The sequence below is a fragment of the Copadichromis virginalis genome, linkage group LG3 (genome assembly GCF_057382275.1).
Source record: "Copadichromis virginalis isolate Kocher_CV1m ecotype Utaka linkage group LG3, C_Virginalis_male_GT1.1, whole genome shotgun sequence".
NCBI classification, from domain to species: domain Eukaryota; kingdom Metazoa; phylum Chordata; class Actinopteri; order Cichliformes; family Cichlidae; genus Copadichromis; species Copadichromis virginalis.
This window is the reverse complement of record NC_140620.1, coordinates 17,581,943-17,654,031: the sequence shown is the minus strand read 5'-3', so window position 1 is coordinate 17,654,031 and position 72,089 is coordinate 17,581,943. Positions and strand designations below refer to the sequence as shown.

The following is a 72,089-nucleotide window of genomic DNA, read 5'->3' as shown; positions in this document are numbered from 1 at the left end:
GTTTAGAACATTTCTCTTTTTTCCTCATGAGTTTTTTGTTTTGAACGAACTAAAATCAACGTCCCCTTTTTGACTCACCTGTAGATGCCGAACTCAGAGACAAAATGAGAAGGACAGTGAGAGGATTCATCTATGACGGGTCGTGCAGACAGTGGAGTTGCTGCAACCTGACCTGAAGGAAGAAATGTATAAATTGAACAACAGCTCACTGCTGAGAGCCTAGCTCATTCAGTTCATTCTGCTCTGTTTTATGAAACTCCCAGCGTTACTGAGGAACAACAAGATGATCTAAATGTTTGGTGTGAGGACTGAGTTAAGATTATTAGGACAGAGCCAAACGTTTGGCAATAAAACAAGAAATTGAATTATTCTTCTTGTGAAATGAAACTCTTAAAAACATATACGACACAAGTTCAGCTGTAAAAATACTCCTGTTCACAACTGTCAGTCATAAAGTGACAATGAGCCTCTTCAGTCAATCAAGAGGCAGAGTTAGCATTTAATAAATCTGGCCCCTAAAATTCCACCGTTCATAATGAAGGATATTTTTCACAGGCTGTTCTCGTTGCATGACCTTACAAGACCTCCGGTTTAGAAACCTTTGGTCTTGCAGTTCATCTTCTGCACATTGCATTTTCAAAACATACGGCAGCACATTTTTAGGGATAGACTAGAGTAAGGTAGTTCCAAACCTCAACGCACAACTCTTCTCTTTTCCTAAGTCCTTAGCAATTCTCGTATGCACTTTTCCTTGACCTCTATGGTGCTTGTATTGAGATCAATAAAAAGAGGTTAGGAACAGTGTTGGACAAGTTACTTTGAAAAGGTAATTAATTATAGGTACTAGTTACTTCTACAAAAAAGTAACTGAGTTAGTGAGTTACAAGATACTAAAAGTAATTAATTACTTGAAAAGTAACTATTGCGTTACTTTAAAAAAATCTTTAACCCTCTGGGGCCTAGGGTATAATTGGCCATTTTTAACTACTTTTGATTTGACCTCTACATTTCACCTTTAAAAACTATTTACTTGCCTTGTTTGGTCTCATTCTTTTCAGCACAACCTCACGTGTCTGAATTTACGGTTATGTTTTTATTTTGACATACTGTACTAACACATTTGATCTAAAATCAGACAAAAAACACAAAATCCGAGTAGAAAACGTTATATTTTTACTGTTTATCATGACTCTGGTTTTACGTGGCCCATCAACACAATTTAAAACTTGGTATATATCACCTTGTTGCTTTGTCATTTTAAAGTGGTCGTAGGATTGGCTTACCACGACTCATTTATTCTTCCTCAGTCAGTAACAGCAGCAATCATGCTGTTAATAACAACGCTACTTGTAACGCCATTATTCCCATCACTGGTTAGGAATAGGAGATAGGGGCATTTTTGGAATGCACGCTGAGAAATAAAAGATAAAAGTAATGTATGATAGCAACAACATGTTTCTGTACTATATTTAAACTGCTATAAATGACATAAAATCTATAATATTAAGTGAGGAAGAACATTCTTGTCACACCACAGAAAAACGTCTAACTACAAAAAATGTATTTAATTGAAGTAAAGCGTCTCAGTGATATTAATTTATTATTATTATTATTATTATTATTATTATTATTATTATTATTATTATTATCATTACTAATATTATTTCTTTTTCAGTGAGATGTGGCTAAGATGGCAGCAGAAATTTTAAATATACCATAACTGTTCTGGATGATTTGGATTACAGGCTAATAAAGAACGCAGATCAAGTACAATAAAGCAGTCATAAGAACACTTAACGTCCTTTTAAAAATATATATGCAATATATATATAAATATATATATATAAACCCTTTCTACAGCTCATATACCAATATAAACATTTAAATTAAGCGCCTCCTAAAATCACCTCATTTCAGAATGAATGGATGTAGTGAGCATCTATGTTATCAGCCACGATCTAAAAAAGTGACCCGAGCATCGACACGGGGTGTCATAGTCGTCACTCTGCACGCAGCAGATGAGGAGGACAGGACATTTAGCCTACCTTGTGCAGTTCTTTTAGTTTAAATCGCCTTCATTGTGATGAAATTCGCTGACATCTAAGTCTGTCTGACTTCTTCTTCGGTCAGAACACAAGTCAGTGAGTAATCACAGAAAAACCTGCCTGTTATACCGGCTGTAGCCCCGCCCCTATCACTACAATCATGGAACGATCCGGAAACTGACATCACAATTTTGAGATAATACTGTGTGTTTTGTTTCATTTGGCAGCAAACTATAAAATAGGGCAAAACACTGTGCTTGCTGTCCTCATATCAAATTCTGACCTTCTTATTGTGGTTGTCCAAATTCATAAGCTGCATCCTCCTGAGGACCCGGCCCACATAGGCCGCAAAGGCCGAGTCCTCAGGTGGATGCAGCTTATGAATTTGGACACTCCCTTAATTCAGTTTTTATGTTAATTTTTTACTTCCAGAGCATTAAAACCCAAAGATAAAGCTGAAAACTAAAGCTGCCCTTCAAACTTCATTTGATTAAATCCAACAAAATTTCTCTAATGAGAAATTGAAATGAGCCGTGAATCACAAGTCTGTGAACTAGCAGTGCTGGCAGTTTTTACTGTCTTTACTGGCTTTAAATAGCCTCATCATTTAAAATATATCAGCTGTTGTCCTGTCTTACTGAATAGTGTCCTGTTTTTTTTTTTTGTTCTATATATATATATATATATATATATATATATATATATATATATATATATATATATATATATATATATATATATATATATATATAAATGAAGATAGCACATACGGTGCTATCTTCACTTTTAAAACTAGTTTGTGATTAGTCATTTGGAGCATGTGGAACTTACTTCATAGTGCAGCCCTGTGGTCAGTGCTTTGCATTCTCTACAACACTGGCAGTAAAGAATAGGGTTTGCAGTTTTAATGTTCTTTTACATTCACTGCTGCTGTCTTGGGTTGTTAAGTCAGGGTGAGTGAGAAGGTTCCTTGAAAATTCATAAAACTACAGAAAGGGACCCAAATATCAAGGTGTGTGGGTGTTGTTGTGGTTTTATAGTCGCTTTATGTAAAACTGAAGAAGAACAGTGCACGTGGTTTTGTTTCTGATGGTGCTTTGTTGGAGTGGAGGACGCATTTTTTGTTTGCTTGCTTTATAAAGCATGAGGGTTCAGGATTGTTGCACTGAGGTACTGAGGGTTATACAGTACAGTTGTGTTTTGTTATGAATCACTACATATAAGTTAGACGTTATTTTGGATTTGGAGAGATCAAAAAGTGTCAGAATCTGAATCGACGTGTACACAGAAGGTCACAGAAATCTTGAAAAAATAAATAAATAGGAAGCTTATACTTCATATATAAACAGTCATTGTATATATAAGAGGTATACTCTCTACTTTTTTTGTAGACACAGAAACAGGAAGGAAGCAGTATGGGGACATATTTGGACAAAACTATTCAGCCACAACAAAATAGGCCACATGCCTTCACTTCAAGCAAGTTTGAGAGGCTGACTCATCCAAAACCTACCGAGCTGCATTCCCCTCATTTATTCATGTTTATTTGATGTTTGTGAGAGCTGCACAATACACACTCTGTATTATATTCTTTCACTCAGATAACTTTCAGCGTGGATCAGACACAAAGAGCAGTTCAAAATATGTCTGTTTGTAAGAGCAGCCCCACAGTGTTGCCCCCTGTTGTCCCAGTTGTTTCATTTGTTGTAACTGTTTCAGCTTTTTGCAGATTTAAACAAAGAACAAAAATAATACCTGCAGCAAAAGTATTGTTTAAGTTGTTTAAGACATCTGTTTAATTCTTGTATCTGTTCTTCATCATGTACTGGTAATTATGTACTGTACTGTGTGTGCTGTACAGTACGATTATGTATATACTGTATTATGTGGTCATTAAACATTGCTTTAATTACATATTGGAGATAAGAGCGAAGGCTCAGAAAAAGTCCAATTTAAATGATTTACAATAGGTAATACTCTTCAGGTGTGTTAGCCTCCTGGAGAGAATGTGCTCGAGGTAGCAGCTAAAACAAAAGGCTGCTCAGTTAAGAAGCATAAACCACTGTGAATTCGTTTATCTTGCTTTGATGTTAACCAAACAATAACAAGATAACACTCAAAAAGGGAACGATTGCCAGTGGTGGCCAAGGATCTCTTCTTGTATCTCTGAATTTCTGACTAGTTTAGATTTTTATTAGAGGCCTTGTCACTGCTGCTATCACAGGGTAGTACTTAGAGCCTATTCAGGCCACACAGGAAATCCAGCTCTTCTAGGATGGCATAAACATGTGCAACGTTACACGAGTTCCTGTGTCTCCCAGCACATTCTCAAGAGTGGACCAATGTCTGACCCTCTGTGTGAGGAGGAAGATGAGGAGTACTGCCAGAGTGCTCCAAAATGACCCCCAGCAGGTAACTTGTTTCTGAAATACACTCCATGTAGGTGGAATGACCAGCACCATGCAGCTTGATTAGCATGAGGTGTCCTGTTGTCTTCACAGATTAGAGCTGGTTCACTCTGAGCACAGGCGACGGATATTTGAAGAAGCAGAGGTGAACATTATGCTCCCTTTAACATCATCCAGCATGTTTAGTATAGCAGTGGGTTATTGATGATCTGGAGAGGCAATTTTTACTAGAGCAAAATAAAATGTGGGTCACTTCATCAGTGAATGTTTCTCCATTTTCTGACCACAAGTCAGTGGTTAAACCAGAGACAAGAAGAGTATCATCACAACCTTGCTTCCTCTCAGCTAACAAACAGCTTGACCTCTGTTTGTTTCATTGTTTTTAATGTTTATTTCTAGTTGATCCATGCTCCTTAGTATTCCAGTGATTTAAAAATTCATTTATATGCTCTGTATTTATTCTTGAAACTTTGTATCCTGAATTCTGTCACTTTTAATGAATTCATATTAGATTCATCCATCTAGTCTAGCATCCCTAGTGTTCCCTTGTATCTTGTCAAGTCTTTGTCTATGTGTATCTGTGATGCGACTTCCTCTTTTGTTTTGATAGGATGTTGTGCCTTGCTTTTAATTTTACTTAGTGTTGTCTTATAATAGGGCAGCTGTGTTTAGTTGTCTTGTCCTGCAGTATTTTCTGTTTTCATGGACTGCTTTTGCATTGCTGCACATCTCATTCACTAACAAAGGTACTGTTGTTTATCTTCACAGTTACTGTACCAACTGTACTAGCTGATAACATTTCTGTGTCAGTGATAACCACAACGCTGGCATCCTGTCATAGGACGAAGGGTGGAGGGGGGGGGGGGGGTTACTAGATGTAACTGAAGTACTCAAAGCATTGATATGTTTTTACCTAGAGGCAGGATGGAAAAGACATCTCTGCTGTGGCAGCTCTGTAAGTACATTGTAATTATTATCTGTCTATAAACAGTTCGAAAGACTGTTTCTACTTCATAAACATCTAATTGGATTTCGAACCAAGTTGTTTTCCCATGTTTTTTTTTTTCAGCTTAAGATTAACTCGGAGGGTCAATTAATGTTAAATAACTGTTAACAAAGAAGTGAAAGAAACATTAAGACTCTTTAAAAGATTTAAAATAGTATTTAAAAAGTAAATGTCCTTCTTAAATAGAATGAAATCCACAGTGTTGTTAATGATTGATTCATTAACGTGTGTATCACTTTAATGTTGCAGCTGGACAGGACATAATCACTTATAACTGCTCAATAATACATGAAAAACACAACTTTCATAGCTCTCTGTGCAGTCTGTGAAAGACTAACGACACTGCCACGATTCAGTACCTTGAACAACCTTAAGCAGCAGTAACTTTCCTTCATGACATTATCAGTCTCTCGCATCTCTATGGCCCATTTTCCTTTACAATGAAGCTTCACTTCATTGAGGTTAGCAGGGCATCTGTTTATGCAAAGCTCTCTTAAGCACTCACCACAGCATTTCAGTCAGGTTCAGGTCCGAACTTTGACTGGGGCTGTGCATCACCTTGGTTCTTTTATTTTTCAGCTATTATGTTGATTTGTTGTGCTTGGGACCATTGTCCTGTTGAGTGACCCATTTTAAGCCAAGCTTTAACTGTCAGAGAGATGGCCTCACATTTTACTCTGGAATATGTTGGTCCTGGATCAGCAGACTAACCTAAATCATGATCCCTCCATTTAATCTACAGTTGGCTATGGCACTTTGGTCTGATCTGTATAAAGGACATTCTTCCAGAAATCTTGTGGTTTGTTTCGATGCAACATTGCAAAGATAAACCATGCTAACATCTTTATTTTATTTAGAGAGAGGACACTTTCTGTTCTTGTACTTAGTTTTTCCACAAAACATGTTAGAAAGTCAGCTGGAATGTTAGTCGAACCTTGGATTCAGGTGTTTTGGTCCTGATCGTGTAATCTTGAACCTGTCTACATGAAGTTTGTGGACTTAGAGAATTTATTCAACCCAACTCCCTCAGTGGATTTTGAAGGAGGTGATTCTACAAGCCATTTAGTCCCTGTATACTGCACTGAGAGCTTTGTCCACATTTCCAGCTGTAAGTCTGACTTGTTGGGTCAGAATCTCATCTATGCTTTATGCAGATGAAGCGTTATCAGCTCACACTAGAGGTTTTCAAAGCTGAGCATGAAGTAGTGGGAATGAGAATTAACACCTTCAAGTCTGATGCCATGGTTCATACTCAGCAAGCATATTGGGGTCTTATTCCCATCTGAGGGGAAACAAGAGCAGGAGAATGATGGCCAATTTGGGGCCGTATCAAGAGTGATGTAGATGTTGCACCAGAGAGTGCTGAGTGCAAAAACAAAGCTGTGAATTTACCTGTCAGTCTTTGTACCTACCTTCACCTAAGGCCATGAGGTTTAGGTAGACAGCAAAAGAATAAATTACAAGTGATCTTTATTCGAAGGCTAGCCGGCCTCCCTTCTCCCTACACACACTGACTACTATGAAGGGGTTTTTTTTTGCTGTCTTATGTTCAGTTCTAACTAACCTGAGTGTCATTTTTCCTTAGGTTTGTGCTTACTGTTGAGCTGCACACTGCAAGGTTAGTGACCCATTTCCATCACAGTTTAAATGTAAAACAAACTACACAATATAGACACAATCATTGTAATGCTACAGAACTCTTTGCCTTGTGAAGGGGCCTTGCAGGATGTTTCAGAAATGCCTCATATTAGATGTTGTGTGACACCTGTTATCATCTTTGCAGTGATTACAGTTATTTCCTGCAACGTGGTGAAGGTTTAGTGACTCTAATGAATATGATCTGTGTATGCTGAATGCTTAAAAGACTTTCATGTAAGAACATTTTACTTAAATAAAACTGATTATCTTACCAGACCAGTGATTTCATTACTGTGTTTTTTGTTTTTGTTAACTAGACTGCTAACAAAAAAAGTATTTAGCAAGTGGTCATCAGTCCTGCTGTTGATTCCCTTCACTGTCTTCCAGCCAAATAATTAATTTCCCAAATTTAGTCAAAAAGTAAAATAGTGCTGTACAAATACAATTATGAGAATTACTAAATGTTCCACTTAATTTGATAAGTGAAAGAATGTGGATGTTTGAATGGATGGGTTATAATTCTTTCTCCTCACAGCTCGTCTGACTGTGAGTCCCAGCAGCTCTCAGCTGTTTGAAGGAGACTTTGTGTCTCTGAGCTGTGAGGAGGACGACAGCTCTGCTGGATGGACTCTGAGGAGAAACACAAGCAAAGGACAGAGGACTCAGTGTGGAAGTACATGGGGAACATCAGCTGGTTTGACTAATTCTTCCTGTAACATGACTTTGATGGTGCCTCATGACAGTGGAGTTTACTGGTGTGAGTCCAGAGAGGGTCCCATCAGTAACATGGTTAACCTGACAGTCACTGGTAAGCTGAGTGGGTGGAGTTAGTGTTGATGAAGCTGTGTGTAAATGGATGAAATGCTGTAGTTTGTCTCTGTGTTGAGGTGGATCAGTGATCCTGCAGAGTCCTGTCCTCCCTGTGATGGAGGGAGATGACGTCACTCTGCTCTGTAAAACAAAGACCACTCCCTCCAACCTCCCAGCTGCTTTCTATAAAGATGGCTCCCTCATCAGGAAGCAGCCTACAGGTCACATGACCATCCAGCATGTTTCCAGGTCTGATGAAGGCCTCTACAAGTGTGACATCAGCGGTCATGGAGAGTCTCCATCCAGCTGGATCACTGTCACAGGTGAGGAGCTTCACTCTTGCATTTCATCTCTTATTTTATCCATATAATTATTTGATTATTTGGATTCTCTTTACAGGTAAACAGACAGCTACAATCCTCCCCCCATCTTTAACACTGCCCCCTCATACCCACTCCCCCCACCTTGTGTTCAGAGTGCTCTTCCGCCTGCTTGTCTTTTGTCCGTATTTCATCTCTACTCTCCTCATGGCATCTTTATATCGACGTAGAGCTGCAGGTAACCTTCTGATTTTATTACCTCTCAATTTAAAATGCTTTTACCTCATTTAAAAAAAGTCTGATTACTTGATGTGACAGGAAATGACCCAATTTCTATGGCAACGCCAACCCAAGCTGGGCAAAGATTGACTGAGGACTGTAGTGACATTCTAGTGGTGACTGAGCATCAGTTCTGAGCCGCACAACGTTCATCATCATGATAATAATCACACCTGCAGCCAGAAACACCGGCTACTGTAACATTCACATCTTTAGACTGAGAGGAAACCCACACAGGCACCTCTCTGCTGCCCTACATTTGTCTACAGACTCGACTGCATCAAAGCCTGCAGACTTTGAGTGGCACATTTCTCTGCAATGGGAATTTTACTGTGGCTTTACTTCGGCCATCTGTGGTGCGTTTGCTCTGAGCTCTGCCTGCAGCACTCCTCGTAACAAACATCCTATGAAGCATCTGCAGCACCACCCATCGCTGTGGACCCTTCTTAACATTATATATATATACCAATCATAGTTATTTCATGGAATATTTTTACATATTAACAAGAATTTTGGTCCATGTTTTCATATTAAAACACAGCCTGTCCATTGGTATTCCTTAATTCTCTCTAACATAAACTACATAAGTAAATTAAGAACTCTTCATTTGTCTCTTTTTGGGCTTTTTAGTTACTGTATTTTTCGGACCATAAGGCGCACATAAAATCCTGTAATTTTCTCAAAAATGGACAGTGCGCCTTATGTATGAATTCTGGCCATGCCTATGAAGCGGCACCGCTTAAGGGCCCCTAAAGGGAATCTGTTAAGAGACATGCAAACTGTTTTGTTTCTCTTAATGTGCCTTATTAATGAAAATAGACCAGTTTATTGATATTGTGCTTTATAATCCGGTGTGTCTTGCAATCTGTAAAATACGGCATTTTAGGTTTCTATTTATTCATTATGAGTTACAGATTTGCTGTGTGTATTTCTGCAGTCTGAAAGGCAAATCTAACAAATAACAATTTGGATAAATAAGGTTTTGTGTATTTTGAGGTCTCACTTTCTTTGAAATGATGTTAATTATTTTTGTTAAGCATGTAAAAGACACTAAACTATGTCTTTTATGAACCCTGTGAAAGAGTATTAAATAAAAAGTTTTTGTATCTGTAATAATCAGAAAACTGTTGTGTTTATATGGTTGTTTATATCGAAATTACATTTTTTCCTGTAAAATAATAAACACAGTGAGTGGCTGAATCTACGAAGCTGAAATGAGTTGAATGTGGACCTTTGAGCTCAGCTGGGTTTTTGTTTGTTTGTTTGTTTCTTGTTTTTTTTTGAGGCTGAAGCCTCATTTATTCTGAAATATTTTTGTGATAAATGTCTAATAGATGTCACTTCTCTGGTTTCAATGTTTCTTTCTTGGTCTTAATGTCCATTTCACTGACTCATGTTGGTGATGTTGGACTCTGTGTATAAAAAAAGCAGCCTCTCTGATGTTGATAAATAATCTGATATTAATAAATGGATGATTAATCCTAGTTTCTACGAGAGCAGGGAGATTGGGGTTCTCTCGTTATTGGAGAAAAACATGTCATTCAATAGATATGAAAACATAACAGCCATGATTGTTTAAATATATTTCATTCAAACTGAAAATGGTCTCAACCTGTGGAACTGCTGAGATTTCGTATGTAACCACTGGTCACAATCATTAAACTGTCCTCATGGCTGTATCTTAAAACAATCAATCTTCATAACTGCCCTTTATAATTATAATTTATAATTAAAAGTGGCAGGAAACCTTGCATATGAGGGATTTGTTTCCCACACTCACTGAAATGGCACCTTAGATGATTTTGTAATCTTATAGCTTATAAATTTAGATTTCATAAAGCCAAGACTTTCCTGGGTTTGGCTCACACTGGCGGATCTAAAATCCACCCGAACACTTAGGGTCGAACCCTGAACGGCCACAGTGAACAAATGTGTATAACTTGTATGACAAATTATTATTATTATTCTTTCTGCCCATCTCCCATTTGGTTCTTTAGCCGTCAGAATTTTTGTCTGAAGACCAACAAGGATACCCAATGGATTTATTTTGCCAAATGGATCATCACGGCCTTGCCGCATTTCATCGACCTTTGTTGTTATTATTTATTTTATTTTATTTTCAGTTCTTACAGACGGGACAGACATGACTGAGGGATAGGAAAGGGAGAAAGAAAGATGGAGGAAAAGAAATACAGAAGGGGAGAGGGACAGTGAGAAAGGGCACTTAAAAAGAGAAAGAAGAAAAAAAAATCTCCTGGATCACCTGTTGAGAGAAAAAGAAGAGAAAACAAGCAAAAAAAACAAAAAAACAACAACAAAGCAACATACTAAACACAACACCATCACATTAATCTAGCTAAGTGTAAACAGCAGTAAATACTAAATATTGAATGTTGTTGTGTAGCAAGCAGGACCGACAGCGCACAATGTGCTTGGAAATAGCAGCCAATAGAGGTGTAGTTTATGTCTATGAACAGTGAACACGCGTGTGCACACCTGTGTGGATCAGCGCGCTTGTATTCAAAAGGTTTCCCCATGTAACGGTCTGCTAGAGGATGTAGAGAGCCATAGCCCTGTCCCCCAGGGCATGAAGCAGGCATGGAGGAGATCCAGGCCCCAGACATCCAGAGGCCTCAGAGTGCGAGAGCCCAAGGAGGACCACCGGAGGGGCAAAAAAAAAAAAATGTCAAATTTCAAATGTCATAACACAACTTAGTTGTCACTATGTAATTGTAATGTAACGTAATGTTAATGTAATGTTAATTTTATTCTGTTTTTTTGTATTGTGAACAGCAGTCTGGTGACACTGAAAAGGTGATTTGCTGCCACCTGCTGGTTGTTTCACAAATCTCTAAAACGCCTCCATTTTATGGAGGATTCAATTAGACATTATTGCCACTTGTTTTCAAGAAGCTATAAAAGCATCTACATTTTGGCTTTTTCAAGATCAAGAGATTCCATCTGTGCTTTTTGACAGATCTATGAAGTTTCATTTTCAGCAGTAAGGTCAGGTGTCAGCTTCCTTTGAGACTCTTAAGTCTTTAATCCTTAGTGTCCTGCAGGAATCTCACTCTGGTCATTCTGATTCAAAGGGACAAGCTGCACCCCTGCCTTCATAGCTTGTGAGTTTTGTAATTTTCTCCAATTTAACAGCTCCATTTGTGTCAAACTACACTCATTGTTGACTTTATTATGTACATGGAACAGGTGTGAATAACACAACCTGTGCCAGAAACACGACGCTGATGAGCCTCAACTGTCGCTCCAACAACAGTATGCGACACAGGAGCATGCAAAGCAGTTTTGAGGCAGCCACCTAAGAACTTCTGGTGGCAGTTTGTTTGTTAATTAGTTAGTTTGTTTGCTTGCTTGTTTTAATCAATTTTAAATCATGCCTTTTATCTGTTTTTGTTTCTAATGTCTCTGTAAAGCACTTTGAATCACCTTCTTGTTGAAATGTGCTATACAAATAAATTTGCCTTGCCTTGCCTTACATCTGTTCATCATCTTGTAGATGGAAATTAGCCCAAGGCTATAATCTGGCATATTTACATTTGTTATTAATACGCATTGCCCCTCTTTCTAAATAAAACACACACGGCTACTGTTTTCTGTGTTAGTGCTATCTGGCTCTGGTGGGGTGTCATTTAGCATGCACTCAGCAGTCATGCCATTCTTTTCTGGTATTACACCTATCTTAAGTTTTGTCAGAGCATCTCTACCTAACAAATTTACTGGACACGACGGGTCATATATGCATTTAATAAAGCACCTGCGGCCACTTGCTGTATGTACTAGTTCTAAAGGGGCAGTTAATTGTTGTACAGTTGTGTGGCCTGAAGCTGACTTTACAACTAATTTGTCCTTTGAAAACTGTAAGTTCTTAAGTGGCTGCCTCAAAACTGTTGTGCATTTTTTCTCTGTGGCCTACTCCTACAATCTCGTGTGAAGTGACCTTCCTCTCCACGGTTCTAGCAGGCGTTGTCTCTATTTTATCTGCTCTCTCTGCGTGGTTGTCTACAGCCTTGGTGTCTGTGACCTTGCTTGCCTATCTGTTCCTGATAGCCACCTGCAAATGAGTCTCTTAGTCTATTGTCAACACGTCAGCCTTATTTTTAAGTTACAGAATGCTTCTTCTTTTTTTTCTCTCCTCTATAGATGCAACACTACATTTCCACTTAGGGCATTTTTAGATCATTTCTAGTTTTTCAAACAATTCATGCATCTCACACATTTCAAACTTTGAAGTTAGGGTTGTTTCCTATTTATACATATATAGATATATTTAAACTTTGCATTGCTCACAGCTCTAAACCTGGGCATTTTTCAATCATATGCCTAATCACTATGTGTCACTGTTTTCAACCCTTTTAAACTACTTCAAACTACTTTGATCTCTAGTTTTCACTTAATAAGGGATTATTATGTTCTTCCTGATATGGGTGGTGCTGCAGATGCGGCTGCAGGAATGGGTGATGGTTTACTAAAAGGATTGTGGGGACTGCACAGTGTCTCGTCTTCTGGTTTTACTAAACTGGCAGTTGGATTCTGTTCTTCTGACTGTTTATATTTTGTTTTCTTAAATTTCTCAATTTACAGACATTGTTTTGTCCGGCGCCTGGACTTTGCTTTTCTCACCACTGCTCGTCAGCAGGAGTGAGTTTTAATTTCACTTGCTTGATTACCCATCTTATTTATGTATTTACTTATTTTTTGTTTAAGTAATATATACACGATACAGCTGCTATCACCTTCGCTGGTATTAGAGACGAGAGTGGTTGCTCACACGCCCTTCGACTTTCGGACTATTTCCAAAAGCGGTGTGAACTTTACGAGACGGAACTCGACCGTTCTCTCAACTCACCAGCACGTCAGTGAACAGCAGTAAAAGAAAAACACAGTAGGAGCAGCTCAGTCTCTTATTGGACCGTGAAAATTCAGCTTGCTCCGTTAATTAAAACGATACACACACACATTCACATTCACACCTATTCGCGCGATTGGAACCCTTATCATAAGGGAAGCTGCCAGTCTTTCTGTAGACGAGCTACTTACTCCCTAGACCCTGTCTAGACCCAGCTGGGGGAGCTACCCAGAGCTCCAAACCAAAACCCACAGAAGTGGGGAGCTACCAGTCGACGAGCTCCAAGCTACCAGTCGACGAGCTACTTCCGCTATTTCAAATTCCCTGAATTTAAAATACGCTTTTACGCAAGATTGTGTCAGTGTGTCTGTATCTACCTGGTCAGTGTCGCCGGATCTGGTCCACCTCGATCGGGCCCCACCACCGTGGGTCGCTTTCTAAGACGTTGGCCAAAACCCGAATTTAACGCTCTTGGACTTTTATCACACACCTGGTGTGCGAGCTGTCGACAGTCATACAACGTGGACTGGTCACGGAGATGGGACACGATGGAGGTGCTTCGGCATCGAAGGACCAAGAAATGTTGGGAGAAAACTCTGTAAAAAACCCAGGAGAAATAAAGACACAATGAGACAAAGTTACTTTCTTTATCAAACGTGTTCACGGGTGAACTGCTAAGAGCAACTCACCACCATGAACAGCGGCTTGGCATTTTTTATAGGCACAGATCACTGAGTCAGTGAGAACAGGATAAGAAAATAATAAACAGATAAAATAAACAAATCCATATATGGTGCTAGTCTCGTCAGCAGAGAGCTGGGAGATAAAACAATCTAAAACAATATGTCCCAGAAACAAGATGTCTTTGCTGGGAAAGTCTAAAAAGACACTTCTAAACTAATCAAACTACAGACAAAGGGCAGCTTCCGGCGCCCCCCTTGTGCGGCAGCCTGTTACAGCAGCTCTGCTCATTCTGAGTTTCTTTCTTTCTTATCTTTTTTCTCGTAATTTTTTTATAACTAACGTATTACCGTAGTAATTAGACTCTGCAACCATGTTCTACCGTTTTGTGCTAGTCCTGGTCGTTTTTCTCAGTTTATTTCTACTTTTTTCACCCGTGTCTGGGGACCCAGAGCAGAGATCCTTTGTTTACAGTAAGGATCAGCTGTTAGCGCTGCGTCCTGCAGCGGTACTGCCGGCGGACAGACCCGATATTCCCAGCGAGCTGAGGAGGAAAAGACGGGGGTGTCGTGCTGGGAAGGAGCGCCGTCGCCCGAGAAGGAGACGTTATCGACCATCTCTTCCTTCTGTAATTATTGGAAACGTAAGATCTTTGCCCAATAAGATGGATGAGCTCACGTCGCTAACCTGGTCACAGAGGGAGTACCGGCAATGTAGCATCATGATGCTAACGGAGTCGTGGCTAACATCGCTAACTCCGGACACAAGCGTGACACTACCGGGATTCCAGTTGCTGCTAGCGGACAGGACCAGAGACAGCGGTAAGAGGAAAGGAGGGGGACTGGCAGTTTTTGTGAACGACAGATGGTGTAACCCTGGGCACATCACTGTAAAAGAGCAACTCTGCAGCAGAGACATTGAGCTGTTAGCCGTTAGCATGCGTCCGTACTACCTGCCCCGGGAGTTCTCGCATGTTATCGCGATAACAGCGTATGTCCCCCCCTCGGCCAACGCGGATGCAGCCTGTGACTCTCTCCACTCTGTGGTCAGCAGACTGCAAACACAATCTCCGAGAGCCCTTCTCATAATATCAGGGGACTTCAATCATGCCTCACTGGACTCCACACTGCCCACCTTCACCCAGTATGTGACCTGCCCAACCAGAGTCAATAAAACACTGTACTTACTGTATGCCAATGCAGAAGAGGCATACAGTTCATCACCTCTCCCTCCCCTGGGCAGATCTGATCACAACCTGGTGCACCTTGTCCCTGTGTATGAGCCCTTAGTGCGCAGGGAGCCACCAGCCACCCGCACAGTACAGAGATGGTCAGAGGAGAGCGAGGAGGCTCTTAAGGATTGTTTTGAGTCGACTGTGTGGGAGGTGATCTGTGACGACCACGGAGAGGACATCGACAGCCTTACTACATGCATTACTGACTATATAAACTTCTGTGTGGATAACACCGTACCTACCAGGACTGTACGGTGTTTCTCCAACAACAAACCTTGGATTACCCCAGAAATTAAAACCGTCCTCAGGCAGAAGAGGAGGGCCTTCAAATCCAGAGACAAAGAGGAGTTGAAAAGGGTGCAGAGAGAGCTGAGGGGACTGATAAGGAATGGGAAGGAAAGCTACAGGCAGAAGATGGAGAACCAGCTTCAACAAAACAACGCTGGTGAAGTCTGGAGAGGCCTCAGAACCATCTCGGGCCACAAACAGCAGAACTCTCTGCCTGGGAGGGATGTGAGATGGGCAAATGAACTGAATAATTTCTTCAACAGATTTGATTCAGCCATGAGGCAGTCTGCAACATCGGCTGCAGACTCACCCACCCCCACTGTTGCTGTTCCACCTCAGACACTTCACACCTCCTCTATTCACCCTGCTCACTCCCCCCCACCCCCAACTGCAGCATCCAATACACACTCAACACAAGGCTCCAGCCTGTCTCTCTCAACCACCCAGGTTAGGAGGGAACTGAGGAGGATTAATGGCAAGAAGGCAGCGGGTCCAGATGGCATCAGCTCGAGGGTCGTCAGGTCCTGCGCGGACCAACTGTGTGGGGTGATGGAGCACCTCTTCAACCTGAGCCTGAGGTTGGGAAGAGTCCCACAGCTCTGGAAAACCTCCTGTGTTGTACCAGTGCCAAAGACTTCACGCCCCAAGGACCTCAACAGCTACAGGCCGGTGGCTCTGACATCCCACCTGATGAAGACCCTGGAGCGGTTGGTCCTGGCTCAGCTTCGGCGCCTAATAAGCTCATCACTGGACCCACTTCAGTTTGCCTACCAGCCTGGCATTGGATGATGCCGTCATTCACCTACTACATCGTTCCCTCGCTCACCTGGAGACCGCTGGAAGCACTGTGAGAATCATGTTCTTTGATTTCTCCAGTGCCTTCAACACCATTCTTCCCTCGGTTCTAAAGGACAAGCTGGTGAACTCTGGAGTGGACCATCACCTCACTACCTGGATCCTGGACTACCTCACCGACCGACCACAGTATGTGAGGACTCAGGGCTGTGTGTCGGACAGGGTCGTCTGCAGTACGGGGGCCCCACAGGGAACGGTTCTGGCTCCGTTCCTCTTCACCATCTACACTGCAGACTTCTCCCACAACTCCACCCAGTGCTTCCTGCAGAAGTTCTCTGATGACTCTGCAATAGTCGGCCTCATCACTGATGGGGACGACAAGGAGTACAGAGGTCTGACCCAAGACTTTGTGGACTGGTGCCAGCTGAACTACCTCCAGATCAACGCCAGTAAAACCAAGGAACTGGTGGTAGACTTCCGCAGGCACAAGCATTCTCCACTGCAACCACTGAACATCCAAGGTATGGACATTGAGGCTGTGGACAGCTACAGGTACCTTGGTGTTCATCTGAACAATAGACTGGACTGGACTCATAACTCAGACGCCCTCTACAGGAAAGGGCAGAGCAGGCTGTACCTGCTGCGGAGACTCAGGTCGTTTGGAGTGGAGGGCCCACTCCTGAAGACCTTCTATGACTCTGTTGTGGCTTCTGCTATCTTTTATGGTGTGGTCTGCTGGGGCGGCAGCATCTCTGCTGGGGACAGGAAGAGACTGAACAGGGTGATCCGAAGGGCCAGCTCTGTTCTAGGATGCCCTCTGGACCCAGTGGAGGTGGTGAGTGACAGGAGAACGGCGGCTAAGCTGTCATCCCTGTTGGACAACATCTCCCACCCCATGCAGCAGACTGTGACAGCACTGAACAGCTCCTTCAGTGGGAGACTGCGGCACCCACGGTGTGGGACGGAGAGATTTCGCAGGTCTTTCCTCCCCACTGCTGTCAGACTCCATAATAAAGACTTTAACTGATCAAGCACACACATCCATACATATGAAATAATACTAAGTGCAATAATCCTTTCTGTCATCGTTGTATTTTTACTCAGTTGTATATAGCATTTGTATTTGTATTCTATTTTTATCTTATTGTATATTTATTTTATTTTATTCTACTGTATATAGTATTTTATTTTATTCTATTCTGTACAGTTGTGTACTGTATTTATTCTTATTGTATTCTAATTTTTGCCTCATAACTTTTGCACTGTCCACTTCCTGCTGTGACAAAACAAATTTCCCACGTGTGGGACTAATAAAGGTTATCTTATCTTATCTTATCTTATCTTTGTACATTTAAAAGAAGGTAAAGAAACATAGAATCATTTTTCCTCTAACAATGGTGGTTGTTCAATAATAACATTATTCCTCAAAAATACAACTTGCCTAATAATTCTGCACTCCCTGTATGTGGAAGGAAACCGTGACCTAGGACAAGCTAATGGCATAAGATGTAAGTACAACTCCTCCGGTTTCACATGCCAAATAATAATTTTTGGTTCCAGTTCTACAGGGATTTAAAAATAGTTAGGTAAAACGGAGTGCCTTCTCCGACCGGTTGTAAAGGGTTAAATATATATTTTATGTAATAATTTATAAAATTTGGGTTAAAAACGATAGAAGACCATTGGCACGATAGACACTTTTCTATTGACCACACGATAGATATCGTCATATCGCCCAGCACTAACGACTTGTACGCGCTGACTCCACTGACAAGGTACGAAAAAATGTCACACTACGTCAATAGCGGTTGGTCTTCAGGGATTCTACGTCATGGCTGTATTTCATGCGGGTCCACATTTCCAATGCACGCTATTTTCTGCAAGTGCTGCTGCTTCGCCTCACAACGCAATCAGTCTCTATACAGTCTCTTCTATTTTGAGCTACTTATAAGCATCTTTCTTGTAGTCGTCGTTACAACACAGTGTGTTTGTTTTGATTCATTTCCCCGGAAGATGGCGCAGCGTTCCCAGCGTTCCGTGATGTCAACTCCAAAGCCCTATAGAGAGAGTAGTGGAAGCCTACTGCGAAGCGTGCGAAAGGGCTACATTTTCTTTCTTGTTCAATTATTTCCATCATGCTTTGACTGCGGCTGTAACCAGACCTATTCCAGCAGGATTTGTAAAAAGCGTTTTGCCAGACACACAAAGCCGGACAACTTTTGTTCTGAGTCTAAGAAGTCTAAGAGAGAAAACGATCGGACTTCTCGTGTGGCTAGGTGCTGTTGAGGTTCACTTTCTCTTGACTTCACCGATTCTTTTGATATCCCAGCTGGAGAAGAAGGGTTAGATGAGGCTGAAGTATGTTTCTTCAAAGCTTTATTACCACTGATCCCACTACATGCAGTCACAGCAAACACCAAGTGGTTCTGAGAAGTACTTCTCATACACACACCTTTATAGGCTGTATTCCAATTCAGGGTCTGCAGCCTTGGAGGATGCGGGCCACGCGGGAATCGTCCTCGAAGACCGAAAGTGAGATGCTTGTGTAATGGGACGGTCTGGCCTCCATGGCGCTGCTCAGGTTGCCTAGCAACCATGATGCTAACCGCTGAAACGTTTCATACAGCATTGTTTGAAATGGAAGAGAAACAGTTTTTGTTCATCTGTTTATTTTTTTATGAGCTTTGTTTGATTTGTTGAGTATCTGAGGCTGAGACCGCGGGACTGTAAAAACATGATTGTTGGGCTTCATTTCTGTACTGAACAGTCATTTTAAGATTAGCTAGTAAATTACAATTAGCTAATGTTGTTCACGAGACTAAAGTCATCTCATGTTGGTGATGTAAATATTATACTGCCAATATTACAGTTATTATTATATTAATCATTATTAGTTATTACAGCATTGAACTTGAACTCTGTGTCAAATACTGAGCTTCAGTAAAGATTCAAGTTGCATTTATTTATGTCCTATCACCTTAAATCTTCACTCAAAGACAAGTATCTTTGACAGTGTATATATAGATGTATCTGAATCGTGTTTATTGGCCAAGTATATGTGCAGACACAAACAGGGAATTTGGTTCCGGTAGATGGTGGCTCTCAAGCACAGCAATGACACACACACACACACACACACACACACACACACACACACACGTGTCTATATATACACATTACACATACATACACAAAGCTGTGTAAACCAACTATAAATAACGAACCTAAACTTATATACATAAAATACAGAAATGAATGAGGTGGAATGAATACCACAAAATGTACATAAGGTGCAGCTGCAGTCTGGCAGGGGGAGCAGTGTGACAGGTCAACTGTTAAGAAGGGAGATGGCGAGGGGAAAGAAACTGTTCCTGTGTCGGGTGGTCCTGGTCTGCAGGCTTCTGTACCGTCTGCCAGAGGGCAGCAGATCAAAAAGTCTGTGTGCAGGGTGTGAGGGGTCTGTGATGATTTTCCCTGCCCGTTTCCTGGTTCTTGAGAGGTACAGATCCTGGATGGAGGGCAGGGGGGTACCGATGATCCTTTCTGCTGCCCGTACAGTCCGCTGCAGTCTGCTCCTGTCCTGTTTAGTGGCTGCTCCATACCAGACTGTGATGGAGGAGCACAGGACAGACTCAATGACCGCAGTGTAGAACTGGATCAGCAGCTCCTGTGGAAGAATGTATCATATATAAGATACAAATATTGTTATTTCATTTTGTTGGCATTACTAAATTTGGCTCTGTTCTTACAGTGGGGCAAAAAAGTATTTAGTCAGCCACCGATTGTGCAAGTTCCCCCACTTAAAATGATGACAGAGGTCAGTAATTTGCACCAGAGGTACACTTCAACTGTGAGAGACAGAATGTGAAAAAAAAATCCATGAATTCACATGGTAGGATTTGTAAAGAATTTATTCGTAAATAAATGACTTTACTCAGTGGCTTTTTCCCCTTTCAGGTTCTTGTGACAACTGATGACTTTCTTGTTGTAGCTGCTTCTCAGTTTCCACATTGAAGTTTCATAGGTATTGTTGTCACTGAGGAGTTTAGTCATGTTTATTTGCTCTGCTTTTTTTTTTTTTTATCAGGGATAAAATACATATACTTTTTGTGTCCCAGCTGAGTAACAGGAGAAGAGTCTGGTTGAGCAACAGAGGAACAATTTCAGCCATTTGGACTCAGCTCAGCCACTGCAGAGGAAAGAATGACTTCAACACAGAAGGTGAGAAAAATATCACAGTTACAGTGTTATTGAAACTGCACAGCTTGTTGGTTTTTAAAAACATGTTAACAGCAGCTTTATCTTTTCCATCCCGGGCTCCTCCATATATACACAGAATCTACATTCACAAACAAAAAACTCAGATGTTACAAGAAGATACAAACATAATTTTTATCGGCACACATTGAAACAACAATATCAAAAATTGAACTCAATTTTTTATGAGTAAAATATTTTCTCCACTTATCAATATTTCTTCAATATGTATTTTTCATTACGACTGTCATTGTAGCACATCATTGAAATGTGATACTATGACCAGAAGGTGGTGGAAACACACCTACAATGTGTTTGTTGACATGTTTGATTCCGCTAATAGAGGGAGTTACAGTTTGTTCCACGACTGCATTTCACTCACTGCCTCTGTTTGTATCTCTGTCACTGCAGGACCAACATGGAGCAAGAAGTCAGCGCTCTCAGGAGGCCGACAAACGTCAAAGAAGAAAGGGAGAGAAAACCTGCAGCTGTGATGAGTGTGGGAAGGATTTTACCCGGGGTGCAGACTTGAAAAGACACCAACTCATCCACAGTGGATTTAAACCTTACAGCTGCGACTTGTGTGGAAAGTCTTTTACCCAGGCTAGAAACTTAAAAAGACACCAACTCATCCACAGTGGATTTAAACCTTACAGCTGCGACTTGTGTGGAAAGTCTTTTACCCAGGCTGGAAGCTTAAAAACACACCAACTCATCCACAGTGGATTTAAACCTTACAGCTGCGACTTGTGTGGAAAGTCTTTTACGTATCGTGTGGGCTTAAAAAACACCAACTCATCCACATTGTAGTTAAAGCACACTACTGTGAGTTGTGTGGTAAAGCTTTTGCTCAAAGTCGAAACTTACAGAAGCATCTAGTTACCCACTCTGGAATGAAGGCGTACAGCTGCAACTTTTGTGGAAAAGGTTTCAGTGAAAAACACTACCGAAATAGTCACTTACGGATTCACACTGGAAATGATGTTTCCTGCTGTGATCAGTGTGGGAATCTGTTTCCAACAGATGCACAGTTACAACAACACGTTTAGCCACACTGAGGAGAGACCTTATAAATGTGACCTGTGTGAGAAGACTTTTAAATCTCCACATCAGCTGAATAAACACCAACAGATCCACACCAGAAAGTAACTCTACAAGTGCAGTTACTGTGAGGATGTATTTACCTTTTTATCCTGTATTTTTAACCTGATTGTTTGGAACAAGTTTGATCAGTAAACTTATGGAGTTATACTGAATGAACTGTTTGGGAAAATGAAGACTCATTTTCTCTCAGTAAGCTGAGTGTTATAATGTAAACAGTAAAAGTAATTGGACGTTGGCAGAGATGCTCTTTATTTCAGGCGACATTCAGGATAAAAATAAATAAAGCAGAGCAACACAGATGGATCCAGTTCTCAGCCCTGTCGTCGCTGTGGTGGTGGGAAAGAGTTTCTTTGTAAGCTTTGTGGAAAAACTTCCAATCATCAACTGGACCTAAATCCACATCAACGTAGCCACACTGGAGACAAATGAACTACTGCAAAGAATGTGGGAGAGGCTTCCACACACCAAGTACATTAAAAATACATGAACTCTTTCACAGTGTGTTCAAAAAGCACATCTGTGACTAGTGTGGGTCATCCTTCACCACTGGACGTGAGCTCAATGAAAAAGCATAAGGGAATCCACACAGGAGAGACACCCTACAAGTGCAGACACTGTGACAAAAGCTTCTCACAATCAGGTCATCGTAACAAACATGAACGTACACACATGGAAGTGAACTTCAGCTGTGACCAGTGTGACAAGAGCTTCAGGAATCTCAGTTCATACTCCGAACACAAACGATCCCACACTGTAAATAAACTGTTTCACTGTTACCAATGTGCAAAAACCTTCACTTCATTATCTGCTCTGTGCAAACATCAGCCTGATCATGCAGGACTGAAATCACTGGATCACAATGAATCTGAAGAGAGAGAAAGATCCTCTTCTGGTTTCAGGCTCAGACTTAAAAACCTTGAGATCAGGCTCAACAGAGTTCAGATGGAATCTCCCGTAAAGAGTGTCAGCTGATGCCACACTTGGATCTGATGAGGTAGCTCTGATTTCTGGAGCTGCAGTGAATAATCCTGAATGTTACATTTAGGAAGCTGCATGTATAGATATGTATATCAAGTTTATGTTTTTTCCTTTGAGGGATTTTAATTCTCTAAAATGTTATCCCTGTTACATTTTAACATTTGTTCCCTTAGGACACAGTAGTGTTTAGTAGTTGTACTATTAAAGTTATAGGAATGTCTTTTCTTTCTTTCTTTTTTAACCAAACTGGTATTCTATCAAAAATCAAATATGGATATGTAAATCATTTCTTTTATTTGAACTTTTTTAGCTTTTCCAACATTAACTTATTTTTTATGTATTCATTGCATGTTTCACCTCAGTTAAATTTCAATCCTTCATTCATATTTAAACTTTTGCTGTGGTAAAATCTTCTCTTAAATCCTTTTCTCCCAAAACAAGCAAATATTTTCACAGCAGTTGCTCTTAAAACTTCCAAAATGAACTAAATCTGTCCACCAGCTTTGAAACAACACCTGCTGTGACTTTATGTCCAGAAAAAAGAAACTCAAGCTGAACTGGTTTTGGGCTGTATTTCCATGTAATACCTTTTTTTTTTTTTTTTTTTTTTTTACCAGAAGATGGAGCAGTGATGCTGTGTAACCTTTATTTAATTAGGCAAAGAACACAATATTCACAGTGGCAGCAAAGAACTGTTAAAAGTTAAAAACAGCAGCACACATCAGAACCATTTTAAAGATTACAGGTGACTACTTTTAGTTAATTCAAATCCTATTAAACATCTATTTTTGGCTCCTCCTTTCACTTTAGTGTATTTACTGTATCCTTGAAGTCCACGTTGTTTTTTTTAATGAATTCATTTTGATCCACATGTTCTGCAGCTGTTTTCCTTTTGATTTGAAGTTTGCATTATGAAATCCTGATACTGTTAAAGCATCAGTTATAATTGTTGAACTCTGTGTAAAGTTTGTCTTATAAAACAGTTTGGTGTGAAAAATAAAGAAATGGTCTCACAGCAAGTAGTTTGAGCCATGATTTCCGATTCAAACTAATTTAAATGTTTTTAGTGGTACATGTGGAGGTTTATCAGAGGAGGAGACTTGGCTGCTCTCGGCACGGTTCCTGCAGCTCATTAAAAACTCTGAAATGATCTTCAAGGAAAAGATGATTAATTTTTCTTAAAAACAAGATGTGGGCATGAAGTTTTAACATAAGTGTGTTTAAGATGCATTGTGATTAGCATCTCACACGTTCCAATAAAGCAGATGTTCCTGCATTGCAACAGTAGTTTGCAGATGTGTTCATCCCCCGACCATCTGCAAGACTCTCATGCAGCACCAATTTGAAACGCAGCCTGGAAAGTGCGTTCATGGCCCTACAGGTTGCCTAAGCACAAGAGACAAATTGTGCAAAAGGAATTGGCTGAAATGGTGAAAATGCTGTTATCATAGGATGAAATGAGGATTTGTTCCTCAGTGTTTGGTCTCCTATGCTTACCTTTTCTCCAGATGATTTGTCGCAGTTGAGAGGGGCCGGTTGTCTTTAAGGTGCTTCCAGGTAATTAAGAAGTGAGTGCAGGGTTCGTACCATTCATCACGCTTCTGTTAGGTTTGTTTGAAGACTCGGGCATTTTTCAGCACCTGCTGTAGCGATAGCTGCGTCCTCACACTGCATATGCTGTTTGCTACCTGGATGATGTTGTCATTCATAGTGATACCACGGTGGAGCATGTGCAGTGGGTGGTCACAGTCCCTAAAGTGTGTGGTTGGATGGAGGGACGTACAGTATTTGGGTACAATATGGGAGCTGGGTATGTGCATCCACACATGGATAAAACAGCAGCCATCGCATCCTCCCTGTGTCCCAACGCAAAAAAGAACATCCTGATAATAATGAATTACAATATTCCCGACAAGAAGAAATAAATGCATGAACGAGTTTTTCAGCATCACTCTGGGACAGGATATTTCTGATTTTCAAGATATTGCAGCAATGGAAGAAAGCAGTCATAAATAGTTGCTTAATATTTCCATTAAAGGAGAAATCCTGGTCAAAATAACTCTAAGATTCCATATAGTGTTACTGGAGGCCAAGGTATTGCATCCAGAAAAGGATAAAATCCGTAGCTGTTGATAAAATTGGCACAGAGCTTCCCCCATGCATTACCAAAGATTCACATCAAACTCATTCTTGATTGCTTTAATGAACATTTTTTTATTGTCACAGTTTGATACTGATGATTTCTTGTGAACACTCCTTTAGTTTAAACCCAGTGACAGTATCAAGTTATTATGTTTGTTTTCATGTAAGTATCTACACTTATATTATCTATCTATACTTCATCTGCATCCCTCGAGGCCCCATTTGAAGGCTGATTATGTCCCAACATAGGCCAGAATTCATAGCGCAGTGGTGGCTGTGGCTATTTTTTTCAAAAAAGAAAAAAACCCAGCAGATGGCTGAAGCGTGGTGGCCAAAGAATAAACTTTTAAAAGCAAGTATTAAATTTTAGATCACTTATATATCTGCAAAGAACGTTATAACATTACTGTTGGCTACATGTCCACAAAGTTATGTATAGGGGTGGGTTTTTAATTATCGATTTATCGATTAAAATCGGTTCTAGCTTGGATAATGTGATATCGATTCATTAAAATCCTGAATTGATTTTTTAATACAAATTTATTTTGACCAAAATGCCAGAATTTCAGGTTAAACCTCAGAAAATTTCAACAAATAACAACAACCAAACAGCTGAAATAGTAAATGAGAGCAGGAACACGATTCTGCACAAAGACGTAAACACAAAGCGTGGATCCACCGACGGATCAGAATCAGCGAGATGTCGCCTTTCTCTCACGACAGCACGGACACGGTCGGGGCTGAAAGCCGACAGCTCGCTGATCCGTGCTTTGAGTTCACGGCCTTTTTCCACTAGATTCTGAAGCTGCAGGTTTTGTCTCTCTCCAAACAATATTGACTAAACCAGCAGCTAAAGAAGATCCAACCCTTCACATAAACATCGTCATGAACTTTTGCTGTTTTACTTCCACAACAATAAAATCACACTTCATGCACAGCTCTCTCCCTCTCTCTCTCTTTCTGTCTATGTGTACTTCAAGAACAGTTTCCCGTCAAAAAAATCTGTTTTCTGCATTATTCGCGTGTTTATTACGCACAAGTCTACCGTTGTTTACAGTGCTGTCGGCCGCTGTTTTTTCCCTTTTACCTAATTCTGAAAAGAAAGTCTCATTTCTGCTGTTCAATAGGCTACTGAACAAATTCAAACTTTTTAAAATTATGCGAAATTTCAAAACACTTAGCCGTGTCTCTAATAAAACCTCTGTAACTTTGCTCTGCTTCACTTCAGCAGCATCAGCTAAGGTTCATATGTTGATTAATGGTTTTCTTTCATTTTTGATGTACTGCTGAATATTTTTATAAAATCCCAGGCCAGGAAAATCAACTTTGTGTTTTTCTGTGTTTTATCCTCAGCTACTTTGACACAAAGGCATCTGCTGTGATGCTCACACCTTTGATAGAGTCTAGCAAGTGTCGGCTTTTTTTATAGATATAAAAATATGGAAATGTATTGATGCAGGACCTGAATGATGATATATGGAATGTGGAATATCTGTCCATGCAGACAATATTGATTTGTAACTTAAAATTTGTTATTTTAACTAATAATCTTGTCAGCATAAAGTTCTTTATTTGGAGCACAGATCTACAAGAAAGATAAGTTACTGAAACGCGCTTGTGCTTAAATTCCATATCAATCTTTGGCAATATTGTGAGTAATGTTAAACTTAAAGATCATCTCTGCCTCCTGATCTGTTTCCTGCTGCCTGCCACTGAAGGCAGTGGGGAGAGGTAACAATTAGGCAGTGCATTTACCGTGGCATATAATGTCATCTTTTCTCATTACAGTCCACTTTGACCAGCAGGTTTGTGACAGTTGGCTTAACATACCGAGCCAAGGAATCTAAATATACATTTGGCATCTCAGTGGGGCTACCAAAAGTCATCACCTCAGTCTTTTTATCATTGAATTTTAAAAAGTTAAGAGACATCCAAGCCTTAATGTCATCAAGACACTGAAGTAATGGTTGTATGGAATATGTGCCTTTATGATGTAGAGGGACATATATCTGACAGTCATCAGCATAGAAGTGAAATGCAATGCTGTGTTTTCTCAGTATAGATCCAAGAGAGAGCAGATACAAAGAAAAGAGAAGGGGGCCTAGAACTGAGCTCTGTGGGACACCACACAAGAGAGGAGCGGAGGATGGCACATGGTCACAGAGACTGACACAAAATGTTTGCCCCGCCAAGTAGGACCTGAACCACTCAAGTGCCCACCCAGTGCTCCAAATGACAGAGTAAAATGCATGATCCACAGTATCAAATGCAACTGTCAAATCTAAAAGTACAAGAACAACACAGTCCCCAGCATCAGTGGCTAAAAATATGTCATTAAAAACTTGTAAAATGGCTGATTCAGTGCTATGAAAGGGTTTAAAACCAAATTGGAAAACGTGTAAAACATTTTGCTTTTTCAGGAAGGTCATTCATTGACTGTCAACTCTCTTTTCAAGAATTTTGGAAAGAAAAGGTAGTTAGAAGAAAGGCCTGTAATTTGCAAGAATCGTAAGATCAAGAACAGGTTTTTTTTAAACAGGTGTTTGACTACAGTGTGTAAAAAATTTTGGGGGCTACATCTGACAATGTGGATGACAAAAATGACAAAAATGGATTGAAACTGAAAAATGGTTTGAAACCGAAAAAAAATGGATTGAAACCGAAAAATGGATTGAGACCGAAAAAAAAAATTGTAAACGAAAACAAAAAAATTACAGTTTCAATTAATTGTTTATTCACTATCAATTGTTTTTTCGGTTTCAATACAAGATTTTCCAGTACATTTATTTCAGTTACAATATTTTTTTTCGGTTTCGCTTCAAGGTGGCATCGTTCTGATTCCATATTGTCCTCCCCACGATGACGTTTTCATCGAGGCCAAGGAAAAGAGTTTAGGAAAAGGAGATTGGCGCTACTTTTGAAATAACACTCCACTGGGTTACGTTGTGCAGCTGAGTCACGTGACCGCACAGCAACAAATCACAGCGGAGTCAGATAAAGGGGGCGGAGCAAAGTGTGTATGCAGGAGAGGAGTCGAGCAGAGAGAGCTGCTTTTTTATGAAACGGTTGTAAAGTAGTAAACTTACAGGAACATATACCACTACCAACGTTTGGATCGATATCTGCATCGATCTGCACACCCTTGTCTCCTGGATCGTAGCTGAGATCAGCGTGAACCACGTGGGTCTCTGCTCCCTGATCTGTTTCCTGTTTTTGGAAAGAGTTCCAGCTTCATCACGGAGTTTCTCTCGGTTTGTGGGCTCGTCTAAAGGTAAGCATCGAGCTAACTTTAATGTGGGTTCAGTTTATGCTGAGTTTAGCTCTGTTGAGAATAATAGATTGCTTGGTAGACATTGGAGTTAGACAGACTGTAGAGTTTGTGATTGCTTGCAACATCATAATATGGCGGTTGCTGGGGGGAAAGAATACATAAAGAAAAATAGTCTTGGAATATGAACAAAAGGATGGGGTGCAGGGCAGGAGAACAACCAACCCCCACCCCAGGACATGAAGCCACAGGTACAAGCCTGGGGGAGCGCAACTCCAGGGTGAGAGTAGTGGAAGCTTGCTGAGAAGGAGGCCAAAGGGCTTTGGAGCGTGATGTCACAGGGGTGGGCGTGGAAAGGATTTTGGCCTGACGCGCCACTTTCTGGGCCAAAGCTCAAGTATGGGCTCAAAATGTGATCATAAATATTTTGTACTTGTAAATCAGGATTTGTATTTGTATGTGTATGTGTTTACGACTGTGCGTAAACCCCCCCTAATATTGGTATGATCTGAGCTCAGGCACTAAGCAGGACGGGGCAGCTACTGCCTGCGAGTTAGTGAATGGTAAATGGCCTGTATTTAGAGAAACTGTGATATTCTGGATTAGGCTCTTTAAAAAGATCAGGACAGAAGGACGTGGATAGGTGCCTTTATTGAACAGCAGGACATCACACACTAACTTGTTGTTTTCTTAGCGTGCAGAAATCTACCCTTTTTGTTGTTATATATTGGTCAACCAAGAACTAGCCCTGTAACAGGCACTTCTGTATTTTACCACTGGGGGGCAACAATTCACTCTATTACAAAACTGTTTTTGTTCATCTGTTTATTTTTTTATGAGCTTTGTTTGATTTGTTGAGTATCTGAGGCTGAGACCGCAAAAACATGATTGTTGGCCTGTATTTATATAGTGCTTTACTAGTCCCTTAGGACCCCAAAGCGCTTTACATATCCAGTCATCCACCCATTCACACACTGGTGATGGCAAGCTACATTGTAGCCACAGCCACCCTGGGGCGCACTGACAGAGGCGAGGCTGCCGACACTGGCCCTCTGACTACCACCAGTAGGCAACGGGTGAAGTGTCTTGCCCAAGGACACAATGACCGAGACTTTCCAAGCCGGGGCTCGAACCGGCAACCTTCCGATTACAAGGCGAACTCCCAAGTCTTGAGCCACGATCGCCCCGCAGTGATGATGTGATGGGATTTCCGGCTCTTTCAGCTCGGCTCACTAAAAAGAGTCTGCTCTTTCGGCTCCAAACCGGCTCTTCAGGTTGTTTTGTTGCTTTAATTAATTTATTATTAACAATAATATAAAATTATGCACAAAAGGAATTACTAATGTAAAAAAAGAAGTGGTTTTATTTATATATGTTTATATATAAATATATGCGGTGGCCCCTAGAGACAAAACACGTACAAACTCCAAAACACATTTCTAACGTTAACTGAACTTTCAAAACCGCTACCTAGATCACTTAAATTACACAATTGAAAGCATGTGTGTATTGTTTGTGTATTTATACACAAGCACTCATATATATTCAAATAATTTAAAAAAAAGTTCATTTACCTGTTACTACCACACACCAAATCCGGTCGTTGGTACTTGCTGGCTTGTGTAGCCACTAGGTAACAAAAGCTCAACACTGCGCCCGAGCATCCTGGAGCACTTCTGTTGTCTTTTGTACGTGTTTTGGAGTTTTTACGTGCTTTGTCTCTAGGGGCCACTGTAAATATACTTTTATTTATTCACTCCACACAAAATGTAATAAATAAATAATATAATACAAAAAACCAACTATTTACATTTCAACTTTTAACTATTTAAATTTTCAGCTTTTTTCCTTTTAAACAAATTTAAAGTGAAACAACACAAAACACTGCAAACCACAACACAATTAAATATAAATTAAAATATGAAAACAAAAAGAACATGCATATTCTCTGCCATTTGGGCCTGTATGAATAAACTTTCTGAATCCTTTATCATCCGCAACTGAATATAGTTTTGGATGATTACTATACCTTTCTAATGTGACGTTGATGTCCCTGGCTGTTTCCCTCCAGCTCTGTTCCTGTGCTACTGCCAGTGTAACTACTGCCCCTCCCCTCTCTTTTCAGCGCAAAGCACAAGGCTCGAGTGCGGAGTGACGCGGGGAAAAAAGTGCGAGAGAGAGAGAAAAAAAAACGGCTCCCAATAAGGAGCCGGCTCGCGTCGTTCACTCCAAAGAGCCGGCTCTACGAGCCATTTCGTTCGCGACCGACACATCACTACTGCAAGTGCGCTGTTGGAGAAATGGAGCTAGGCAGACAGAGGAGAACTGAAGATTGACCAGGTACCAAAGTAAATCATTCATACTGTATAAAAAATGTAAATATGACGGTGTATCACGAAAGATTGATATGAGTTTCATTGATATGAAACTGATCACTTGACCAATATTACGTTACTTGCTCTTCAAGTTAATCAACAAATGGCGAAATGAAAAGCCGAACAACAACAATGCTGTTTCTTTAGAGAGTCTTAGCTTATGTGTGTTTATTTCATATTTTCAGTTGTTTCCCTCCACGGCTAAATAAATCGGTTTCAGTAATGCACTGATATACAAGAATGGACATTAGGAGCTTCTTTCAAAGAAAAAACTCAGGTAGATGTTATTTTATATATTATGCTTTGTATGTTGTTCAGTATATCTATGCAAAACAAGAGGACTTTCAATACACAGCAGTATATTCACAGTTGAAACCAGATATTTACATACACTTTATGGAAAACACAAGAACATTTTTTTTACTGTACAACATCAATTTAGAGTAAACTTGTTTTGTTTTAGATAAATAAATATTGAAATATCTTTTGAATTAGTTAAATGTCAAAATAAAGAGAGACAGAGCTGTCTATTTTTTATCACTTTGATCAAATTTAGGAGTACATATACACTAAGTTTATTGTTAATTAATAAGAAAACTCCAGACGATTCCATTCTGCGCTGAAGAAGCTTCTGATAGGTTAGTAGAGTCCATGTGAGTAAATTGGTGGAACAGCTGTGGATGCATATAAGACAAAACACAAAGCCTGTTTCTTTGAAATGGAAAATTAAGAGATGTCAACCAAAACACCAGGGAAAGGATTGTGGAGCTCCATAAGTGTGGCTCAATTTTGAATACAATTTGGTGCCATTTAAAATTAAGAAATACAGATAGTTTCTCTATTTACTCTTAAAGTTAACAAATATGTTTTTTATATTTATCAATCTAAAAAAATAAACATTTACCGTATTTCCCGGACTATAAAAGCGCACCTGAATATTAGCCGCACAAGCTAAAATCAGGGGAAAATCCTGTTTTGTACATACATTAGCCGCACCTGACTAAAAGCCGCAGGTGTTTCAATGTTGACTTATCATATGTAAGAGAATATGCACAAAGCGAAATGTCAGGAAAGAGATGGCTGTTTGGAGACACACCTCTTTTATTAATATTTTGAAAAACAAGTTATGGGTACATATTTGCATAACTTTTTAGGTATATGTGCAAGTAGCAGTAATTACAAGTACGAAACATGTACTGTGCTTCATGAATGAGTAACAAATGTAGTACATAACAATAACCTACAGCACACCAGAAAAATAGATTCGGACTACCTTTTAGGCTCAGGTGCAGTGACACGGCTTTAACAAGAAGAAAAGTCAGTCATTCACCACCATCTTCCTGCGCACTAAAACCACCAAAGTCCTCTTCTCCAGTGTCAGATACGAACAGGCTCAGGATGGCTACGTCATCCACTCTCAGCTTCTTTCCTTCGTTGTCACTTTGAAAACCAAAGAAATCCTCGTTGTCAGTGTCGGAGTCGAACACCCTCAGAAAGGCCGTGGTGTCCTCCTCTCCATCATGCAGCAGTCCAGCCCTTCGATATCCGTTGGTGATCATGGATGTTTTCACACTTTTCCACGCTGTCAGATTCCACCGGTGGAATTGAGCATAACTTGCTTTTCGCAAGTTTATCGCCGCTCGTCATCCACGACTCCCGCTGAACGCGTAGCGTTAATTTGAAGTTTGTTTTTCGTGCTACTTGTACAGCACGGCCAGCCTGGCAGATGGACACGTGACCAACATACCACTCTTGAACCCCGATACTGTGTGTCTGATCACATGCCCTTCCGCCAGGCAACGTAGTGCCGTACAACAGCGGAACAAACAAAACAAATTGTCTTACGATATGATAAAAATCATGGACAATCCATAGAAAAGCCGCACCTGACTAAAAGCCGCAGGGTTCAAAGCTTGTGCAAAAAGTAGCGGCTTATAGCCCGACAATTACGGTAGTCTGATTTGATGTGTATCTTTACCAAGTGTATCTGTTTTGATCTGAAGAGTATGTAAATATCTGGTTTCAACTGTATATTTGATGATTGTCAGCACAAAGAGGGAGAGAGAGGAGAATGAGGACAGAACAGTAAGGGAACAAGAGCAGGTGAGAAACACATGTTAGTCAAATGGTTGTTTACCAAAATCCGTATCATAGGTACTTGTGTATCTCGTACCTAGTGTTTCTTTTCAGGTTTGTTATTTTTCAAGTTATATATTTATTAAGTTATGCAGGCTTATGAAGGCTAAATAATTATATAAACTTTTCTGAATGTAAATAGTGTACTTTTGGTAGAATTAAAAAACTAAGTGTAGTGCGGGTCTATGATGATTTTTAGTGCTACTATCATCTAGTTCTGATTCTGGTTCTGTCTTGGTTAAGTCCTAAGTGGTCCTGATTTTGAACTGTTGTAGTCCTGTTTTAATTCCGGATCAGTTCTGGGTCTGGTTGAATTGGGGTTTAGTCCTCGTGTCTTGATGCAGCCCCAACTTTGTTCTGCCTTGCTGATTAATTAAAATACTAGTTTAAGGTGTCCTGCATATGTGATATATATTTTTTCCTATATGAAGTCATTCTTTTTTGAACAAAATTCATAATAAAGCCCATTTCAGTCATTTCTACCCTCACTTAATTTCCTTTTGCTGCTCAGCTCTCACACAGTGGCTCAGTTATGCTCCAATTAATCTTTCAGTAATGTCTACCCCCCCCCCCCAAAAAAAAAGGAAGGAAAAAAAGAATCCCACATCCATCCTTTAGGGCTAAGCCCCGGGTGTTTCAGATGTCTGCTTCCGCCTCTGGTGTGGACTATGAAGTAGGGCAGTGGAGTAAAGACCCAGAGTACTTACCGCCACTGTCCTGCCCCGATATCTTCACGTATCTTGTTAACCCTGACCCTAACCCTCACGTTCGGATTTCGGAGTGCCCTACGTGTAACGTTGGTAACCAGTCTGGATTTGTTTGATTCATTTCATAGGCAGGCTTCCCTACAGTTGTGCGAAAGAGTTAGCAAATCGTTACATAGCACGTATGTCTCCACAGTCACTCAATTCTATGTTTGTTTGCAATTTCTATAACCTCCAAGAACCCCAACGATAATATTATTAAGCTATAAAGAGTGATATGAACATACAGAACTTGCCGGAGTTAAAATGTCTGGAGCACACCAACAGATATCTGGAGATGGAAGAAAACTGGATATCAAGCCGTCGCATGGCTGCTATCCAGGCTAGACGCCTTCGTTTTGTAAGGTCCGCCATATAAGATAAGATAAGATAACCTTTATTAGTCCCACACGTGGGAAATTTGTTTTGTCACAGCAGGAAGTGGACAGTGCAAAAGTTATGAGGCAAAAATTAGGATACAATAAGAATAAATACAGTACACAACTGTACAGAATAGAATAAAATAAAATACTATATACAGTAGAATAAAATAAAATAAATATACAATAAGATAAAAATAGAATACAAATACAAATGCTATATACAACTGAGTAAAAGTACAACGATGACAGAAAGGATTATTGCACTTAGTATTATTGCATATGTATGGATGTGTGTGTTTGATCAGTTAAAGTCTTTGTTGTGGAGCCTGACAGCAGTGGGGAGGAAAGACCTGCGAAATCTCTCCGTCCCACATCGTGGGTGCCGCAGTCTCCCACTGAAGGAGCTGCTCAGTGCTGTCACAGTCTGCTGCATGGGGTGGGAGATGTTGTCCAACAGTGATGACAGCTTAGCCACCATTCTCCTGTCACTCACCACCTCCACTGGGTCCAGAGGGCATCCTAGAACAGAGCTGGCCCTTCGGATCACCCTGTTCAGTCTCTTCCTGTCCCCAGCAGAGATGCTGCCGCCCAAGCAGACCACACCATAAAAGATAGCAGAAGCCACAACAGAGTCATAGAAGGTCTTCAGGATTGGGCCCTCCACTCCAAACGACCTGAGTCTCCGCAGCAGGTACAGCCTGCTCTGCCCTTTCCTGTAGAGGGCGTCTGAGTTATGAGTCCAGTCCAGTCTATTGTTCAGATGAACACCAAGGTACCTGTAGCTGTCCACAGCCTCAATGTCCATACCTTGGATGTTCAGTGGTTGCAGTGGAGAATGCTTGTGCCTGCGGAAGTCTACCACCAGTTCCTTGGTTTTACTGGCGTTGATCTGGAGGTAGTTCAGCTGGCACCAGTCCACAAAGTCTTGGGTCAGACCTCTGTACTCCTTGTCGTCCCCATCAGTGATGAGGCCGACTATTGCAGAGTCATCAGAGAACTTCTGCAGGAAGCACTGGATGGAATTGTGGGAGAAGTCTGCAGTGTAGATGGTGAAAAGGAACGGAGCCAGAACCGTTCCCTGTGGGGCCCCCGTACTGCAGACGACCCTGTCCGACACACAGCCCTGAGTCCTCACATACTGTGGTCGGTCGGTGAGGTAGTCCAGGATCCAGGTAGTGAGGTGATGGTCCACTCCAGAGTTCACCAGCTTGTCCTTTAGAACCGAGGGAAGAATGGTGTTGAAGGCACTGGAGAAATCAAAGAACATGATTCTCACAGTGCTTCCAGCGGTCTCCAGGTGAGCGAGGGAACGATCTAGGAGGTGAATGACGGCATCATCCGCTCCAATGCCAGGCTGGTAGGCAAACTGAAGTGGGTCCAGTGATGAGCTTATTAGGCGCCGAAGCTGGGCCAGGACCAACCGCTCCAGGGTCTTCATCAGGTGGGATGTCAGAGCCACCGGCCTGTAGCTGTTGAGGTCCTTGGGGCGTGAAGTCTTTGGCACTGGTACAACACAGGAGGTTTTCCAGAGCTGTGGGACTCTTCCCAACCTCAGGCTCAGGTTGAAGAGGTGCTCCATCACCCCACACAGTTGGTCCGCGCAGGACCTGACGACCCTCAAGCTGATGCCATCTGGACCCGCTGCCTTCTTGCCATTAATCCTCCTCAGTTCCCTCCTAACCTGGGTGGTTGAGAGAGACACGCTGGAGCCTTGTGTTGAGTGTGTATTGGATGCTGCATTTGGGGGTGGGGGGGAGTGAGCAGGGTGAATAGAGGAGGTGTGAAGTGTCTGAGGTGGAACAGCAGCAGTGGGGGTGGGTGAGTCTGCAGCCGATGTTGCAGACTGCCTCATGGCTGAATCAAATCTGTTGAAGAAATGATTCAGTTCATTTGCCCATCTCACATCCCTCCCAGCTCCCTCATGATGCTTCCAGGTTGGGAAAGAATAAAAAAGACAAACCCTTTTTAAGCTTATTCCACAGCCGGCAACACGGCAAGTACGAACCATGGCTGTTGTGTGTGCCTTCGCTCCTTTTTCGCTTGTGCTTTGTTTGGACCCGGAAAATGGCGCATCAGGCCAAAATACTTTCCACGCCCACGCCCGTGACATCACGCTCCAAAGCCCTATGGCGGTGACAACTCTTCCACAGTAGCAGGTAGGATTTTTCTTTTTTTGTTGACGGCTAGTTTTACCTTTCCATACGGATGGTCTGTTTATGTTTTGATCAAGAGCCTTTTTTGGGCAGCTGAAGAGGAGAAGTCCATCTTATGGCCAACCTCTGACTGTTTCTTGGTCATATTACCCAGCAAAACCCAGTATCCAAGTTCATCTGTAACAGTCCTTGTGCCACAGATCCGCACTGTTGCTTCTACATTAAACAGAAGAGCAGCGACATGGCTGCAGGTCTCTGCAACTCCGGCCATACAGGTGCAGTGGACGGCTTCAACCTTCCCTGTGATGCTCACAATGACCCATGGTCACAGGTCATTAATCAATGTATAAAACTAAAATAAAATGTATTTTTAGTGACACAGGATAAAAGAATGGAAGTAAGATTTATAATTAGAATTATTTATAATAAATATGAACAAATTATTGCAATTTCTTTAACTGTAGTAGTGCCATTTGTGGGAGCATTTCAAGTTTCCATATATTAATACAACCGTTATAGCCCAAATTTTAATAATCTGTATGCATATGTATCCATTAGGTCCATAGTAACTACATAAATTGGAAAACTTGTAGTGCAATAAACTACAAAAAAATTTAAAATCTGTTTGATTTGTTTTTTTTACATATCTTTTTAGTTAAAATACAATTAAGAGGTGTATCTCTCGAAATTGTAAATAGAAAAGTTTCCAACCACAAGAAATTTATTTTGAGTGTATTTATAATTTTATTTTTGAGATACACTAATTTTTATATACTACAGGAAAAATGGAAATAAATAGTTTATTTTGATGCATTATAATATTTACAACAGTGTAATTTAAGTTCTAAGCATCCCAGAAACAATACGGAAAAGCACAAAGTCAAACATCATCATCATCATCATTTATTTATATAGCACTTTAAAAACACACCTAGTAGACCAAAGTGTTGTACAATACTAATATGCACATGACTTTTATGAACATCAACATAGGCTTATAAGGCCCACAAAAATGACGTCACTTCCGGTTTCGGGCAGGTAATGGCGGACATGCAATAATTTGCACTGATGTATATGCCAACGTAAGAAGTGTTATGAACATCGGCAAAGCGTGTTTCTGGAATATTATCTTTTTGTTGCTGCAAGTGCTTCTTATGCAAATTTTTCTAAAGCTATACAGGGAGTGCAGAATTATTAGGCAAATGAGTATTTTGTCCACATCATCCTCTTCATGCATGTTGTCTTACTCCAAGCTGTATAGGCTCGAAAGCCTACTACCAATTAAGCATATTAGGTGATGTGCATCTCTGTAATGAGAAGGGGTGTGGTCTAATGACATCAACACCCTATATCAGGTGTGCATAATTATTAGGCAACGTCCTTTCCTTTGGCAAAATGGGTCAAAAGAAGGACTTGACAGGCTCAGAAAAGTCAAAAATAGTGAGATATCTTGCAGAGGGATGCAGCAGTCTCAAAATTGCAAAGCTTCTGAAGCGTGATCATCGAACAATCAAGCGGTTCATTCAAAATAGTCAACAGGGTCGCAAGAAGCGTGTGGAAAAACCAAGGCGCAAAATAACTGCCCATGAACTGAGAAAAGTCAAGCGTGCAGCCGCCAAGATGCCACTTGCCACCAGTTTGGCCATATTGCAGAGCTGCAACATCACTGGAGTGCCCAAAAGCACAAGGTGTGCAATACTCAGAGACATGGCCAAGGTAAGAAAGGCTGAAAGACGACCACCACTGAACAACACACACAAGCTGAAACGTCAAGACTGGGCCAAGAAATATCTCAAGACTTATTTTTCTAAGGTTTTATGGACTGATGAAATGAGAGTGAGTCTTGATGGGCCAGATGGATGGGCCCGTGGCTGGATTGGTAAAGGGCAGAGAGCTCCAGTCCGACTCAGACGCCAGCAAGGTGGAGGTGGAGTACTGGTTTGGGCTGGTATCATCAAAGATGAGCTTGTGGGGCCTTTTCGGGTTGAGGATGGAGTCAAGCTCAACTCCCAGTCCTACTGCCAGTTTCTGGAAGACACCTTCTTCAAGCAGTGGTACAGGAAGAAGTCTGCATCCTTCAAGAAAAACACGATTTTCATGCAGGACAATGCTCCATCACACGCGTCCAAGTACTCCACAGTGTGGCTGGCAAGAAAGGAAGAAAAACTAATGACATGGCCTCCTTGTTCACCTGATCTGAACCCCATTGAGAACCTGTGGTCCACCATCAAATGTGAGATTTACAAGGAGGGAAAACGGTACACCTCTCTGAACAGTGTCTGGGAGGCTGTGGTTGCTGCTGCACGCAATGTTGATGGTGAACAGATCAAAACACTGACAGAATCCATGGATGGCAGGCTTTTGAGTGTCCTTGCAAAGAAAGGTGGCTATATTGGTCGCTGATTTGTTTTTGTTTTGTTTTTGAATGTCAGAAATGTATATTTGTGAATGTGGAGATGTTATATTGGTTTCACTGGTTAAAAAAAAAAATTGAAATGGGTATATATTTGTTTTTTGTTAAGTTGCCTAATAATTATGCACAGTAATAGTCACCTGCACACACAGATATCCCCCTAAAATAGCTAAAACTAAAAACTACTTCTAAAAACATTCAGCTTTGATATTAATGAGTTTTTTGGGTTCATTGAGAACATGGTGGTTGTTCAATAATAATATTATTCCTCAAAAATACAACTTTCCTAATAATTCTGCACTCCCTGTATGTGGAAGGAAACCGTGACCTAGGACAAGCTAATGGCATAAGATGTAAGTACAACTCCTCCGGTTTCACATGCCAAAAAAATAATTTTTGGTTCCAGTTCTACAGGGATTTAAAAATAGTTAGGTAAAACGGAGTGCCTTCTCCGACTGGTTGTAAAGGGTTAAATATATATTTTATGTAATAATTTATAAAATTTGGGTTAAAAACAATAGAAGACAAATGGCACTAGACACTTTTCTATTGTCCACACGATAGTGCTGGGCGATATGACGATATCTAACGACTTGTGCGCGCTGACTCCACTGACAAGGTACGAAAAAATGTCACGCTACGTCAATAGCAGTAGGTCTTCAGGGATTCTACGTCACGGCTGTATTTCATGCGGGTCCACATTTCCAACGCAATCAGTCTCTATACAGTCTCTGCTATTTTGAGCTACTTTTAAGCATCTTTCTTGTAGTCGTCGTTACAACACAGTGTGTTTGTTTTGATTCATTTCCCCGGAAGATGGCGCAGCGTTCCCAGCGTTCCATGATGTCAACTCCAAAGCCCTATAGAGAGAGTAGTGGAAGCCTACTGCGAAGGATGCGAAAGGGCTACATTTGCTTGCTTGTTCAATTATTTCCATCATGCTTTGACTGCGGCTGTAACCAGACCTATTCCAGCAGGATTTGTAAAAAGTGTTTTGCCAGACACACAAAGCCGGACAACTTTTGTTCTGAGTCTAAGAAGATTAGAGAGAAAATGATCGGACTTCTCGTGTGGCTAGGTGCTGTTGAGGTTCACTTTCTCTTGACTTCACCGATTCTTTTGATATCCCAGCTGGAGAAGAAGGGTCAGATGAGGCTGAAGTATGTTTCTTCAAAGCTTTATTACCACTGATCCCACTACATGCAGTCACAGCAAACACCAAGTGGTTCTGAGAAGTACTTCTCATACACACACCTTTATAGGCTGTATTCCAATTCAGGGTCTGCAGCCTTGGAGGATGCGGGCCACGCGGGAATCATCCTCAAAGACCGAAAGTGAGATGCTTGTGTAATGGGACAGTCTTGCCTCCATGGCGCTGCTCAGGTTGCCTAGCAACCATGTCACTAACCGCTGAAACGTTTCATACAGCATTGTTTGAAATGGAAGAGAAACAGTTTTTGTTCATCTGTTTATTTTTTTATGAGCTTTGTTTGATTTGTTGAGTATCTGAGGCTGAGACCGCGGGACTGTAAAAACATGATTGTTGGGCTTCATTTCTGTACTGAACAGTCATTTTAAGATTAGCTAGTAAATAACAATTAGCTAATGTTGTTCATGAGACTAAAGTCATTTCATGTTGGTGATGTAAATATTATACTGCCAATATTACAGTTATTATTATATTAATCATTATTAGTTATTACAGCATTGAACTTGAACTCTGTGTCAAATACTGAGCTTCAGTAAAGATTCAAGTTGCATTTATTTATGTCCTATCACCTTAAATCTTCACTCAAAGACAAGTATCTTTGACAGTGTATTAGGGCTGCCACAAACGATTATTTTGATAGTCGACTAGTCACAGATTATTTTTGCGATTAGTCAACTAATCAGATCATCATCCATTGAACGTAAAACATACAGCTTATTGCACCAGCAGCATCTGCTCTTATATAATTATCATTAGCTTACAGCTTTAAGTGTTTAAGGTATGTGCTAACTAAAAATAAAGACAAAATGATAGTTTATTAAATTTTAATGAAATTTGCAGATTGTTTCAGTGAAGTTTAATAAACTCCTTGCTATCTAAAATATAACAGGACACCGGAGTAAATTCTCCAGCATCTCACACTTCTGATGATCAGCTGTCTGCTTAAAGTTTATTCAGCTGTGTAAGAACTATAACTTTAATCTCAGCCAAACCGATTTACTCAGGAACAAATAAAACACTGAAAAAAGCCAAACAATAACATTTTTAAGTTATCTAAGTGACTCATATATCATGTTTAACCTGAGTAGCGAAAGACGGCGGTGGGTTTGAAAACGATTTGCCGGGAGTCCAGTGCTCTCATGGCTCTAGCGAGCCTTGCCCCCGTCTAGCTGTCGAGCTAGTGGTTAACAGACGTCTCCGAAAACGTCGGAGCGCTTTTGAAAATATGTGGTGTCTTGATAAACTGAGCAGATATTTGAGGTTTACACAGCTACATTCTTGCCTGAAAACATGTTAAATGTTTATTTTGTGACCCAGAAAGAATAATAAGAGTAATATTAAAGCTAACTAGCTGCCGCCATTGTTGGAAACTGAGCTGGGCTCAGTGTTGCCAACTCCTCAGTAAGGAAAATCGCTATTGGTTGTCCAAAAAAGTCATTAGAAGTCGCTAAATGATGTCATCGCCTAATTTGCATAATTGGTCATGCTAATCTAATTGTAACCTATGTTGTTGGAGAGAGAAATAACATCATGGAAGAGACATAAAGTGAGTAAAAACGTCCTAAATGCAGTTAGTTTATTTAGAACTACAAATTAAATTTCTTTTAGCAATTATTGTTTTTTTTAATGTCACAATTCCAACCCTGCTCCTTTGCCCGGGCTTGGACCGGCAAAAGTGACCCGAAATAGACACTCTGGTGGAGTTACTTTGTGTGTGTGTTTATAAGTAGTTTTAAACCTTGTGATTCACAAAACAGCATAAGAGTAAAAGAAGAACTGACTGCGTTACAGCACCCGCTGCTTGTTGAGAGTAGCACTTTCACGTCTTTTTTTTAAGGGGTCTGAAAACTCGCTAAATATAGCGACCAAGTTGCTAAGTTGGCAACACTGGCTGGGCTGCGCTATGAATTCTGACTGGGACGGAGCTACTTCTTCTTCGGGGTTTAACGGCAGCTGGCATCCTTGTACATGCAGTGCTGCCATCTTCTGTTTCAGTCCGTTATTACACTCTTAAATCCTGCTACTTATTCCTGCGTCTTTTGGGATCTTACAAAGCTTCAAACGACGCGTAGACTATTAAATCAGTCGTCGACGATTTTGATAGTCGACGTAATCGTGACTAGTCGACTAATCGTGGCAGCCCTACAGTGTATATATAGATGTATCGGAATCGGAATCGTGTTTATTGGCCAAGTATATGTGCAGACACATACAGGGAATTTGGTTCCAGTAGATGGTGGCTCTCAAGCACAGCAATGTAAAACACACACACACACACACACACACACACACACACACACACACACACACACACGTGTCTATATATACACATTACACATACATACACAAAGCTGTGTAAACCAACTATAAATAACGAACCTAAACTTATATACATAAAATACAGAAATGAATGAGGTGGAATGAATACTACAAAATGTACATAAGGTGCAGTTGCAGTCTGGCAGTGGGAGCAGTGTGACAAGTCAACTGTTAAGAAGGGAGATGGCGAGGAGAAAGAAACTGTTCCTGTGTCGGGTGGTCCTGGTCTGCAGGCTTCTGTACCGTCTGCCAGAGGGCAGCAGATCAAAAAGTCTGTGTGCAGGGTGTGAGGGGTCTGTGATGATTTTCCCTGCCCGTTTCCTGGTTCTTGAGAGGTACAGATCCTGGATGGAGGGCAGGGGGGTGCCGATGATCCTTTCTGCTGCCCGTACAGTCCGCTGCAGTCTGCTCCTGTCCTGTTTAGTGGCTGCTCCATACCAGACTGTGATGGAGGAGCACAGGACAGACTCAATGACCGCAGTGTAGAACTGGATCAGCAGCTCCTGTGGAAGAATGTATCATATATAAGATACAAATATTGTTATTTCATTTTGTTGGCATTACTAAATTTGGCTCAGTTCTTACATATATTTGTAACAATATATGTAGATTAATGTTGTTCGTGTGTAATTTACGTTGAGTAGGCTAACCACGTTATTACATTAATGCATGTAAGGTGAACTAGCAAACACCGTCATAGTTACATGGCTTTCTTCTTGTCTGATGGCAGATACTCCCTTCACCCTGGCCAAAAAGGCTAAAATGACCAAAGAAAAAATGGAAAACGGCTAAACATGAGAGGTTTTTGGACCAAGTTTGTGTTTTTTCCATTGTTTAAGCATTGCTTCCAGCCAAGAGTGATACCATATATGCCCTATGGCTGCAGAAAAGGCTAACATTGTTATCTTTTTACAAAAAAAACAGCTGAACATGAGAGGGTTTTGGACCAATTTTGTGTTCTCCATTCTTTAAGTACCAGTTTGAGTACCGTTTAAGCACTGTCACCGTTTCAGAAGTACCAGTTTGGTACTGGTATCGGATAGGGCTGCACGATTTTGCATGAAATGAGAATCACGATTTTTTTCCCTTAGAATTGAGATCACGATTCTCTCACGATAAATATTTATTGCACTTATTAACTGCACATCAACTTCATAACAGTTGAGACTGAACATAAAAACAATAAATAAACATAAAAACAACAAATGTCTCACATTTGTTGTTGCTGCAAAATGTTGTACTGCTTGAAATTCCGTCTCCACCGTTGCTCGACACTGCGTGTATAGAGCAGGTAGTGCAACAATAGAAAAATAGTTGCGGGACAGCACTGTGTAGCGTTTGTCTAGGGTGTTGATCATTTCCCTAAATCCCTCGTTTTGCACAGTGTTGATGGGAGCCATATCTTTGGTCAGGTGATAAGTAATGGCCTCTGTAATTTCTTTGTGCCTGCGGGAGTTCGACGGGTATAGGGAAGTGCTGTATAAGGTTCCCGTTATTGATGTTTGGGTGGTTGACCGGGATGGATTTTCTCCTGTCACTTTCTCGTCTTCCCTGACGTGCTCTCCGTTGTTTTTTCCCTACTAATTTTAGCATCACACGGCACAGCTTCTGTATCACGTGGTATAAGGCTCCGCCCTTGTCATTTGTTGAGCAGGAAGAGTGAGCGCTTGTTTTCATGCAGATTACGTCCCGGATCAAAATGCGGTACAATCGTCGTCTTTTTATTTTCTTTTTTTTAAAATCGTTGTCATTTGGAAATGAGATCGCACAAAAGTATGAATCAAGATCGCGATTTTCTAACGATTAATCGTGCAGCCCTAGTATCGGATAAAACCTTAACGATACCCATCCCTACATACAACCACCCTTTACCTTCCCATATGGAAAAGAAATAGTAAAAAATTATATGATTTACTCATGAAAGCGGCCACTTTCTCATTACTTTCATATATTGTTTTAGTAAGTATCCAAAACATAGAAGTTTCATTATATAATTTTCAAGGGGTCTTATATCTGTTTTCACTCTTGTATGCTTTTCATACAAGTTTCACACAAGACGGATACAAACTTTATAAGATTTATATATATCCTTTCCATGTGGGTTGTCTGGGTGGAGTAGGTGGAATCTAATGAGGTGCTTCAGGTGGTACTGCTACCATTGAGTGTGAGCCGGACTTGTGGATCTATAGAAGTCCATATATACAGGGTGTAGCATCCACTGGGTAAAGGTAGTGATATGCAGGGGGGTCAGTGGCTAGGGCTGCTCAATTAATCGAATTTTAATCACGATTACGATCTGGGCTTTCAACGATCATTAAAAATGACTGAGCCGATTATTAGCCCCTCCCTAATTTATCCGCGACACCTTAAAGGCCGGTCCGTGAAAATATTGTCGGGCATAAACTGGTCCGTGGCGCAAAAAAGGTTGGAGACCGCTGATTAAGAGGACCCGAGGGAAGCTTGGAAAGCTAAGCAGAAGTTATTTGGAGAGTGACTGCCGTTGGTTGAAAAGAGAGTTTAAAAAAAAAAAACTTCAGTGGTGTTGCACACTATTTTATATTATTTTTTAAAAGTCATTGTTAACCCTTTAAAGCCGGTCAGAGCAGCACGCTCCGTTTTGCGTAACTATTTTTAAATCCCTGTAGAACCTGAACCGTGTAAGCTAGCGCAATAATTTGTTTTGCATATGAAACCGGAGGAGTTGTACTTACATCTGATGCCATCAGCTTGTCCTCGGTCACGGTTTCGTTCCACATATAGCTTTGCAAAAATTGCATAAAAAGCGCTTGCAGGAACAAAAACATAATATTCCAGAAACACGCTTTGCCGATCCATCAGCTGTTCGTAACACTTCCCACAGTGAAATGATGCACATGCTGTTTTCTTTGCAAATCTGCATCATAGGATTGTTTTTTGTTTTTCCTGCAGTATATAAAAATTGCTGTATCTCCAAAATAAAACTATGAAGACACTCAAAATAAATTTCCTGTTGTTGTAAACTATTTTTTGCAACTTTATTGTATTTAAAGTTTTGAGGGATAAGCCTCTTAAATTTCTCCAAGTAGAAATATATGTAAACAAAACAAAAGCGATTTTCAATTTTTTTTTGTAGTTTATTGCACTTTTTTGCAATTTATGTAATTACTATGGACTTAATGCATACATATTATTAAAATATGGGCTATAACAGTTGTATTGATGTATAGCAACTTGAAATGCTCCCACAAATGGCACTACAGCATGTAAAAAAAATAATATAAGCTCTGGTGGACTTGGTTCTATAGTAGGTCTTAAAGGGTTAAATAAATATCGTCAAATAATCGTGATCTCAATTTCAGTGAAAATAATCGTGATTATCATTTTTGCCATAATCGAGCAGCCCTATCAGTGGCTTTTTCCCCTTTCAGGTTCTTGTGACAACTGATGACTTTCTTGTTGTAGCTGCTTCTCAGTTTCCACATTGAAGTTTCATAGGTATTGTTGTCACTGAGGAGTTTAGTCATGTTTATTTGCTCTGCTTTTTTTTTTTTATCAGGGATAAAATACATATACTTTTTGTGTCCCAGCTGAGTAACAGGAGAAGAGTCTGGTGGAGCAACAGAGGAACAATTTCAGCCATTTGGACTCAGCTCAGCCACTACAGAGGAAAAAATGACTTCAACACAGAAGGTGAGAAAAATATCACAGTTACACTGTTATTGAAACTGCACAGCTTGTTGGTTTTTAAAAACATGTTAACAGCAGCTTTATCTTTTCCATCCCGGGCTCCTCCATATATACACAGAATCTACATTCACAAACAAAAAACTCAGATGTTACAAGAAGATACAAACATAATTTTTATCGGCACACATTGAAACAACAATAACAAAAATTGAACTCAATTTTTTATGAGTAAAATATTTTCTCCACTTATCAATATTTCTTCAATATGTATTTTTCATTACGACTGTCATTGTAGCACATCATTGAAATGTGATACTATGACCAGAAGGTGGTGGAAACACACCTACAATGTGTTTGTTGACATGTTTGATTCCGCTAATAGAGGGAGTTACAGTTTGTTCCACGACTGCATTTCACTCACTGCCTCTGTTTGTATCTCTGTCACTGCAGGACCAACATGGAGCAAGAAGTCAGCGCTCTCAGGAGGCCGACAAACCTCACAGAAGAAAGGGAGAGAAAACCTGCAGCTGTGATGAGTGTGGGAAGGATTTTACCCGGGGTCGAGATTTAAAAAGACACCAACTCATCCACAGTGGATTTAAACCTTACAGCTGCGACTTGTGTGGAAAGTCTTTTACCCAGGCTGGAAGCTTAAAAACACACCAACTCATCCACAGTGGATTTAAACCTTACAGCTGCGACTTGTGTGGAAAGTCTTTTACCCGGGCTGGACACTTAAAAACACACCAACTCATCCACAGTGGAGTTAAAGCGTACAGCTGTGACTTGTGTGGAAAGTCTTTTACAGAGTCTGGACACTTAAAAACACACCAACTCATCCACAGTGGATTTAAACCTTACAGCTGCGACTTGTGTGGAAAGTCTTTTACCCTGGCTGGAAGCTTAAAAAAACACCAACTCATCCACAGTGGAGTTAAACCTTACAGCTGCGACATCTGTGGAAAGTCTTTTACCCAGGCTGGAAGCTTAAAAACACACCAAATCATCCACAGTGGATTTAAACCTTACAGCTGCGACTTGTGTGGAAAGTCTTTCACCCGGGCTGGACACTTAAAAACACACCAACTCATCCACAGTGGATTTAAACCTTACAGCTGCGACTTGTGTGGAAAGTCTTTTACCCGGGCTGTACACTTAAAAACACACCAACTCATCCACAGTGGAGTTAAAGCGTACAGCTGTGACTTGTGTGGAAAGTCTTTTACAGAGTCTGGACACTTAAAAACACACCAACTCATCCACAGTGGATTTAAACCTTACAGCTGCGACTTGTGTGGAAAGTCTTTTACCCTGGCTGGAAGCTTAAAAAAACACCAACTCATCCACAGTGGAATTAAACCTTACAGCTGCGACTTGTGTGGAAAGTCTTTTACCCAGGCTGGAAGCTTAAAAACACACCAAATCATCCACAGTGGATTTAAACCTTACGGCTGCGACTTGTGTGGAAAGTCTTTCACCCGGGCTGGACACTTAAAAACACACCAACTCATCCACAGTGGATTTAAACCTTACAGCTGTGATGACTGCGGGAAGGATTTTACCCGGGGTCGAGATTTAAGAAGACACCAACTCGTCCACAGTGGAGTTAAACCTTACAGCTGTGACTTGTGTGGAAAGTCTTTTACCCAGGCTGGAAACTTAAAAAGACACCAACTCGTGCACAGTGGATTTAAACCTTACAGCTGCGACTTGTGTGGAAAGTCTTTTACCCAGGGTCGAGATTTAAGAAGACACCAACTCGTCCACAATGGAGTTAAACCTTACAGCTGTGAGTTGTGTGGAAAGTCTTTTACGTATCGTGTGGGCTCAAAAAAAACACCAACTCATCCACATTGTAGTTAAAGCACACTACTGTGAGTTGTGTGGTAAAGCTTTTGCTCAAAGTCGAAACTTACAGAACTATCTAGTTACCCACTCTGGAATGAAGGCGTACAGCTGCAACTTCTGTGGAAAAAGTTTCAGTGAAAAACACTACCGAAATATTCACCTACGGATTCACACTGGAAATGGTGTTTACTGCTGTGATCAGTGTGGGAAACTGTTTCCAACAGATGCACAGTTACAACAACACATGTTTAGCCACACTGAGGAGAGACCTTATAAATGTGACCTGTGTGAGAAGACTTTTAAATCTCCACATCAGCTGAAAAAACACCAACAGATCCACACCAGAAAGTAACTCTACAAGTGCAGTTACTGTGAGGATGTATTTACCTTTTTATCCTGTATTTTTAACCTGATTGTTTGGAACAAGTTTGATCAGTAAACTTATGGAGTTATACTGAATGAACTGTTTGGGAAAATGAAGACTCATTTTCTCTCAGTAAGCTGAGTGTTATAATGTAAACAGTAAAAGTAATTGGACGTTGGCAGAGATGCTCTTTATTTCAGGCGACATTCAGGATAAAAATAAACAAAGCAGAGCAACATAGATGGATCCAGTTCTCAGCCCTGTCGTCGCTGTGGTGGTGGGAAAGAGTTTCTTTGTAAGCTTTGTGGAAAAGCTTCCAATCATCAACTGGACCTAAATCCACATCAACGCAGCCACACTGGAGACAAATGAACTACTTCAACGAATGTGGGAGAGGCTTCCACACACCAAGTACATTAAAAATACATGAACTCTTTCACAGTGTGGTCAAAAAGCACATCTGTGACTAGTGTGGGTCATCCTTCACCACTGGACGTGAGCTCAATGAAAAAGGATAAGGGAATCCACACAGGAGAGACACCATACAAATGCAGACACTGTGACAAAAGATAAGATAAGATAACCTTTATTAGTCCCACACGTGGGAAATTTGTTTTGTCACAGCAGGAAGTGGACAGTGCAAAAGTTATGACGCAAAAATTAGAATACAAAAAGACTAAATACAGTACACAGCTGTACAGAATAGAATAAAATAATATACTAAATACAGTAGAATAAAAAGCTTCTCACAATCAGGTCATCGTAACAAACATGAATGTACACACATGGAAGTGAACTTCAGCTGTGACCAGTGTGACAAGAGTTTCAGGAATCTCAGTTCATACTCCAAACACAAACGATCCCACGCTGTAAATAAACTGTTTCACTGTTACCAATGTGCAAAAACCTTCACTTCATTATCTGCTCTGTACAAACATCAGCCTGATCATGCAGGACTGAAATCACTGGATCACAATGAATCTGAAGAGAGAGAAAGATCCTCTTCTGGTTTCAGGCTCAGACTTAAAAACCTTGAGATCAGGCTCCACAGAGTTCAGATGGAATCTCCTGTAAAGAGTGTCAGCTGATGTCACACTTGGATCTGATGAGGTAGCTCTGATTTCTGGACCTGGGGTCCGTTCTTCGTACGTCGCTTACTACATCCAAGACCAAATCATCGCTCTAACCGTGAGCTCGCTAATCCGGTTCTCCGAACACACCTGCTGTTGACGATTAGTACAGCTGGATGAAATGATGTGAGATAACTGGGTGTCGTAAAAGGGGCTACGCATCGATAGTAGAAACATTGATCGGCAACCCTCTGATTGGTCGGCGAAATGTCGAAGGAGCACGCACGGTATTTTTTGGCAGCAGAGAAAGAACTCTTGAGTGAGGGATTTTAGGAGTTTCAGAGTTTAATCAGTTGTAGCCACAGCTGCCCTGGGGCAGACTGACAGAAGCCAGGCTGCCATATCGTGCCATCGGCCCCTCTGGCCAACACCAGTAGGCGGTAGGGTAGATTTATTATATTACACTATATTATCCAATATTATATTACTTTATATTATATTTTGTTATATTATATCCTCTTTCACATTAGAGCCACAACAGGACCCACTAGAACATGGGAACAAGTAAAAGTGAAATATAAGAATATTCCACAGAATGGTAATATTTATCACTTATATTGCTTTTTGTCTCTTGGAAATCTGTGATGTCTTTTTGTATCGCTGCCTGGTTTGGTAACCTGACGGTGAAGAACAAGAATCGATTGGGACTTCTGGTAAAAACCGCTAGCAAAATTTCAGGGCGCTGGCAAGATGGACTTTTGGCCATTTACAATAGAAACGTGCTTAGAAAGGCTCATTCTATTATTAATTGTGTGAACCATCCACTTCACAGTGAGTTTGAGTTGTTGCCTTCCGGCCGCCGTTTTAGAGTACCTCCGAGGAGGACTAAAAGACTCCAGGTCTCTTTTATCCCTACTGCGTCTTGTCTCCTTAATGGCAAATAATTGTCCTTGAATTTTCTATCATTATTATTGTTATTATTGTTTTATAGTATTGTTCTGTTGTTCTTATCCTCCTGCTGCTAAACTAATTTCCCCTTGTGGGACAATAAAGAAAAATTGAATTGAATTGAATTGAATTGAAATAATCTGTTTGTTTGTTCATAACAGCAACCAAGAAAAGGGCAGAGCAAAAAAAAGACAGGTGGTGGTCCTGCACCCCCACGTCAACAAGTTGGTTAAGTAAATAATACCCTCACGGGAAAATCGATATCTCTCAATGAGCACACTGTCGCGCTGAGCTAAAGGATCCTGTCTATCCCGCAATATACGTTGGATTCTGAGGACTCTCCTTATCAATCTTGCACCTTCCGCAATGGGTTGCTCGCGTAAACGGACAGGACATGGCTGCGACAGACTTCCCAAATCCACCTTCGCTTTTATAGCCGTGGTCTCTCATCTTGATTACACGAAGTAATTTACAATTACTACTCTGAAATATGAATTACATCTGTAATAATCACATACATGTAATAGAATGTTAATAGTACATTTCCCTTTTTTAGGAAATGACCTGTATGTATCTGTGTGACATCAATACAAGGATCAAGTGCTGCATTATCTTTAGTTACATTGATGTTATTTATTTATGGTGAAACAGTGGTGGAATATCGCTGTTGCTTTCGTATAAATGAAGCGGACATACCTGCGTGGCCGCGATCTAATCCTGTTTACATAAAGTAAACCTGCTCCAGAGCAGGTTTACGCTCATGGCTCTGTTGCTATGACAGCAAGTCCCGGATGAGCTTCGGGGAACCGAACGATCCAGGATCACGCGAAATCGTCAACAATCAAATCCAGCTAACTTACTTAGCGCGGTACGAAGAACGGACCCCTGCAGTGAAAAATCCTGAATGTTACATTTAGGAAGCTGCATGTATAGATATGTATATCAAGTTTATGTTTTTTCCTTTGAGGGATTTTAATTCTCTAAAATGTTATCCCAGTTACATTTTAACCTTTGTTCCCTTAGGACACAGTAGTGTTTAGTAGTTGTACTATTAAAGTTATAGGAATGTCTTTTCTTTCTTTTTTTTTAACCAAACTGGTATTCTATCAAAAATCAAATATGGATATGTAAATCATTTATTTTATTTGAACTTTTTTAGTTTTCCAAAATTAACTTATTTTTTATGTATTCATTGCATGTTTCACCTCAGTTAAATTTCAATCCTTCATTCATATTTAAACTCTTGATGTGGGCTGTATTTCCATGTAATACCTTTTTTTTCCAGAAGATGGAGCAGTGATGCTGTGTAACCTTTATTTAATTAGGGAAAGAACACAATATTCACAGTGGCAGCAAAGAACTGTTAAAAGTTAAAAACAGCAGCACACATCAGAACCATTTTAAAGATTACAGGTGACTACTTTTAGTTAATTCAAATCCTATTAAACTTCTGTTTTTGGCTCCTTTCACTTTAGTGTATTTACTGTATCCTTGAAGTCCACGTTGTTTTTTTTAATGAATTCATTTTGATCCACATGTTCTGCAGCTGTTTGCCTTTTGATTTGAAGTTTGCATTATGAAATCCTGATACTGTTAAAGCATCAGTTATAATTGATGAACTCTGTGTAAAGTTTATTAAACAGTTTGGTGTGAAAAATAAAGAAATGGTCTCACAGCAAGTAGTTTGAGCCATGATTTCCGATTCAAACTAATTTAAATGTTTTTAGTGGTACATGTGGAGGTTTATCAGAGGAGGAGACTTGGCTGCTCTCGGCACGGTTCCTGCAGCTCATTAAAAACTCTGAAATGATCTTCAAGGAAAAGATGATTAATTTTTCTTAAAAACAAGGTGTGGGAATGAAGTTTTAACATGAGTGTGTTTAAGATGCATTGTGAATAGCATCTCACACGTTCCAATAAAGCAGATGTTCCTGCATTGCAACAGTAGTTTGCAGATGTGTTCATCCCCCGACCATCTGCAAGACTCTCATGCAGCACCAATTTGAAACGCAGCCTGGAAAGTGCGTTCATGGCCCTACAGGTTGCCTAAGCACAAGAGACAAATTGTGCAAAAGGAATTGGCTGAAATGGTGAAAATGCTGTTATCATAGGATGAAACTAGGATTTGTTCCTCAGTGTTTGGTCTCCTATGCTTACCTTTTCTCCAGATGATTTGTCGCAGTTGAGAGGGGCCGGTTGTCTTTAAGGTGCTTCCAGGTAATTAAGAAGTGAGTGCAGGGTTCGTACCATTCATCACACTTCTGTTAGGTTTGTTTGAAGACTCGGGCATTTTTCAGCACCTGCTGTAGCGATAGCTGCGTCCTCACACTGCATATGCTGTTTGCCACCTGGATGATGTTGTCATTCATAGTGATACCACGGTGGAGCATGTGCAGTGGGTGGTCACAGTCCCTAAAGTGTGTGGTTGGATGGAGGGACGTACAGTATTTGGGTACAATTTGGGAGCTGGGTATGTGCATCCACACATGGATAAAACAGCAGCCATCGCATCCTGCCTGTGTCCCAACGCAAAAAAGAACATCCTGATAATAATGAATTACAATATTCCCGACAAGAAGAAATAAATGCATGAACGAGTTTTTCAGCATCACTCTGGGACAGGATATTTCTGATTTTCAAGATATTGCAGCAATGGAAGAAAGCAGTCATAAATATTTGCTTAATATTTCCATTAAAGGAGAAATCCTGGTCAAAATGACTCTAAGATTCCATATAGTGTTACTGGAGGCCAAGGTATTGCATCCAGAAAAGGATAAAATCCGTAGCTGTTGATAAAATTGGCACAGAGCTTCCCCCATGCATTACCAAAGATTCACATCAAACTCATTCTTGATTGCTTTAATGAACATTTTTTTATTGTCACAGTTTGATACTGATGATTTCTTGTGAACACTCCTTTAGTTTAAACCCAGTGACAGTATCAAGTTATTATGTTTGTTTTCATGTAAGTATCTACACTTATATTATCTATCTATACTTCGTCTGCATCCCTCGAGGCCCCATTTGAAGGCTGATTATGTCCCAACATAGGCCAGAATTCATAGCGCAGTGGTGGCTGTGGCTTTTTTTTTCAACAAAGAAAAAACCCCAGCAGATGGCTGAAGCGTGGTGGCCAAAGAATAAACTTTTAAAAGCAAGTATAAAATTTTAGATCACTTATATATCTGCAAAGAACGTTATAACATTACTGTTGGCTACATGTCCACAAAGTTATGTATAGGGGTGGGTTTTTAATTATCGATTTATCGATTAAAATCGGTTCTAGCTTGGATAATGTGATATCGATTCATTAAAATCCTGAATTGATTTTTTAATACAAATTTATTTTGACCAAAATGCCAGAATTTCAGGTTAAACCTCAGAAAATTTCAACAAATAACAACAGCCAAACAGCTGAAATAGTAAATGAGAGCAGGAACACGATTCTGCACAAAGACGTAAACACAAAGCGTGGATCCACCGACGGATCAGAATCAGCGAGATGTCGCCTTTCTCTCACGACAGCACGGACACGGTCGGGGCTGAAAGCCGACAGCTCGCTGATCCGTGCTTTGAGTTCACGGCCTTTTTCCACTAGATTCTGAAGCTGCAGGTTTTGTCTCTCTCCAAACAATATTGACTAAACCAGCAGCTAAAGAAGATCCAACCCTTCACATAAACATCGTCATGAACTTTTGCTGTTTTACTTCCACAACAATAAAATCACACTTCATGCACAGCTCTCTCCCTCTCTCTCTCTTTCTGTCTATGTGTACTTCAAGAACAGTTTCCCGTCAAAAAAAATCTGTTTTCTGCATTATTCACTTGTTTATTACGCACAAGTCTACCGTTGTTTACAGTGCTGTCGGCCGCTGTTTTTTCCCTTTTACCTAATTCTGAAAAGAAAGTCTCATTTCTGCTGTTCAATAGGCTACTGAACAAATTCAAACTTTTTAAAATTATGCGAAATTTCAAAACACTTAGCTGTGTCTCTAATAAAACCTCTGTAACTTTGCTCTGCTTCACTTCAGCAGCATCAGCTGAGGTTCATATGTTGATTAATGGTTTTCTTTCATTTTTGATGTACTGCAGAATATTTTTATAAAATCCCAGGCCAGGAAAATCAACTTCGTGTTTTTCTGTGTTTTATCCTCAGCTACTTCGACACAAAGGCATCTGCTGTGATGCTCACACCTTTGATAGAGTCTAGCAAGTGTCAGCTTTTTTTATAGATATAAAAATATGGAAATGTATTGATGCAGGACCTGAATGATGATATATGGAATGTGGAATATCTGTCCATGCAGACAATATTGATTTGTAACTTAAAATTTGTTATTTTAACTAATAATCTTGTCAGCATAAAGTTCTTTATTTGGAGCACAGATCTACAAGAAAGATAAGTTACTGAAACGCACTTGTGCTTAAATTCCATATCAATCTTTGGCAATATTGTGAGTAATGTTAAACTTAAAGATCATCTCTGCCTCCTGATCTGTTTCCTGCTGCCTGCCACTGAAGGCAGTGGGGAGAGGTAACAATTAGGCAGTGCATTTACCGTGGCATATAATGTCATCTTTTCTCATTACAGTCCACTTTGACCAGCAGGTTTGTGACAGTTGGCTTAACATACCGAGCCAAGGAATCTAAATATACATTTGGCATCTCAGTGGGGCTACCAAAAGTCATCACCTCAGTCTTTTTATCATTGAATTTTAAAAAGTTAAGAGACATCCAAGCCTTAATGTCATCAAGACACTGAAGTAATGGTTGTATGGAATATGTGCCTTTTTTATGTAGGAAGGAAGGTCATTCATTGACTGTCAACTCTCTTTTCAAGAATTTTGGAAAGAAAAGGTAGTTAGAAGAAAGGCCTGTAATTTGCACAACTAAAGAGTTTATTATATTACTCCTTCTGGGTCACAGAACAAACAATTATTATATTTTCAGGCGACAAAGTAGCTGTGTAAGCTTCAAATATCTGCTCGATTTGTCAAGATATCACATATTTGCAAAAGTGCTTCGACATTTTTAGAGATGTCTGTTACCCACCAGATCGATAACTGTCAAGGCTCAGTAGAGCCGGCGAGAACAGTGAACTACTGGCTCATTATTTTAACATAGATAACATAAAAATATTATTGTTTGGCTTTTTTCAGTGTTTTATTTGTTGATCAGTAAATTGGTTTGGCTGCGATTAAAGTTACAGTTTTCATAAAATCCAAACAGAAAACTGATTAAACAATAGCGTGAGATGGTAGAATTTTCTCCAGTGTCCTGTTATATATTAGATAGTAAGGAGCAGACGGCTGAGTTTAACTCCACCAAGGCTAGACCATCCCATTACACAGCTTCGCACTTCCAGCCTTCTCAGCCTTCTCAGCCTTCTGTTGACCCAGTGTTTTGAGTTTTAGTTTATTTGGATGATATGTTTGAGTTCTTTAGGGTAGCTCAGTTGTTTATTAGTTTCCCTATGTGTTTTCTACCCTAAAGAACTCAAACATCCATATCATCCAAATAAACGTGACATGGGTCCTCCGAAGGATGCAGCCCCTGAATTAAGACACAGCCAGTCACTCGTCTTTCCGAGACATTCAGTCAGCTTCAGGTGGCAGTAATAACTTACATTAATGCATCTTAAGCAGACTTCTTCTAAGAAGCTTTAAACATTGTTTTTCTTTAAATAGAGGAATTATCATCAGACCAAATTTCAGTCCAGCATATGTCTCACCCACCTTCCTCCCTACATCCTCTCATTCATAAACCTGTGAGGTTGTTCTCTCTTTCCTCTTTGGATCCTGCTCTTTACTGAATGCCAGGATGATAGTTGACTGTGGACTATCATTTTGGCTGAGAAAAGCTCCGAGACATTTCAACACACTGCGATTCAACATTAAGCTGCACTGAGCTACCACTCTGTTGTTGGTCACGTGGTTTTAAATAAAGAAAAAACAAAAACACTAAAAGCAGCAGAAGGAAGACTGAAGATTTAATATAGATTAAATTTTGTAAAATATGTGTACACACACACACACACACACACACACACACGTAGAAAAACATTTAGTATACACATCCAGAAATGCATATACTATTATATATTGTACATATATTTATTAGTTTCAGATGTAGCCATTCTTGTATTTTGCTTGTTTACATTATTGTATTTTGCACAACTCTGTTGCTTGTGAAGCTCGCACACAAGAATTTCACTCACATGTACTGTACCAATGTACCTGCACATGTGATGTGACAATAAAAGTGATTTGATTTGATTCCTTCCATCATCCCATAAATACTACTTTAATTCACTGTGCTATTTCTTTAATTTAGACATCATACAGAAATATCAGAAATATCATCCTCACCAATTTATCAATCCAGACCTCTGACCTCCAGACAATCTAAAAAAAATCTATATTTCTTTGTTTTGTTTTTTTTTATGTTTGCACAGGAACCAGTTGCATAATGGACTGTTTTTATATTTGTTTGTTTTTCAAAATACAGTTCTCCTAAGTCTTAAAAACCCAGGAACAAAAATATTTTTTTTTCATTTTTAAAAAAGACCTTTTGTGTTTTTCCCAAAAAAACTAGTTTCAACAGTGAAAATGACTTTGACCTCTTAAATGGTGACCTTGCCACAAAGTCCCATGAAACACTAGTCAAAACATATAGCATATGCAACATAACATAACACGTTTGTAAGACTCATGAGAATACGATGATGACGATGATGACGATGATTGATGGGTTTAGATTTTATTATTGTCATTTGTATTAGGAAATATTTAACCATATATGCTTAGAGGTGTATAATCAATTGTGTAGTGATAGGACTGTGGTCTTTAGCAGACTACAAAGGCTTGGTGTGCATTCCACAGTGGTTGATCTCCACATGATCCCGCACCTCTGCAACTCCGATGTTTGGGATCAGACCTTGGAAGAATTTAGCTCCTCCACTCCAAATGTGAAATTCTCGCGGCACTCCAGTGTCTACTGTCACTCCAAAAGAGTTAGGTGAGGCTCTTGTTCCTTTACTGCTCGGCACCGTCCTTGCACATCCTGTCCACTTCTGACTCTTTGCTTTTACTGGTATTCTGTAAGCCAGGTTGGACTTGCATTCAGTCCTCCTTAATGTCAAGTTCTCAGCGCACTTCGCACTGGTCAAGCATTTCATACACCTGCTCTCATTCTCTGGAGGTCAGTAGGTGTATATGTACCCACATAAGCGAAGCGGCAACTCCCCCACTGACAGTGATCCATTGTTCATCACACACAACGGCAGTTGAGCTGCGTTCAGCTTGTTCAGCAATATTATGTCTGGCAGTGGGTCTGACACTTGAGGCCAGGCCAATAAGTCAGTTTGCCCAGAACAATTCACGTGTAGAAGTGGCGACTTACTCCAGGTGATGTTCAAAGGTGTACTATAGTTGGCCTTGGACCAGAGGACTCTGTTGCCAGGATGAGTTGCTAAGCCCAACAGACACCAACTCCTGTCCTCTGGTATGCTGTACGGCCACAGTCCAGATGTATATGCGGATAACGGCATATGAGCACACACATAGCAGTCCGTTCTATTGTTCAAGTGAGCAGTTGTATTCATAAACTGCCACCAAAAGTTTGTAGAATAGCCATGAGGGTATTGGGTGTGGTTTCCTTGGACATACAGGGTCTCCACAGCTGACCATGATGACATCAAAGCCATTACACCCAGCAGGGTAGACGACACTTTACCAGCCATTCTGATGAGTACCTGTGGCTCAGTTGGTTTCTTCACCGGATTGAGACGAAGGGCCCTAGAGGCTTCCCCCCCCCCTTTGTACCCGGTCTTCCTGCCACTTACTCCGCAATTTCTTGCAATTTTGTCTGCAAAGGCGTTGCCTAGTACAATGGGGTCAGTGCCACGTGTGTGTGCTGCACATTTACAAACTGCAACTTTACTGGGCAGTAAGACTGCTTTCAACAGGTCCTGTAAAAGTGTCGCATGCTCCACCGGTTTCCCTGTTGATGTTGTCATGCCTCGTCTTGACCACTGAGCGGCAAAGAAATGAAGTGTAGCATATGCATACTGACTGTCTGTATATATAGTCACTGCCTGCCCTTCAGCTGCTTTGCAGGCTTCCGTCAGAGCCACTATCTCAGCTGCTTGGGCAGACATGGAATGTGATAACTGCCCGGCACGAATGACCTGCACATCATCCACAACAGCAAAGCCCGTTTTAGACTTTCCCTCTGCTGTTTTAAAACTGGAACCATCAACAAACCAAACCTTGCCCTCAGTGAGTGGTATGTCCGTTAAATCACTTCTAGGTTTACACTGTGTTTCCACATGCTCACTACACACATGTGGTGTACCCTCCTCCTCTGTGAGCAACAATGTAGAGGGATTCAAAGTTGTACACCGCTTAATAGTTATGTGTGGCTGGGAGAGCAACAGTGACATTAAAGACAAGTGTCTTGCAGGTGACAAGAATGTCATTTTAGTCTGCAGCAATAAAACATCAACCTCATGTGGAACCAGCAGGGTCAAAGGGTGAAACAAAACAATTTCACCAGAACACTTTACGGCTTCAGCGGCTGCACACACAGATCGCACACAGTGAGGTAAGGCACAAGCCACTGGTACCAGCCTCTTAGAATAATAAGCTACTGGCTTCATTCCACCTCCACATTTTTGTGCTAACATGGATGTCATAAAATGTACTTTACAGTCAACAGTTTGAACAAAAGGCTTGTTATAATCTGGAAGTCCTAAAACTGATGCTCCTGTCAGCATCTGTTTCAGCATGCACAGAGCTTGCTCCCTCTCAGGGGTCCAACTTAAACTTTCTGACATAGCCAAAGGTTTACTGTACATCATATCTAATAATGGCTGCGCAATTTCAGAGTAATGGGGCATCCACGATCGACAGAAATTTAGCAACCCTAGGAATTGCATCATGTGTTTCTTTGTCACTGGCCTAGGTGCTGCCAAGATAGCTGTTTTCCTCTCTGGATGTATGCTCCTCCCTGCTGCACTAAGCAGATGTCCTAAAAATTTCACTTCTGTCTTTACCCACTGTAGCTTGGAAAGTGAGGCCTTGTTACCTGTCTCAGCTAAGTGAGTCAGCAATGCCAATGATATGTCTTTCCAGTTCTTCAATTAAAATGTCATCGACATATACCAACATCTGTGGATGTGATGGAATCACAAAATCAGACAGACAATTTGTAATATTCTGTGTGAAAATTGTAGGACTATCACAAAAACCTTGCGGCAATCTGGTGTATGTGTATTTTTTGCCTTGCCTTTGCCTTTTTGCCAGGAGTACGCAGAGACTGTTACTGCCTACATCAACAAGTGTATTGAGGATGTAACAGTCACGAAAACCATAACTGTCCGGGCAAATCAAAAACCATGGATGACAGGAGAGGTCTACAGGCTGCTGAAAGCTCGGAATGTTGCCTTCAGAGATGGAGACGAGGCGAGCCTGAGGACAGCTAGGGCCAACCTTTCCCGTGGCCTCCCAGAGAGGCTAAGAGACAGTACTCCAGGAAAATATCTCATCACTTCAAAGACAGCAGAGACTCACGGAGCCTGTGGCGGGGCATTCAGACCATCACAGATTACAAGCCCCCACCACAGACCTGTGATAGCACTATCCCCCTGCTGAATGAGCTGAATACTTTCTTTGCTCGCTTTGAAGTCCAAAACAGCACCACTGCACAGAAGACCCCACCCCCTCCTGGTGACCAGGTGATGACTCTGTCCCCGGACAGCGTGAGGAGATCCCTCGGCAGGATCAATGCACGTAAAGCTCCGGGTCCTGACAACATTCCTGGTCGTGTACTGAGAGACTGTGCAGTGGAACTCACTGATGTCTTCACAGACATCTTCAACATATCACTCATCCAGGCTGTCGTCCCCACATGTTTTAAAGCCACCACAATCATTCCGGTCCCAAAAAAGTCATCTCCCTCCTGCTTTAATGACTATCGTCCTGTTGCACTTACTCCCATCCTGATGAAGTGCTTCGAACGACTAGTCATGCAACACATCAAGACTGTCTTGCCCCCCTCCCTGGATCCCTTCCAGTTTGCGTATCGGCCCAACCGCTCAAACGATGATGCTATCTCCACTGCACTCCACTCAGCACTCACACACCTGGACAAAAAAGACTCATATGTTCGAATGCTGTTCATAGATTTCAGTTCAGCATTCAACACTATAATCCCCCAACAGCCCCAGCTGGACCAGTTTTTGGTCCAGCTGGGGCTCAACACCTCACTGTGCAACTGGCTGTTGGATTTCCTCACCGGAAGACCTCAAGCAGTACGGGTCGGCAGTAATACATCCAGCACCATCATTTTAAACACGGGGGCCCCGCAGGGATGTGTGCTGAGCCCCCTCCTCTTCACTCTGCTGACCCATGACTGCACTCCATCATATAGCTCCAACCTCTTCATTAAGTTTGCGGACGACACAACGGTGGTGGGTCTCATTAGCAACAGGGATGAGACCGACTACAGAAGTGAGTTGAGACGCCTGGCCACGTGGTGTGCTGACAACAGTCTCTCTCTGAATGTGGAGAAGACGAAGGAGATTGTCGTGGACTTCAGGAGAGTGCACACCCAACATGCTCCTCTGACCATTGACGGAGCGTCTGTGGAGAGAGTGAGCAGCACCAAGTTCTTGGGTGTGCACATCACAGAGGATCTCTCCTGGACGTACAACACCACAGCACTGGCCAAGAAATCACAGCAGCGTCTCTTCTTTCTCCGCAAACTAAGAAGAGCAGGAGCACCAGCCCCCATCATGTACACTTTCTACAGAGGCACCATCGTGAGCATCCTGTCGAGCTGCATCACTGTGTGGTTTGGAACCTGCAATGCGTCCTGTCATAGAACCCTCCAACGCATAGTGAGGGCTGCAGAGAGGATCATTGGTGTCTCTCTCCCCTCCCTCCAGGACATTTACAGCACCCGTCTCACTAAAAAAGCCCTTTGCATAGCGGCTGATCCCACGCACCCAATGCAAAGCTTCTTCAAGCTGCTGCCGTCAGGGAGGAGACTGCGGAGTCTCCAGGCCAGGACCAGCAGACTGAAGGACAGCTTCATCCATCAGGCTGTCAGGAAGCTTAACTCCCTCCCGATTCTGCCCCCTCTCCCCTCTTCTCCTCCACGGTCTCACTGAACTCTGTCACATACACACACACACACACACACACACACACACACTCTGACTCACTCACTGGCCTGCACCAGTTACCAGTCACTTTGTGGAGCATTGGACTGCCACTACCTCATAAGACTTTGTTGTTATACTATCTCTTACCGTATATTACTAAATCTCCATTTGCACTATTTGCCTATTTGCACTACTCTGCCTGGTTTACACTCAATGTCATTTACCCTTACCTGAATATTGTATATTGTATATTGCATAGCTTTCTTGTTAAATTGTATTGTATTTATTTAAATTTTTACTTTTTAATTATTTTATTTGCATTTTTTAATCACTCTCTTATATTTAAATGTTCATTTGCTATTTCATCTAGGGTTTGAGAGTAACGAAATTTCTATTCTCTGTATGTCCTGTACATGTGGCAGAATTGACAAATAAAGTTGACTTTGACTTTGACTTTGATACGTGAAACCAAGCCAGCCTTGTGAATTCTCATGTACTGGTATGGAAAAGAAAGCATTACTTAAATCTACCACGGTGAAGTGTGTCATGTCTGGTTTAAGCTGATTTAATAAGGTGTGGGGGTCGGGGACACATGGAGCTATACTCTCCACTGCCTGATTTACAGCTCTTAAATCTTGAATCATGCGCCACGACTGTGAATCAGCCTTTCTTACTGGGAAGATGGGTGTATTACATACTGCTTGTGGAGCTTCAACTAGTATCCCTGCTTTAATCATATCCTCCATTACTGGTTTAATGCCTTCTACTGCATCAGGCTTCAAGGGATATTGTTTCACTCTTGGCCTAAACGACGTTTTGGGCTTTATTACTACTGGACTCGCTGTTGTTATTAACCCCACATCAGTCTTCCCAGTAGACCAGAGGTTCTCTGGGACCTGTTTAAGCTCCGGGTGATCTTTGACATCTACAACATATCATTCTGCTGTGTCATTCTCACTCCCCTGTAAATGTGTTTGTGGTGTAGTATGTGTCACCCATCCCAGCTTTTTACGAAAGATGCTGTGCTGCACGTCTGTCTCCCAACCCCCTCCTGCTTGCTGCCACATTCCAACACTCTCCCCCTGTCTCACCAAAAATGCTAAGTCTGTCCACTCAGCTGTGCCACTCTTTGTCAGTGAAATATGTGGTGTTTGCCCTGTAAAAAGTTGTTGTGCAGCTTCAGAAGGGATCACACTGCATCCAGCCATGGTTTCACCATCAGTATATATTGCTTTTATGGTGATTCTCTGTGGCCCTAATTTCAGCACTTTATCTGTGTAGGCCTCATCAGGCCCAGGCATGGTCTTAAATCTCAGTGTGACATGCAAGTCTTCTGGTGGCTGTATGTCATGGCTAGTTGTCAACATTTCCTCAGCTGCAGCTAACAGTCTACAGTTTATTTGATCAGGTCTGGAGGCCGAAAGGTCGAGTGTCCAGTAATAATGCAAATCCCCACTGTCCTGATGAACCATTGTCTCAGCAGTTTCACCTTTTCCTGCAGCTATCATCCCAATGGATGTTGGAATTATTGAAATTCCAAGTTTCATCATCATATCTCTTCCCAAGAGGTTCACCGGACAAGTTGGGCACATTACAACTGAACCCTGAGCTGCCTCTCCTGTGGTAGGATCTCTAATCCACACTGGTTTAGAGATTCTATGCTGATTTAACTGACCATTTGCAGACTTCACATAAATTGTGCCATTTGAAGGATCAACTCCTGACACATGATCTTTTAAAACAGTTTTATCTGCACCTGAATCACACAGAAATTGAACAGTTTTGCCTTGCACAGTTAACGTGCGAACTGGTTTTACTTCTTTCCCTGACAGAATTAACAATACTTCTGTCAAATCTAGAGTTTGAAACACAGGCTGTTGTAAATTCTGACAAAGTAAGGGATCATTTGTACATGTATGTGTGTTAGCAGTGTCAACAGGTGCTAGTCATTTATTATAATAAGGGTTTCTTGGATCAGGGCGTTTATACTCTTCAGGCATGCGATCAGGACACTCCCTTGCGTGATGGCCCATTTCCCCACATGCATAGCACTTATCATCTCTTTTACCACGGTTCCTCCCAAATTGCCATGAGCCTCTATTTCTCCTATTCCTGCCTCTATTTTGCTCTCTTCCAGCCTGTCCCTGAAACAAAATTTCACCTGCTAATAAAGCAGCGGCCTCAGAGCTTTGTGACTTCTTTTTTTTATTTTTAATGACTTCCTGTGCATGGCGGGCCCAGTTCATGCATTCAACGGACCCGTCAGTGTTATGACTAACATTTTGTTTTCTGATGAAATCAGCAATGGGTGAATGAAAGCCATTCATCAAAGCATGTTTTAACTGCTGCTGATATGGGCTGGCCTTCTCTGCACTCTCTTCAAGGCTGCTATGTTCTTTGAAAACTTCCTCTAATCTCGCCCTGAACTCATGAACATCTTCTCCTGCCTTCTGAATGCATTGGGCGATTTTGTTGTAATCTACAGAAGCTTTAAAAGTATTTCTAAGACGCTCATAAACCCCATCAACTTGGCCTCTTAAATTTGCATGGCCATAGGGCAGGACGGTATTACCATCCCTCCCTGTGTAGGTGCCTCGCACCCGAGCCCAGTTATATGTGAGACACTTCCTGAAAGTGGCTTGTGTTTCCTGACCGTTTAAATGGTACGAGGAGCAGAGTTGCTTGTGTCGGGTGATAAATTCATCAACATTAGTCAACGGGTTTCCTAAATCTTTACATGCCTCTGCACATTCAGATTCAGTCCATGGCCTGTAAACACAAATAACACGGCTTCGGTCATCTTCAACACCAAAATGGGGATTCGCAACCTCCACCATGGGAAAGGTATCATGGAAAGGGTAGGCAGGCATACCAGATGCACTCGCCTCATCCCTTTTAGTTTTGGATCTAGTGTTATAAGGGCTTAAATATCGTACTGCGGCATAAGAGAGGTCCTATCTTCTCTTTGTTGATATATGGTATAGCAAACACACGTATATCTGTTTAAGTATAAGAGCCTCTTGTTCAGATGGACCTGCTAGACTCCTGGCACCAGCTTTGGGGAGTCTTCACAGGGTCACATTTTGACCTCACACAAATCACACACACACACACACACACACACACACACACACACACACACACACACACACACACACACACACACACACACACGCAGTATTCTTTGTTCACATGTATACCTATGTAAGATGTTATATGTTAATGACCCTATGCATATTCATGTAACCACAATAAAAGGAGTGCTATGGGGAACCTGGCTGAGAGTCTGACGGAGGTCAAGTGGTGGGACGACGCTTGGCTCCAGGCAGGTCTCCCTCATGCATGAGTAAACCAGAGAATTTTGGTGCCTTGTGTCTTGCTTTTTGCTGTGTAGCAAATTGTCCTTAACGTTCCAGCGGATAGGTTCAAGCTACAAACCTATCAATGATGACGATGATGACGATGATGATTATCTTTGTCATCGTATGGTTCTCAGGATTCATGCCTCATGCTGATGAGTCAGCAGTAATAACATTAATACCACTGCTGTCACATCTGGTGAAGCAGACAACATGAAGTAAGAATATAGCGGACGCAAAGGAGGCGAGGGTGGATGAATAGCAAAAGGCAAGCTTTTATTTTGTAGACTGAACAAAACACAAACAAAAGTAAATGATTTTTTTTTTATGAACATAAATGTGACAGAGGAAACTTCTACATGTTCAAGAGGAAGGTCTCTGTTTAACTCTGCTGAACTGTGGTGGGTGAGCTGTAGCCGCTGCTTTTTCTAATAAGAGCTTCATGTTGTTGTCCCAGATTACAGGAGCAGATCCAAAGTGGCCGATTTCATCTTTGGTTCTCACACTAAAATATTAATGTATCAAGGTTTTTGTAACTTTTCAAAAAGTTATCTAAAGGTTAATTTAGAAGATGATTAGTGACTCTGTCTGCTGTTTTCTCAGTAGTATTTACTCCTGAAGAACAGAAACTAAACATGGCTCAATCAGTGTAGGGTCTACCTTACAATATTAAGCTCCTTGAGGCAACTGCTCACATTCAATATCAGATAAATTATTGCCAAAAAAAGACAATTCAAGTTATCTTTGATTTAAAACAATCTATCCAACAACCTTTAAAAACAAAACAAAACATGATCTTCAATCAATTCAAATTTCCACCAAAGTAAAGGGTTAAAGAATTTTAATTGTCAGCTTCATTCTGATCACATGACGTCTTTAACAGCAATAAAAAGAACAGCCTGCTTTTTTTTCACAATACAGACCATGAAGCAACAATAATAAAACATGATTCATATAACAAAGAAAGAAACTCAGAACTTCAGAACAAAACAGACAGATTGACGAAGTGACGATTTTTCCATTTGGTGTTTATTCATGATTTCATTTATACACAGAATATTTATTTCCTGAACATGGATGTTATTGAATACACATGAAAGAAATCATGTGAAAAGTGTTCAAGGATATGCAAATAGTGGATAAGAAAAAAACCCCACACACACAAAACTTGGAATTACAAAATAAGAATGAAAACTGGAAATCTGTGAATGTCAAATCAGATAAAACTGAGGTTACCTTGGCCTCCAGTAACGCTGTGAGGAACCTTGGAGTCATTTTTGACCAGGACATGTCTTTTCAACGCACATATTAAACAAATATGTAAGACTGCTTTCTTCCATTTGTGCAACATCTCTAAAGTTAGAAATATCCTGTCTCAGAGTGACGCTGAAAAACTAGTTCATGCATTTATTACTTCCAGGCTGGACTACTGTAATTCATTATTATCAGGATGTCCAAAAAACTCACTGAAAAGCCTTCAGCTGTCATGGGCTGGGTCTGTGACCCAGTGTTTGAGTTCTTATATGTATCTTTTGTATTCATTTGTGCCTAGCGTAGTTCACCTAGTTAATTTCTAGATTGCTGTTTAGTCTTGTTCCTTAGTTGTTTATGTCATCTTCCCCTGTACTAAGTCTCCCTGGTTCATGCATCATGTCTGCGTGGTTATGTTTAGTTCATGTCATGTCTAATCTCCATGTTTCCTGTTTTACTTTGAAAGTCTGTATTCATTGTCAGTGTATTCAGTTGCACCCTCCTGTCCTGTCGTTAGGTTCATGTGTGTCAGCTGTGCTCCCATGTGTGGCCACTTCCCCTGATCATCCCTCATGTGTATTTAGTCTCTGTGTTTCGTGTAGTCTGTGTCACGTCGTCTGTGTTCCCACCCTCCATGTTGTCACAGCCAGTCTTAGTACTCATAGTTATGGTTTCCTGTGTCTTCATAGTTTTTCCTAGTTTTACTTTCCCAGTTTAGTCATAGTTTAGTTTGTCACTGCGTTTCTTCCTTGTCTGCACTCCTTGTCACCAGCCACAATAAAGGCTCGCTTTCAGTTAAGTTTACTCCAGTCTACTCTCGTGTGTTCGCACCTGGGTCCACCACACACACCACCGCACGGTCTGCCTCCGCAGATCGTGACATCAGCTAATCCAAAATGCTGCAGCAAGAGTCCTGACAGGGACTAGAAAGAGAGAGCAGATTTCTCCTGTTTTGGCTTCCCTTCATTGGCTTCCTGTTAAATCCAGAATTGAATTCAAATCCTGCTCCTCACATACAAGGTCTTAAATAATCAGGCCCCATCTTATCTTAATGACCTTGTAGTACCATATCACCCTATTAGAGCACTTCGCTCTCACTCTGCAGGCCTACTTGTTGTTCCTAGAGTATTTAAAAGTAGAATGGGAGGGAGAGCCTTCAGTTTGAGTTTTCTGTAAAGTAACCAGCTTACAGTTTCAATTCCTCCACAGCTTCCATCATTCCCATGATGCATTGACTGTTTTTTCTTCAGTCATTTTTTTCACCAAATATGACTCTGCATGGAATCATTACTTGACAGGTGGCATTGAGCAACACTCCACAGAAACCATTAATTTCATTTTGACACGTGAGGACGACTTTATCATTGTCAGTCTCAGCAAACTGACACATATCAAAAGACTATCACGCTGTGATTTGTTGCTAGATTTTTACTTCAAGTTCGATATCTATCCACTATCTCAGCTTTAGTTAAGCACTGATTCACCAAAACTGTGTTATTAATCCAGGTTATGAATTTTGATGAGGTTTAGTTACAAGGAATTAAAATACAGGTATTTTACTGTGATCAATTTTAAACCCATTAAATGTAACTGTATTTTTAAAAAAAGTGTAAAAAGCCAGAATAGATGCAACACAGCTGTATTATAGTGGTTAAAGTTGGATGGCACAAGCCCAAAATAGATCCAACCTGGCTAAAGCTATAATGTGTAAAGACATTTGTAATGTCTCATTTTACAGTATGAGAGCATCTTTTCAGCATGTAATCGGTAAGAAAGTTTCAGTCCTTTTCAAAAACACAGTCTACTCACTCATCAGAAGTTCATCTTTCAGTCTCAGCACTTACCAAAGTACCTGATAGCTCTGATTAAATCCAGTCCCAGTGGTATACTCATCCAGCCCTCTCCTCTCCTTCCTCTTCTGAGCACTTTCTTTTTTACTTTGGTTGCTAAGCCTCAACTAAAAGGTCGCTGCCCTGACAAACTCCTCTATAAGACGCTCGCAGGAGACAAACGGGTGCATAGTTGATGCCAACTGGTTCTCCATTTTACACATATGACATGAAGCAAGGTCTGGAAATTACTGTAATATATTTCCCAGCAAGGCTTTTCAACAACGGTATCTATTTTAATCAGTGTAGGTCAAATGAAATATGCAGTGTATTGTAGGCATGATGTCTCCCTAATAGTCATTGTGACTGGGATACTCTTGAATCGTGAATCATTTTGCTGTGCTGTTGAATATTACGCCTGTGGATCAGAGTAAGTTAATTATTCTTTTTTTCCTCCTTCACTCACAGTCTAATTGTATTGTTGTCAAACGGTAAAGTTGGTGGTTTGTGTGTTTGCCATCACATGCTCTGTAGTCGGTTTCTCCCTCAGTGTCATAGTCATAACAAACTATCATATATTTGAAGATATATTGTATTCATTATACAGTTTGGAATTTTATTGACTTACAGTCTAATTATGTGGCTGGAGGAGTCATGAGGATTATTTTGTGCTTTTTAGTCCATTTCCAAATAAAAAGCTCTCCCTTTTGACTCAGAAGATAAACTAAATACACAGAGGTTCTGACTGTTATCAGTCATTTATTGATTTATAGAAGAGAAAATCATAACTGTAGCTAATAATGAAACAAAAAAATGCATGTTTGCTCTGAAGGGGAATTCAGGTCTCATTTGGCCAGATTCCTGAAAGACAGCAGAGGAAACAAAGTGAAGGACTGGAGTGAAGTTTTTTGTACTTTGAAGTGAATTCAGCTACATCTCCCACACCACATTCTAAATCAGAACATCTTTTAACCGTCTTTTTTTGTCTATATCTTTTTCATTCTGATTAGTCGTCGTCCCTGATTCAGACTCTTACATTTACAAAATGAGTGAGAGAGCTGCTTCGGACTTTAAAAGGCTTTTTCCAACCAGCCTGAGTGTACAGCTTCATCTTTCACACTTGGAAGTTTTACAGATGTTTTACACAGTTAGACAGAATACAAAAGACGCTTATCGTGTTGACCTCAGAAAATGTTGTATTGTGAGAACTTGAATTTGATACTTTTCATACATGGGTAACGCAGAGATGGTTGCAAAAGTTCTATTCAGCAAAGTGACCACACTGCTTTTATTACAATATGAGAGCAATACGCTTTGCCAGGTGATGAACTCCATGACCGTGTGATGGAAATGTATTTTATTTTATTTTTTGTATTGGTGATATGTTTTTATTACAGTTTTTTCTGAATGCTTAAACCCTAACTGTGAATCCTGTAGCACAATCTCTAAAACTATCCAGACTTATAGCAAAACCACTCACTGAGTTTGCAAAACTAAACGCACAAAAACTGCTCTGCACTCAGTTTGCAATTTTGTAACAGACACTTTGCAAAACTGTAGGCACAATTCACTGCACAACACTCAATTACCAAATTTCCAACACACTCCCTAGCAAAAGTATACACATGTATGGCTATCATTAACACTAATTTGCCAACTGTCTGGCACACTTTCACATGTGAAAACTTTTTTAGATAATTAGTTCACTTTGCAATCAGCCTAAGCACTATAATACAGGTAAGCTGTGTGTGCGGAGTACAATGGAGGGAGCAGGAAGAGTGAGAAGTAGAGGAGGCCGAGGAAGAGGACGTGGAGGTGAAGAAGTAGGATGAAGAGGACGACAAGGACAAGGAGGGGGGAGAGGAAGACGAGGAGGGGGGAGAGGAAGGGTAGGAAGAGTAAGAAATAGAATTGCTGATGACATCAGAGCTACAATAGTGGACCATGTAATCAACAGTGGAATGACCCTGAGGGTAGCTGGCCAACGGGTCCAGCCTAACTCGAGCCGCTACACTGTAGCAAGCATCATAAGGACATCTTGAAATGAGAATCGGTTAATGCAGTCACTTCGCACAAAGATTTGTAGCACTGCCATATGCCAATGAGAAACACACCAATACCATTGATGTAAAAATACTGAAATTGTTACTTTACAGAATTGCTAGATGACCAGATGCTGGGGGCAGAGGAAGCATGTTCACTGCAGACCAAGTAACCCATATAGTCATTATGGCGATTGCAAATAATCCTATACTTGGAAATAAACACTTGTGTTTGTTTTGATGTGTTTAAATAAACACCAGTACTTGAAGTTTGGATCCCTCTATGCTTATGGATCTATGACAGCAGTATGAGCTCAAACTGACATAGCCTACCTTGTGCACAGAGAAAGCAAAAGCCAGATGTGTTTTGTATTCATACCATCAGTGTGCAGTTGGCGCATTGTGTGCTTAGTAGATGATGGCTTGTGTGTACTGTTTGATACGGAAACACCATTTTTACGAAGGTGTGAAGAGTTAATCTAGCTGTGTTTGCTTTTGCAAGAGAACTACAATGTTTTGATTATTGGGTGACAGGTTTTCTTATTTGTGTGAAGAGTTTTGCAAAATTAGCCAATAGTTACAAAAAATGTGCTTAAGCAATCAGAAAAAACTGTAATATCAGCTTAGGCATCCACAGGTAATGATGCCCTTTGTTTCATGTCTTTAGGGATGGAAAAAGACATGACGTGTTATATGTGTCACCCCCCTCCCACACACACACACACACACACACACACACACACACACACACACACACACACACCACCCTCCGTCTGGAGGGGTCAAATGTGTAAACAACAGCTGTGGAATGTGTATCTGCCAGCTCTGACTAAAAGGCTTAAAGACTACCCTATGATTTGTCCTGTCTCGAACCAGAGTGTTTTCTTTGTAAGAAAAAGGTGGCTGGGAAGGCTTTGGGAGGAAGACATTTGTCAGCTGGATGAATTTACTAATTTACTTCACCTCAGGGTTTTTTTTTTTTAATTTTATTTATTTTTTCTTAACTGTGCCTATGTACTGGAGTGCCTAGGGGGGCAGTAGCTTAGAGCCTAAACATCCTGTAAAACAGAATATAAAGAATCTTCTTAGTTGGACTGAGTCACCAGTTATTCCTGCACTAGAAGTCTGTGCTCTCTGTCTAAGAGTATTTTAGTTTACTCACACATGTGTTTGAAGCTTTACAATTAAATAAAAACGAAAAAATTGGACTTTGATTGCAGGTTTATTTTAAGATTTTAGCAGGTGACAAGAGAGCAGCTCAGACAACAGAACAATTCATAAAAAAAGAACTGGTATAAATCACTTCATTTGAGATGACGGTTGCTGGGCACTGGTTAATCCTCTGGTGTAATTTGCACAAAAATCTGCAAACTCCAGCTTTTCTTCCTGTTATTCCTGCTTCATGGCGACTCATAGAAAAACCCTAAATCCATAGCCGGCTCTGCGCTGGGCAAGAGGGGAAAACAAACTTTTAGAAGTCGAGAAAGAAAAAAATAGATTACTAAAAACTGCACATGGACAAAATGTACTGCAATCCACTGGAAAAGGCCCAAATCAGATGGTTTCATTTTTTCATTTCATTTTTCATCTCTTGTTCGCTCTTTCCCTCTGTACTCTCTTTGTGCGCAGGCTCACACAGCACACACTGCTGGTAACTTTGAGCCTGTCTGATGAATAGAGCCAACTCGAGGACGCGTGTCCGTCAGACCCGAGGCTTTCAACTCTCAACTCAGATTCCTCGTTTCATATATTGATGTATTCACAGTGATTATTCACTTTTAAATACGGATTTCAGAAGCTCACAAAGGGAAAGTTAATAGTGTGTGACGCATCCTTTTTTTTAAGCTTTTAAATAGTGTGGTGTTGTGCCGTCTGCCTTGTGTCCAAAAAACGATGTGGGCTTTATAGTTTATTGGGAAATTGGGAAACTTTCTGTTGGAAACCAAAAGTAGTCTTGTTGTCCATCCCACTTTGGATGGAGCAGCTCTCATTTTTAGAAATATGGACAAATTTATTAAACCCCCCAAAATATGACTATCCAGAGTTGGGACCAGGAAGCAGCGTTGCAGTCTCACACGCCTCTCTGCAGCTTCTCACGTCCTGTTATCCCCCCAAAACCCATCTCCATTGAGAATGTGTCAGCTCCAAAACCGACAAAAAACAAACTAACAATCAACAAAAAAGACTTACACATAAAAAAAAATCACAAAGAAAGAACAATACAACATCCACATCTGAACCAAAGAGTAAAAACAGTGAGATGTAGTTATTATGTTATTAAACATTAGGTCTCTCCCTTCCAAGTCTCTGTTAGTACATGACTTAATAATTGATCAACAACTTCCTTGTACCAAGACAGAGCAGAAGCTACCTGAATGCTGCTCCAAGTGAGGTTGATTATCTTGTTAATAATTTTACATTTTCAGTACATATGTAATGTATGAATTAGTTAGAAACATCAGCTTTTAAATAAGAGATATGTAAGACATTATGAATGTGCATGTTGCATGGCAGCTTCACGCAAAATGCTACAGGACTGATTAGGGCATAGGTTTTAAGGGTTAAATACAATTGTGAGAGTTTGTGTGGTTTTGTGCCTAATGGAACATACTTGATGGTGAGCCATACTTTCTGTTGTGGTCGGTACTGGGGTTCAGGAGTTAAGCTGGGCAGAACCCCCCCTCCTGAACTCAGAA

The 72,089-nt window shown here is 40.8% G+C and overlaps 2 protein-coding genes and 1 pseudogene across 3 annotated transcripts in view; 2 read left to right on the top strand and 1 right to left on the bottom strand.

Annotated features, from left to right (window-relative positions):
- LOC146713137 (uncharacterized) overlaps positions 1 to 2,126 on the bottom strand; it is a 3,270-nt gene extending 1,144 nt beyond the window's left edge. Inside the window, exons 1-2 of the mRNA XM_085452384.1 lie at positions 2,046 to 2,126; positions 79 to 172 (exon numbers count right to left, since the gene is read on the bottom strand). Of these exons, the coding sequence (XP_085308510.1) occupies positions 79 to 130 (52 nt within the window). The 5' untranslated portion in view covers positions 131 to 172; positions 2,046 to 2,126. The remainder of the gene's footprint in view (positions 1 to 78; positions 173 to 2,045) is intronic.
- Positions 2,127 to 5,377: 3,251 nt separating this feature from the next.
- LOC146713136 (high affinity immunoglobulin gamma Fc receptor I-like) lies at positions 5,378 to 8,928 on the top strand. Its single transcript, XM_085437551.1, has 5 exons — positions 5,378 to 5,408; positions 7,633 to 7,905; positions 7,985 to 8,230; positions 8,307 to 8,465; positions 8,546 to 8,928. Exons 1-5 carry the CDS (start codon positions 5,378 to 5,380, stop codon positions 8,641 to 8,643), a joined length of 807 nt encoding a protein of 268 aa, XP_085293677.1. The 3' UTR covers positions 8,644 to 8,928.
- An 18,934-nt stretch (positions 8,929 to 27,862) lies between these two features.
- LOC146713135 (uncharacterized) lies at positions 27,863 to 51,420 on the top strand (annotated as a pseudogene). The gene is made up of 3 exons (XR_014919079.1): positions 27,863 to 28,120; positions 45,416 to 45,518; positions 45,966 to 51,420. The product of XR_014919079.1 is annotated as an uncharacterized LOC146713135 (transcript).
- Positions 51,421 to 72,089: the final 20,669 nt, after the last annotated feature.

What these genes read in the sequence shown, in the direction of transcription:
- LOC146713136 (XM_085437551.1), top strand. Translation starts at nt 5,378, where the DNA reads ATGGAAAAGACATCTCTGCTGTGGCAGCTCT. An exon ending in ATCTCTGCTGTGGCAGCTCT is followed by an intron (nt 5,409 to 7,632) that starts GTAAGTACATTG and finishes TTCTCCTCACAG; the next exon opens with CTCGTCTGACTGTGAGTCCC. An exon ending in GGTTAACCTGACAGTCACTG is followed by an intron (nt 7,906 to 7,984) that starts GTAAGCTGAGTG and finishes CTCTGTGTTGAG; the next exon opens with GTGGATCAGTGATCCTGCAG.